This window comes from Lepisma saccharinum, chromosome 9, assembly GCF_977018435.1.
Source record: "Lepisma saccharinum chromosome 9, izLepSacc3.1, whole genome shotgun sequence".
Classification (NCBI taxonomy): Eukaryota; Metazoa; Arthropoda; class Insecta; order Zygentoma; family Lepismatidae; genus Lepisma; species Lepisma saccharinum.
Genome location: NC_139237.1, coordinates 656146 through 728234, shown reverse-complemented (window position 1 = coordinate 728234; position 72089 = coordinate 656146). Strand labels below are relative to the sequence as shown.

The 72089-nt window shown below is 37.8% G+C and overlaps 1 protein-coding gene across 2 annotated transcripts; it reads right to left on the bottom strand.

Annotated features, from left to right (window-relative positions):
- Positions 1-27439: 27439 nt before the first annotated feature.
- On the bottom strand, positions 27440-52606 carry LOC145992586 (uncharacterized). 2 transcript variants are annotated; one of them, XR_014442169.1, is made up of 2 exons: positions 41375-41470; positions 27440-29078 (listed from the first exon to the last, which is right to left on the bottom strand). XR_014442169.1 is itself a non-coding variant. In XM_083128940.1 (2 exons), the coding sequence occupies exons 1-2, from the start codon at positions 52592-52594 to the stop codon at positions 28841-28843; spliced, it is 309 nt and encodes a 102-aa protein (XP_082985066.1). In that variant the 5' UTR covers positions 52595-52606; the 3' UTR covers positions 27440-28840. The 2 variants fall into 2 exon arrangements, 1 of the variants encoding a protein (XP_082985066.1); XM_083128940.1 differs by lacking the exon at positions 41375-41470 and adding an exon at positions 52524-52606.
- Between the last annotated feature and the right edge of the window lie 19483 nt (positions 52607-72089).

Below are 72089 nucleotides of genomic sequence, written 5' to 3'. Positions count from 1 at the left end.
TGTGTCTTCTTCACCTTTCTTCTCTATTTCCTTGGCTTCCTTCCATTTTCTCACTAGCATTCTTTTCTCCCTTCCTATCTGCTTAGCCTCATCCCACTCTATGTCATGTCCTGTTTCTCTCGTGTGTTTAAATATTGCATTTCTCTCTCTCTTAAGTCGTACATCATCCCTACGTTGTTTCAACCTGTCTTTCAGCCTTTTTTTCATTTCTCCTCTGTACACACTGTGACATTCTTTACATTTCACTTCGTAGATAATCCCTTCCTCTTCCTCTTCTCTGTTTTCCTTTTTCTTGTTAGCATTCCTCGCTATTCCTCTATAAAAGAAGAACCAGAAAGAGACAAGATTAGAAGAAGAACAGCAGCCATACTGAAGAAAGAAATGGGAAAACAAGGAAAAGTAGATAATTTGAGTCAAAAAGAAAGGGAAGGGATGAAGAAAATCAAGACAAGAAATGATGTGGTGATAGAGCAGGCAGATAAAGGAGGAGCAATTGTGGTGATGGAAAGAGAATGGTACAAGAGGAAGTTTGAAGACCTAAAAGAAAATGGATATGAGGAGATTTGTGGAACAGGTGAAGAACAAACTATAAAAGAAAGAATCATAAAAGACTGTAGGAGGAGAGGATTCAAGAAATGCATAAAGGAGACAGGAAGACTACCAAGTTTGAAAGGCTTTCCAAAGATACACAAAGAGGAGATAAAGTTAAGACCAGTAATGAACTGCAGAAACAATATTTTGGAACCCTTAGAAAAGAAATTAAAGAAAGTTATTGACGTGTTAGTAACACAGCAAGAAAGCAGAGCAGTTAAGAACAGTGAACAAGTAGTAGACCTCATAAAAGGACTTAAGTTAAATGAGATGAAGACGACAATGTTTAGCTTAGACGTGAAAAGTATGTTCCCGAGCATCAAGAGGGGACACGTTTTGGACATTATTAAAAAGAGAATGGGACAAGAAATTACAGGAGAATGGGATAGTGAAAGGGTAGTGAAGGCGCTGGAAACCATTTGGAATAACGGTTACAGTATAATGGGAGATAAAATAATGTTAATGAGTGAAGGACTAAATATAGGTTCCAGTCTAAGCCCAGCATTGGCTGAATTGGTTATGAATAAATGGGAAAAGAAAGTGATAGAAAAGGGAGGTGACAAAATAATTCTGTTTTGCAGATATGTGGACGACTGTTTTGGCATATGGAAGGGAACGAAGAGGCAGCTTGACATTTTTGCCAAAGAAATTCTAGATGAAGAAAGAGGGATAATATTGAAACTTGAAATAGAAGAAGAAGACAAGTTAAGTTATCTAGATATATTGATGAAAAGGAAAAGAGGACAAGAAATTGAAACCGCTTGGCATCAGAAGAAGTGTGCAGCAGGGGTATTCTGCCACAAAAGAAGTGATGTAAGTGAGATGACAAAAATAAATTTTATAAAGAATATGGAGGACAGAATCAATAAAATATGCATGAAAGACAGAAGGCAAAATAAATAGCCTATGGAAACAGCTGTAAAAGAATGGCTATGAGAAGCAGGATAGACTGGACATAAACAGAAGAAGTAAGAAAACGGGCAGAGGAGAATTGGAAGAGAAAGAAAAAGAGGAGAGAAGGTTTGGAATAAGGAGTATGGGGAAGACCACAGAAAAGATATGCAAAGTGCTTAGGAAAGCGGGAATTAAAACTTACAGGAAGGGAGGGAGAAGCATCTTAGGAATAGCGAGGAATGCTAACAAGAAAAAGGAAAACAGAGAAGAGGAAGAGGAAGGGATTATCTACGAAGTGAAATGTAAAGAATGTCAGTGTGTGTACATAGGAGAAACGAAAGAAAGGCTGAAAGACAGGTTGAAACAACATAGGGATGATGTACGACTTAAGAGAGAGAGAAATGCAATATTTAAACACACGAGAGAAACAGGACATGACATAGAGTGGGATGAGGCTAAGCAGATAGGAAGGGAGAAGAGAATGCTAGTGAGAAAATGGAAGGAAGCCAAGGAAATAGAGAAGAAAGGTGAAGAAGACACAATGAACTGGAATGGGGGACTGAAGTTAAACAAAGAATGGAAGAAGATGTTGGAAAGAGTGGAAAGGACAAGAGAGAAAGAGGAGAGCAGAAGGAAGAAAAATGAAGGGAAAAGAGCGTGAGATTAAAAGTCCAACCACATTCTATATGGAAGTAATTGTGTTTAGCCTTTTAGGTGAAAGTAAAGTTGGCAAGTGAAAGTCATCTGCTAGAAAGTTCCAAACAACTTTCTAAATAGCCTGGAGGGAGTTATCTTTGTGTATATATAATGCCCTTTTGTTGTATCTGGTTACTTTTGTACTTGATACAGAGTCTGAACCTTGCTAGAAGGTTGAAACGTTACGTTAGTTTATGTTTTTAATAAAATAAATTACTGCCTTGGTCAGCATATTTAATTTTTCATAATCATGGAAACAAGGCTTAATGGTGTTTTAATTTTATATTCAAAATCCTTTACGCACCCTACTTCATTATCACATAAAACAGCAGAAAATTATTTCTTTAACATTCCTATTTCACTTTGATAGTATTTCTCCTCCGAAAAGGTTGCATTGAGACATTGACCTCTTTGTTGTGGAACTGGTCCTCTGTTTTGTTTTCAATGCTGACCAGGGGCGGCGCCAAAAATTTTCGACCGGGTGGGCAGAAGCTCCATAGTGATAGATTAGGGTGGGCAGTATAAATGTAAGACCATATACTATATAGTATATATGTGTATGTAAGACGTATGTATCCCCCTCTATCTTACACTCCCGATTTTCCTCTTAATTCTTTTCCCTTTCTTTTCTTGTTTTCCTCTTTATTCTTTTCTAATCTATTCTCGCATCTTGTTCCATTTCCTTTCTGATGGACACAATTATTTGAAGGAAGTGTTTACACATGCGCAGCCATACCCCAGCCATACATTCTAATTACATTCTTTCATGCATGTTAATACAGTGAAATAAATGTGAATTAGGTTTAAGCTTGTGTTGCAAATACAAGGCACATACTTGATTTTATGTATTCGGCGACAATGATAGAAAGTGCGATGGTAGACAATCGTGAAGTTTCTCATAATTTAAATGCATGTTCCTGAGCATAGTATTTTCATCGTTTAAGTTTTTGACTGAAAGAGTTATCTTACTCCTTGGGGGTTATTTTTCTTAGCTTACAAGGTTTGTACAACTGACAAATCTATCTGAATGTTTGTAGTAGCAGCGATTGGGTGCCAACATTTGATGGGCAAGGACAATATACGCAGGGGTGCCCATCCCCCCCCCCCAAGGCCAATGGCGCATCCCCACAAAAATCATGCCCATGTCATCCGCCTCCCCCAAATCATATCATTTGCGCCCTGAAACTATATCGTAATCCCTACACCGAAAGTAACTTTTTCTTAGCTTTTTGTTACAAATGATGCACCTGCTTTAAAATAAGCAGTATACCAACACTAAGCACTATAATTTAAGAAGTGATGTTACTCATGAATATGGAGAATATCGTTCATGTCTTGTAATGCAGCTATAGCATAAAAATTCACATCCATTTCAGTAAAGCGCCAAACACGCATTGTTGTAACAAACACATTATTGCGAGCGAAGCAAGCAAGAATATTTTTACATCCATTTCTTTGCAGGCTTTCAAGAATATTATTTTAACGGGGTGTCAATACTTTCTTAGGATCCCGGGATATTTAGTCTTTTCGAACTTCTGTTTTGGCACGTTCGGGGTCGAAAACTTGTGGATACTATATCGCTAAATACAGTCTCCAAAATTTAATGTTCTAACTCTCTCTTCACTACAGAAATCCCTTGGCAATCTAAGATTTAACACTTTATCAAAAGCTTCCTATCTCCCCCTTTATATTTAATACTCAATCCTTCCACAAAAATGTCCATGCCAATTTTAGACTTACTGTTGATATTGAAGACTGGATATTGCCTCCTCCAAAAAATTAATTCTCAAGTCTCCACACCAGAATTTCTGCAACATTCTAAGACAATAGTAATACACAAGAATTGGATACCTTAATGCTCAATGCTCCTCTAACTAAAATACCCGCCATAATCTAAGACTTAGAGTTGAATACTGTTCCCGCCAACGTTTAATTCAGAATTCCCTCCAGAACCCACGTGTCAATTAAGGCCTAATATATAAGAGTTGGATATTTACCCCCCCTCGGACCTTCAATAATGACCTTAAACGCTTTCTTTTCTTCATCTAATGGATTAAATATGGTGAATTTAAGGTGTAAAATTTTTACCTGTATTTTGGAAAAATATATAAATGTTCAATTTTACATTATTTGAAGGGAAAAAATCCCCCAAAGAATCTGGATGGCGCAGCTGCGCCATAATCCCCCCTATGGGCACCCCTGAATATACGTTTTCTTGGCAGAAAAGGCTGAGCATAAAGAGGCCATAGAGCGGTGGCAAAATGTGGCTGAGGAACTGCATGCCCCACTTCCCGCTGCTCCTAATTGCCGCCACTGAATGTTTGGATTAAAATGAACGTCTTATTAGGAATGATTTAAAACACACACGGAAAACAAATTATTTGTTCATTGTCCATTAAGTATCCCTAGGCTAATGAAAGGCTATTTTGACAAAATATCACTCGTCATAAATAATAAACAAGAAAGATTGAGAAATCTGTTCAGAATTTAAGAGATTATTAGCTAAGTTGCTATTCGTGTTCTGAAGAACTGTCATATTACTAATGCGGGAGAAGCAATACACGTATGGTTACATGAACATATTTTTTGAGGTAACAAAATGATTTAGGTCACAAGGAATTCATCGAAGTTGATCATCGTACCAGTAATATTTCATCTATTTTTCATTGGGTTGTATGGCGTGACCATCTCGAACACACTAGAATGTCAACCTCTATCCTGTGCAGCATACCCTGGAAACTTTATTCTTTCAGGGTAACGAGTCCCTGGCGCCTGGAATCACTGTCAAAGTAATAATTTATGAGGGTTTGTATTTTGAGTGTCGGCGTGTGTTTGTTTTCGCCCCTTCGTTGCTTTCATCTAATCACCATTGAACCTTATAACGTCGTCATTATCAAAATTAGCAGAACAATGACTTACAATAAAACAAATCAACCAGAACTTACTCTTCCAAAAATGGAGTTTCATTAGTTTATACCTCTTAGAAAGTTGAGGTGGTAATTTCAATCGTACAGCGTTTCATTAGTGGATCAAGGCAGCTAATTGCGTGAACAATGACGTTGTTTTCCGAAAGTCTTAAATATTTGTCTCAGTCAATCACCCTCTAAAAGTAGAAGCATCTTCTGTGGTGATGAAATGATACGTTTGGTGCGAGATCTTTCTGTATATTTTTTCCCCAATGGCATAACGCTGCCGTATTATAATGAAGAGGTCCTGTGTTTGACTCCCCCCCTCCTCTGGTGGAAGCACAATGCACACTGGTTCGGACTACAAGTTAAACTGTAGGTTTAGTCCCAATTAGCCTTCCTGAGCATGAAAGTGGGCTTAGAAACAAACTAACAAAATCGTCTTCTATATACTTCGTGACATTACTTTTTTCTTTACTTCAGCTGCATCTACAGATTCTGTTGACATTTTCGGCTGATTGATGTGACAAAATTTATGTGTAGAACGAGGATTTCTAAATAGGATAAGCCACTCATTAGCAATTGAATAATTCTGTAGCTTTTTCCATATATAACTGATTTATTAAAATTTATTCACGTCGGTATTGTAGTGAATGTTGTGATTCCTTCTTATTAGTAGAGAGAATATAAAGTTGATATTTCGTATACCATATTGATATTTTAAGATGACAGGTATATAAAAATTGTAATGAAAAAAATGGACACTTCTGGAATTTCAATGCAGAGCTAATTAAAATTATATTATACTCTATAGCAGGCATGTCCAACTTCAATCAAGCAGTGATCTACTTTTTATTGTCACAACAGGCAGTGAGCTACTATTAATCATTCCTCTTTGTAAAAATTTGTGCCTACTCAGCCATTATACATTATAGAAGTTGAATTCAAATAACATATATTTTGTATAATTACAATAGATAACTGCGATCGACCAACAAACGCCCTGCGATCGACCGGTCAATCGCGATCGACATGCCTGCTCTATAGCATACTTAAACCCGAACTTTTATAGCTGCAGCAACATAAGCCTTCCAGCTGTCCCTATCCTGGGCAAGATCAATTCAATTTTTTCCATCCCTACCGATTTCATTTAGGTACATCTTAACGTTATCCCTCCATCTTCGTCTTAGCCTTCCTACTGGTCCCTTACCATAAGGTTTCCCAACAAGAATCCTGTAAACTATTCTTTCCTCTGCCATTCGTGTCACATGGCCTGCCCATCTAACTAAGTCTTCTCAATTAAATTATTCTAATATTGATTAAAAAGTCGAAATAATTTATTGTGTTGCTGGAGGAAGTAACACTAACATGATGTTTAGATTTGTTTATTTGGAGATTATTTTAACCATAGCCAGACCGGAATATATATACGTAGTGGAGGCCCGGAGCTGCAGCCCTCAAGTTCACCCTAAATTCTGATTTAATCTTGATGATACCCTGCATAATTTTGAACCTCCTAAGCCTACTAGCTGCTTTTAAACATGGAAGTATTAATTTGATCACAGTTTTTGTTTCAACAATGACAAAAGTGGCTTTTTATGGGTTGATAATATGTGAACATTTCCAGCGTAGATAATATTCACAAGTAAAATATACATGTTATGAACACCAGGTTACACTTAAATATTTAATCATTCATAAATCCCCGAGTATATGTACTTATTGAATTTGATTGGGTGGGCACAAGAATTTTTGGGTGGGCGCTTGCCCACCCTTGCCCACCCCTGTCGCCGTCCCTGATGCTGACCTTGACCACCTGCAGTAGTGCACCGAGATCTTGTCTGTGCATTACTTCCTCAACCAGAATAGCTTGAATGAAGTCTTTGCTGTAGGAAAGGAGTTACCACTATCCTGAAAAATGTCACATCCATTAATAATACTGCCACTATTCCACACAATAGGGACACTACTTTTCGAATGTTTCAAAGTCACTAAATCATCTTCCAAATTTATCATCATGCTTGTTTTTATTTGAAAGTTTAATCCTAATACACAGTCTGTAGGTAAGTTCTTTGCAACATGGAATTTGACAGGCCGTAACATTTATCACTAAGGGTAGCACTACTTTCTAATTAATTTGTAAGACACTTGAATTATCAACAGTAACTTGAAAGTTTACATCCTGTTCATTATGTTTCCTGTTCTTTTTAATATTATCCCATAAGGATTCTTTCAAAATATTTTGGATGCACCCTGTATCCACCCTGTATCCACAAGGTAATAGTTCTTCTTGTGCAACAATACAGTTAATGAAAATAGCATGATACTTAATATTAGGTGAATTATTTAATTTTTTTCTGTTGCACTGCGAATATATATCTCTTTACAGGGCAAACATTTTCTCTGTGATTAAATCCCTCCTACTTAAGGGACTGATTTTTTGTTCTGTCTTTATTCTGCGGAGAATGAAAGGTCCCTTTTTCCCTTTTAGTATTTCCATAAAAATCCTGTGCAAGCTTATGATGTTTCTGGATATTTGTCAAGGCCACTTGAAATTCAGCAAATTAATTAGAAAAAACACCACCAAAAAAGAACCGTTCCAAATATTTGGGCAACAAACATTCCAAAAATAATTTACATTTCTCTTCTTCAGTCTATGAAACACTTAAGTATACATGCTGCACACATTCTACATTCTAAAAATTCCAATGGATCTTTGGTTTCCCCTGTTTCCTTAGTATTCATTTAGCTACTAAATGTTCATGAACCAATGTTACTTACAAATTTAGCCCTTAGAGCATCAGTCATAAACTGCCAAGAATATCCCCATTCACCACTTTCCATCCATCTTTTCATGATTTTCTTGTGCACATTGGGAATTAGAGGAAATAAATTTTGCTCAACAATACAATCTACATTGTACAAAAATGCGAAAAGTTCATCAGTACCCTCAAAAACACGGGATCTTAATAATTTCACCATCAAGGTAGTTTGGGCCACATGACTTGAAATTTTTCCTAAAGCATGACTACAGAATATGGGGTAAGAATTTCCTACTGATCTAGGAGCGTAATTTTCCTCTTCCGAATCAGAAAATTGAATCAGATCTATCCAGGAAGTATTAAATGGAGAGCCCTTTACTTTAGTCTCATTATTTGGAGGTACATAAGGAGGATTACTTTGCTGCTGAACTTCTAATCTACAAAAATCACTAGTAGCTACATTATGCATCCAACTCATAGCAGGTGGCCCTTCGTATCCTGTAGCATCCAAAATTCCTGTCTGACGGTCACAAATGGGTTACTGTTCATAAAACTCACACTAAAAACTGTAATAATGTAACAGATACAAATTAATTATTTCACATTGATATTTATTTAATTTCCATTCACTCAACAGTTTGCACTTGCAATATTATCAGCCACAACAGGAAAAAAAAATCATGTAAGATTTGGCATATCTCGCAAGGACAATTCTAAGCAATAGACACCACTCTGTGGCTCCGAACCATGCTCTTGTATGACTCCCTCATGTAATTTGCATCTATGTGGAAGGCAAGTTACGTGTGATAGTCTTATCCAGTGGTGTAGCGTGATTCTATGAAATGTGTAAGGCTTCCTTAGATAAACCTGATCTGAATATTGGATAAAGAAAACCCAAAGATATTTTAACTAAATAGAATCTATTTGAATGTTAAGTCATGCATAGGCATACTAAATTTCAAACACAAAATGCACACACTCTATGTTAACAATAATAGCATATGTATGTATTACTTAATGAAATTTTCTCATTTATACTGTAACTCGATCCAACGATCCTTTAGGCTGAACACCTCAATCACGTCATCGTAGAATCGGGAGTTTCTGGTCAATGTCTTTAGCAGCTCCTCTTCAATGGATATCAGTCCCAAGTCAGATTTCCTTGCCTGAGTCTGTGTGCTGCGTTGAAATGTATGAATCCTCTTCAGTGCAGAAAATGACTTTTCCACCGACGAGCTTGAGGCATGAACAGTGAGGAAGAATTCTGTTAGTTTGTACACTTGTTCAACAGCTTCATTCAAATGGGTAGTATGCAAGTACTCATGAAGTTCAAACACACTCTTTTCTCGATATTCAGCTTCAGAATAAATTACCTGTAGTTCAACTTTCAACTGGTAGCAATTGACAAATTTCGCATACAGCTTAGTTAAGGACACAAACTCTTCTTTTGGAAAGGCCATGTCATATTTTTATTCTTATTATTCTTTTTCTTTCACTAAAAAGCCATTTATGGGAAATGCGTAGGATACAATTTGCAAATGCAAATGCATTCGAGAATATTACTCATTATCAGGTTACGATATTTGCGCAAATTTTGAAAAGCATATCAAGCAACTTAGTCAAAGGAAAAGGTAAAACAAATCTATAAATCATAACGCTAAGTATTACGCGTATGCTTTTAACATTACGGGCAACTGGGATGCACGCCCCTAACTTTGCAGGCGCTGCCGGATCTAGGATTGACAGATATTCCTTTTTTATCTTTAACTTCGCTGCTTCTAATGAAGGTAATATCCAACATTAAACCATCTCTTTGTGAACTTAATAGTTAGTTTACACATTTAAAATGACACCCGTTTTGTTAGCTACACCTCCCGTCAAGCATTGTTGAAACAACACGGGAGTCGATTTTCTTGGTTCTCTTCCGACCGTGGCAAACAGATGCAGTGGGGACAGAAATCTCGCCAGTTAGCACCCACTGGTAATGCGCCTTACAGTGCGTGAGAATCGGGGCACCCTGTCATTGGTTGAGAAGATACTACGTAAGGAAACACACCCGCCATGGGCGAGTCCAAATCATTTCTTCCATTCACCCGCACGTAAGTACTCTGAAGAAGCCTTACAGAGAAACAACTCGAATCAAAACAAGTCCTCAATTGTTTCGTTAAAAGTTCTACTTGAAGTCTGATATTGCTATGTGTGTTCAAGCGATAAATACGGGAATGAAATAAGTTTTCTTCAATAATTTCAACTTGTAAGGTGGACTTACAAGCCTTACGTGGGCACTATGCCGCTGGTCTTATCATATAGTACATGGTGAAACTAGAGCCCTCCCATTACCCTCGAGCCATAAAACTACATACAGTGGACGCTCTCTCAACCGGCCTCGGTTCAACTGGTCGTCAGTTTAAAATGCTGCTGAGGAAGACTCACATGGTACCTGTTGCAACATGTTTGTCTCTAGCCTCCAGTTTTTTTTTTGTTAAATGCTCTATTCAGTTGACCAGCAGACGCATTGTTGAGTGGACTTTTGTTATTATTTTGTGCAAGCAGTGTACTATACTGTATATGATTTTGCTTTTAAAAAAACGATGGATGCAAAATAGAAGTACAGCTTTGAATACATGTTGTACTGTATTAATTTTTAAAGATGTAATCTACAATTGTTTAGTTAAAAAAATGTGTACATACTGTACTGTACAATGGTAAACATGCTGGTGATGGTGGTGAGTTGGTGTTTTAAGTCCACTTTATGCACAGTAAGGCTAATCGGGACTGGACCTACAGTATAGAGTGGGATCCACAGTGGTACATGTGCATACAGTAGTTGTCTTTGTTTCCTTCCTGCTCATCTTTGTTTACAGTATTCCATTACATAATTTGGTTTCACCGGCCAGGTAGTGAGAGCTATTGACGTAGTACCTAATTAGAAATTACAAGCAAATATTTCAATTAGACACACCAAATCCTTTCAATTCCAAGTTTACTACAACCAGTGCAATAAATTGTTAACAATTTGAAACCACAATATTAACAAGAATTATAGTAACAATGACATTTAACATTTAGGTTAATAGCCAGTAAGTAACAAACTTGACTTGACCTGCAGTTTTGTGTTGCCCCTCCCTTTGTATATGTTGAATGCTTATAGCACTAACCTAATTCCTTACTTTAATCACAAGTAACATTATCGGCCATATAAAGTGTAAGCTATGGAAGTTTAATTTTAAAAAATAGCCTCCCATTTTAAAGTAGTTATTATAAGCCATATATGGCTCATAATTACTCTAACATGGATTAAGTAATTGATGGTTTACTTGTAATCCTTAACTGTTATGGAAGTTTCCTCCTGTGCATTCTTCTTCGCTACCCGAGACTAAGTTTACCATAGAGCTATGAACTGGGTGGAGGGTTAAACTCTGATAGTTATATCAATGACAGTAAGCCTTAGCTCAAAATTTGGTCTAGCTTAGATAACTATTTTATTATCCCTAGCTGAATCAAAGCTAGTTATACAGATTCTTCATGGAATTTTGCTTACAGTTAGTTCTATTTAGGAAAAAAGTTTCACCTTTTGTAGCACCAAATTACATGAAAATTGACTTCCTTACCTCACTGTGAGCATTAATTTGGCATACAAGAAGTTTGTACGGAAAAATATGGTAACATAGTGACAAAGTGGTGCAAAAACTTACATCACCTTGATTAGAAACAGAAATTGGAAATATGAAAGCCTGCAAAGATTATCAAGTGTGATATGAACTAAATACAGAAACTTGCCAGTCATAATATACTCAGGGATTAGTCTTGGATGTTGCAGATTTTTGTTTTTGTTTTTTTTATCTGATTCTGAGGAAGACTCAGATTCTAATGAGTCTGATCTCAAGTCCTCAGGTACTGAACCAGATGAAAACTCTTGCAGTCAGGTGTTGGTTTCTCTGTGACCATGGAATTGCTTAGTGGCAAAACTAACAGGAAGAAGAAATGGATTTGTGTTTGTCAGTAAGGAATCTCGGACAAAAAAATTGATAAAAGTGACATTTCTGGAATCATTTGGAAAATCTTGAATGCAATATACATTGCTGCTCAAAAGGAATTAGATATTTCTGTCAGGGTTGAAAATGATTTAATCGTTGATTTCATCAGTGATTAAGTCATGCGAAAAAATCATGATTTTTTTTATTTTAATTTTTTTAAATCTTTGAGAAAAATTGAAATTTTTAATGTTATTAGTGTACATTACCTAAAATGTTAAGTATTAAAAAATATACCAATACAGTAGGTAGTTTTGGATTCAATATTTTGTTGAAATGTGGAGGGTCTGTAAAATTTATGTAACTACATATTGACGGAAAACTGGTAAAGATTATTGGAGTACCTTATATTATATTTGCACCATTCCAAATTATTGTTTAAAAAGTAAGTTTTACAACACAGATACTGAGTTTTAGACATTTGTAAATTACTTTTATTTACTTTGCATGTTGTAACTAAGGACTACAGTATATTTTATAAAATTGTAGCACAAAATATGAAAAGTTTGAATAAATTATAAATTACGTTTGCACCAATCCAAATCCAGTTTAATAAAAGGTAAAGTTATCTCCTGTGCATTGCACTGCACCATGAAGGCACGCACATAGAGATAGGGATCTACACATTCTTGATATTGGCTACAGTGGAGGTGATGCGATCAGCACTGTGTTCTGGCTGCCTTTACCCCTCAGTGTTACCCCCAGGTACCCATCGATGAGCCCCAGAGCCACTTATGCATGGAGATCCCTTGAAAAATTCCAGCCTGAATCGCCCATGCCAGGAATCAAACCTGGGTCTCCTGCCTGAAATCCAATTTAATAACAACTAGAATGTAATACTGTGACTCAAGTCACCCACCAAACAAAAAATCTCTTAATTATCTTTTTCTACATTCCATCCACTTCATAAGAAATAATTTCTTTCTAATGCTGAAAGAGATAGATCTACATTTTTCATTGACCAAACCATAAAATGGATACACACATTAAGCATTGTGCTGAAGAAATGTTACAGATCCTGAAGAATATATCTGTAGCTTTGGACAAATTGCAAAGTGACTTACAATATTGTATATGCTACTGAAATTTGGAAAAAAGAAATCAACGGAAATTGGTGGAAGAAGCAATGGCAAAATTCAGTAAACGTATGCCCCCCGCTGTAACTCAAACTCACTTCCTGACAAACATTATGAATCCTGTGTACTTCGGGAATATTTTAAAAGATGAGAAAGTTAAGATCTGGCCATGACATGGACAGAGGAGAAATACCCATCTTCTTCTCATCTTAAGTACAGAGTACAATCAAAATCCTTTTCTCGATATATTTTCTGAGAGTGCTTGCGAAGTTTCACTGGTTGTGTGGTGAAAATAAAAAAGTGGCCAATTAGAAAAGACAAGAGTTGGATTTGGCCATCCAACTATTCACAACAGCATCATCTTCAGCTGGTGTAGTCTTTTCTCATCTTTTGGCAGTCAGGTCAGCAACTAACTCTTTGCGGACAGAAAAGGTGGCAAAATTTGTGTTCATACACAAAACCATGATTAAACTTCGACTTCCTGTGAAAGGAAATGACTGAAGACAGTAACAAATACCACCCAGTGTTCATCAGCTAACCTTAATAAGATCCAACATACTGGTTGCTCAGAAGTCCATCATTGTTTGGCTGTTAGTTAATAGTTACATTAGTTAATATTTTGGAATTGAGCTCAATGTCAGAATATAGGCAACGTATTTAAACTTTTAAGGGAGTACATGTTTAAAAAAGTTGTCAAAGGTGTTTCATTACTTCAATAGTTTTTCTAATTTAAAAAATATGGCTTTTAAGCATATTCAAGAATAAGAGATTATAGAACCCATAATAAAATACAGAAACTTGTACTCGACTAATTAATTTGCAGTTCAGAACTTGTAAAATAGCATTTGCTTCAAACTGTAAAATTTCTAAATATGTACTAGTATATGTCCTACAATCAAGTTCATATTGTAATAGTACAACAGAAATATTTACTTATAACTAAATGGTTACAATCAGATTTCATACATTAAACTTATTTTTCTAAAGATGTTACCTCTTACTGATGTCCATTCATATTGAACTTTGTTGTAAAATATGTCAGTGCATGAGAGATTTCTTGATTGATTGCATTGCTTTTTTTTACTTCGCTTTTTGTGACACTTGTAGCTAATTTGCATAGATGGGGATGAGTGATGATATGATGAAATTGATGAATGGACACTCACAAACATCCATGCCCAGGCCAGGATTCAAACCTGGGATCCCTGGCATCATAGAAAAAGATTTTTTGGGAAGTGTTTGAATTGATTTAAATATCGTATAAATTACATAGTACATAACAAGTTTTAAAATGTTTAGTTTATGTTTTAAAATAAAATAAATTTCTGCCTTGGTCAGTATATTGAAAGCAAGGCTTAATGATGTTATAAAGCAATATTCAAAAAATTTGTAATTTTCACAAAAAAGAATTGGTTATTATTAAAATTTAGGAGTTCGGGAGTCCTCTCTCTTTTGTGATGAGTAAAAATATTAGGTAAGTATTATGGTATTATATAGGGTTAATGAATGAGGTATTCACATAGGTCACACCTGGAACTTATGAAAATTAATAACATTAAAAATAAAATTGTTTCCTCTGTAATATTCACATGAGATGAAAGCTTACTATCTACATTTCGCCAAAAAAATAAAATATATGATTGATAAATAAGTTGTAAAAATTCACAGTTTTTTCAAGTTGACTGATGATAGGTCAAGCGTTTACCCACAACTTGCATTATTCTTGAATTGCCCCAAAACAACGTTGTTCACAGAGCTCACCCTTTAGGACAGTAGCAATGTCGTCATTCTGACTACTATATTGATGATGTGTAGGAACTCAATGTTGTTTTCAAAAGAGTAAAATTTGAAGTGTGTGATTGTCACGTGTGGAATTCATGGATTGGCTTAAAAGCACATTTTTGAAAGTTAAATTCCAGTTCCGTTAATCTCACTAGTTGTGCTACTGTACATTTAGCAAACGTCTTCAACTATTTATGCACCTATTATTGACAACACAATATTACCTTGAAAATGCTATTAAAATAACATTTACAGCAATATCTTCAAATATAATAAAAAATAATATTCTGAAAATTTGTATGTAAAGCGATTATTTCAAAAACAAATACCTATCCACTTACAAAATGAAAACCTTGAACATGTGGAGAAATTGTTTTTTTTTCTAGCCCACCAAGACGATCATTGTGCTAGCCAACACAGAACTTGAACAGAGAAATGTCATAATCATTTCACTTCCCATGCCCAAGTTCCATACCAAACTTGGCACTTCCTCACATGAGGACATTAAGCAAAAAACGACTTGATGGTGTCTCGAAATTACAATGCTATAATACATCCAGGAGGAAACAAAAACTCTGCCACAACTTCCATTCCAAACACGTACATTTCACATTCCACCTCTGTAGAGCGGGACACTTAAACATAACCAGACAAACAATGTTCATGCACCTTGTTTCCTGTCGTGGAAGTTCTGGGATTGAAACAACCTGTGCACCTTCATTGTGGACACACACAAAATCAATAACTTCCATTTCTTAAAAACACACAGAATGTAAGATAAAAATAAGACAAAAGTAGTGATGAACTCTACACGTGACATATCTCACTACAAAATGCATGACAAGTTTGACTACCTCATTGATCACAATTTTTGTTGTGCATATTAGAATGCATATTTTCATGCATTACAATTCCATATTAAGACCTGAATTATCAATTTCAAACATATTACAAATATAAAGATGCTTCATCTATTTTTGCTGTAAATAGTTTAATGCATCAAAGTAACAATCTTATTTATCTTGATGTATTCTTCAAGTGCAATAGGAAAAATGCATGTAGTGGCATTTGTCCAGGTGGCTATCCAGGTTTCCGAGGTCTTAAATAGATAATGTACACAACCTTCACTCTTACGTAATCTCTTTTACCTGGTCATGCTAAGATAACAATAATTATGATTACTATTAACTTTCCTATTTTAATTTTATTATTATTAAAAGATATATTACTTTTGTTAATCCATTATCACAAACGTGTTTGAACTGAGACTAAATTTTAATTAATCACCTCGAGTAGGCAGCGTTCAAGCAGGTTCACTCGGTAACAACAAAACATTTACATTACAAACTTTCTGCATGTGTATTTTGTAATACCAATAATATACAAACAAAAATGAACATGGAACAGGGTTCCCAAATGAACTTCAAATGTAATTTTTGCAAGTTTTCCAGAATCCTCATTCTTTTCCCCAGAGTACCTGATCGATAGTACATTACTATTTTAAATTTAGTTTACAACGGCCTCCTCTATTTCCCCTTTGTAGTCATACCATCCTCAACTTCTTTATTAGTATTAGTGATGAGCCAAATTGATGTGTACTTGTTATTGGCCAATACGGGCACATGGTGTATCACTTTTATTAGTAATACAAAAGGCTGATTGGGCTATATCCGACCAATTTGGTAATGCTGCTACGTGTGTAGTTTTGCAGGAACCTTGAAACCAGTGTTGTGTCTGAGCTTGCAGTTGGCGGAGCGTCATGTTCGTTCTAGTGAAATGCCCCCAAAAATTAACTGTTATTGGGAAGGGTACATCATGTACAAAAGACACTTGGTGGGGTCAAAATGGTATACAGTTTTCTCACTGGAAGAGACCTACATTTATTGAATTGAATTGAATTGAAAAGTCTTTTTATTTACTACAGAGCGAGATTCAGCCTTGGGCTGCTCTACCACCTAACTCTGGTGAATAAAAGTTACAATACATACATTTATAATACTGAATAATACTGAAATCAAATATCATAACATGAATGAATACGACATAAATGAAAAATAATAAAATTATAAGAGAATACAATGACAGATACATTAACACACACACACACACACACACACACACACACACACACACACACATACACACGTGTACATACGCAATTTCCAGATCGATACTAAAATAGCATGCACACAGGTTGAAATATTCGTTGTGTCAGATAAGTGCTTGCAAAATACATAGTTTTACTTTACTTGATTCCTGTTGCTTAGCCGTACGAGCTAATGCTCAATTGTTGTCTTTGCAATAAAAATAATACGACTTGTTCTTTGAAGTTTTTGGGTGTTGTAAAAAAAGAAACATAATCGGGAAGAGCATTCCAAACCTTTGCAGACCAGAGGGAGAATGAGCCTTCGAAACTGACAGCAGAGTGGCGGGGAATGTCTATTTTTCGCCGACCTCTAGTATTGTATGGATGTATGGAATTTCTAAATGTCAGTTTCTCGTGGAGATAGCTAGGTGTTTGCAATTTTAATACCTTATATATTGTAGAACACTGATGCAGGAGGCGTCGCCTAGACATGTTAAGGATTTTGTATGTATTGAGCAAGGGTAGGATGTGCTGATTTCTCCTGATTGAGAGAACGTAACGAATGCAAGAATTCTGTATTTTTTGTATTCTGTTCGATATTTTACGTTGTAAATTCGTGCCGTACACCACATCACAGTAATCAAAAATAGGATATATTAGAGTTTCGATGAGATATAATTTAGTTTCTCTAGTGAAAAAGTCTCTCCTCCTGTAGAGTGATCTCATTATTGTTAGTGCTTTTGTGCATTGCGCTGAGATATGTCCCGCCCAGGAAAATTTGGGATCAAAAGTAAGGCCTAGATTTTTAACGGTTGGTGCATAAATTATGTTTTGGTTTTTAATTTTGATGTTAACTGTATCATAATTTACTTTTTCAAGATAATAGTTAGAGCCTAAAATTGTGTATACGCATTTATTCTGGTTAATTGCGAACCCATTTGCAGTGAGCCAATTGTTAAGGGTATGTAGATCATTGTTTAGATTATCTATCTTGTTTAACAAATCCGATGGTGATGACGATATCATCAACTGTGTATCATCCGCATAACAATGTATATTACAATGGCTGATGGTCTTTGATATATCAGCGACGTATAAGGTGTATAAAAGGGGGGCCAGAATGGAACCTTGCGGGACTCCTCCATTTAATGTTATCGGTGATGATCCGGTGTCGGCAGGGTAAAAAACCCTTTGTCTTCTTTCGTGTAGATATGATTGGAACCAGTTTATTACAGGCTTCGAAAAACTGTAGTATTTCATTTTTGCTAGGAGAAGGTTATGATTGACAAGATCGAAAGCTTTAGAAAGGTCTAATAATACTAGTATAGTTAGTTTTTTATCGTTAATCGAACGTAAAATATTGTCCGTGACAGATAATAATGCCGTGGTTGTACTATGAGAAGCACGGAAACCTGATTGAGAATCAGGTAGGATTTTATATTTTGTAATGTAATCTTTTAATTGTATAGATACTATCTTTTCTGTGACTTTTGAAAATATTGATAGAATGCTGATTGGTCTTAAATCGCTTAGAGAGGTTAACGTTTGCTTTTTGGGGAGCGGAATAACTCGAGCTTCTTTCCATGCATTTGGAAATTGGTTAGTTTTCAGAGAAAAATTTATGGTATGTGTGAGTGCCGGAAGTATGAAGGGAAGGGCCAGTTTAAGCATTTTGCACGTAATGTTGTCCACTCCTGCAGCATTTGATCGAATACTGTACACTGCCTTTTCAACCTCAGAATCTTGAACCTGGCGAAAGGATAATTCTTTTGCATCGTTTTGAAAGCAGTTCTCTAAGAAATACTTGCACTCCTTTGCAATAATGGCGTTGTCTCGAGGAACACTGTCGTAGACATTTGCAAAATGTTTATTAATTTCAGAGGGACTGCTCAGGTGAGGCGGAAGTTCTCCCGCATTCCGTTTGCTACCGATACCAATTGTTTTCAGGCTATTCCACATATTCTTTGAATTTCTCTTATTGTTATTTACAATAAAAGAAAAATAAGCTTTTTTCTCTTGCCTCATAACAGAGGTGGTAAAATTTCTTAATCTTTTATATTCATCCCAAAGTAAAATTAATTTGCTTCGCTTGTATTTACGCAGCGCACCATCCCTCAGTTTCATGAGCAGCTTAAGATTATCCGTTAGCCACGGGGCTGGCTCTTTTGTCACCCTAACCGTTCGTAATGGGGCGTGAACATTAAACAGGTCGACGAGATTTTTCTCAAGGAATTCTATTTTAGAATTGATGTTTCCAAGTTTAAACGTTTCATTCCAATTCATGTTTACAGCATCTAGACAAAAATTTTCATATTCAAATTTCTTAAAATCTCGGTACGTAACGTATTTGGCTTTATCCCTGGGTTTTGCGCAATGCAGTGACACGCTCGTCAAGCAGTGGTCTGAAGTTCCGATTGGACTTGCGATTTCGAAAGAAGATACAATGTTGGGGTTGTCAACAATTATTAAATCTAACAATGTTTCGGAAGATTCTGTTATTCTAGTGGGTTTATCAATCAATTGTGTTAAACTATATGATTTTATAATATCTTTGAGAAACAGGGTCTCCGCTTTTTGTGTGCTGAGCATGTCGCAATTAAAATCGCCTAGCATAAGGAAAACGTCTACACTGGCATAGTTATCTGAAATAATTTCTTCCATGATGGCGAGATTTGTATAGGGTACATTTGGTGGACGGTAAAACGCGCAAATGCCAACTTTTAAGTCACTTACACTAACTATCATGCTAATATATTCAATATCATTGGCTTCGGATGGTCGGAAGTCTACGAATTTTACTGCCAGCGCCGAGCGGAAAAATATGGCAATGCCCCCGCCTTCTTTCTTGTTTCTGTCGTTACGGAAAACCGAGTAACCGGGGATGTTGATTTCGTTCGTCCCGTCTGCGCTACAGAGCCAAGTTTCCGTTATTATTACGATATCGTAAGCACGTTGGCGTACCACGAACCTCAGTTCGTCTATTTTCGGGATTAAAGAACGAACGTTTGCGTGTGCTATGCTGAGGTCGGATAAATTTGGCAACCTCTGCTTCCAAAGCAGGGTGTTGTGGGTCTTTGACCGAGTAACGGGGGTTGAGGCTGTTTGATGTTGTTGAGGCTGTTTATCTCATGCATAATGGTAACATCAGGTACGTAATTACGTACCATGACACCTCTGGTAAGGAACGTACCAAGTTTTACCACCAGTGCCGAGAAAGTTTCCCGCAGGGAATCATGATTGTCGCCGGATACGGTTACAAGGGGAAGTTGGAGATACGTAAGGTAGCGAAAACATAAAGGTGAATGCTGCCTACTTCCGGGAATCCATTATGGGCCCAATCTATCGGACAGACATCCCTCGTTTGTACGCAGCCAACAAGAACCAGGTGTGGATCCACATAGACAAAGCATACAGCCACACAGCTAGATCATCCCTCCAGTTTTATCAGGACATGAAGCAGGAAACAGGAATCCATGTTATTTCCTTTCATGACATTCCTGTCAGAAGCCCTGATGCGAGTCCAATGGATTTCTGCACATTTGGACTGTTAAAACAATGTCTAAAACATCGCCGCCGCCCCTGCATCCTCACTGGCCAGTGGAAAACCTGTAAGGAGGAATGGGATGGAACTCCTATGCATGTGCTCCAACGTAGGGTGATTGCACCAGTAAATGACCATTCCCAAATACTACAAAGCAAAATAAGGCTTGGAACAGTGAGCCAATAAGAAATGGGCTTGCATTCATCTACAATCCATATTATCTTATGTAGGTCGTGATTGGTTTGTCCAGGCCACAATGTAGGGAGTTCAAGAGCACACTTGTTCGAGTTCAGCAGACGAGACAAGGACTCTGGTATTGCTAAGGTAAGGCTTACTACACTGTAATCATGTGTACAAGAAACATTCAAGATGTGTGAAATTTGTGCTTATGTAATGGTTACATGATGAAATCAGAATAATGGGCTATTAAAAAATCACACATTCTCTGTTGTGCATTTAATTGAAAGAAAGCAGGGGGGGGGGTCATGCACTAGATATCAATTTGACATCATCTGTAGGAAATTACCACTGCAGTCAGAAAAGAAAGGAAGATCCAGATGAAATTGTTAATGCCTTCCAAACATCTGCAACTCTGACATATAACCAACTACCTCTTCTTGATCTTTGGAAAAAAATCAAAGAGAAAGCTTCTGGAAATGAACATTGTGATTTTCATTTTGATGAGGAAGGAAAGACTGATATGTCCTGCTCATTGCTACATGGACTTCAAAGAAGTCAAGCTGAAATTTCAACACTGATATGAACATCAATACCTCAGTCTCCAAAAATTAATCTTACCTTGTACATCTAATGCAGGTCAGTTCTTGGTCACTGAAAGTAAGAGGAAAGAATCATCTCCTGTGGTTGAGTTCCAACAACCAAAAACTCCAGAGGAAGAGTGGGCTACTTACTTGCATTGGCCTAAAGTAAAAGACAAATGCATGAACAGGCAACAAAAGAAGATCTGAAAGATTACTATTTGCAATAACATCGGAGAAATGGAAAAATATCATGAACTAAAACAACGAGGGAGAAAACAGCAACAAGTGAAAGTGGATGTTAAGAAGAAATCAAAAGCTATTACATCAGAAGAAAAAATATAGTGAGACCAAACAGATTCAGATTAGATGTCCTTGGCATGAGTTGTCATTATCTGTTGTGCAAAACAAGAGTGAAAGCAGTGAAAATTGCATTATGAACAATGTTGGTGATTACGCTACAGTGTGTTATGATGGTAAATATTTTCAGGGAATAGTGATTCATAATAAATTCAAGGATGAATCTGAAATAAAAGTTTTGCATAACTGTGAAGCTGACAAATGGCAATGATCGAATTTGATACAGTCATTGAGACATCATAGAGTGTATTCAAGCTCCACAAATATCCTGTCTGAAAGGTCTTATGGTGTTTACTATACAACACCTGAAATGCTAAAATATACAGTCTGTATCTTTTTCAAATTTCTTTGTTCAGCAAACATTATTACTAAAAATGTTTGTGGTCATTCACTGGTACTGAGGTAGTCATTCACTGAATTTTGCTGGTCATTCACTAGTGTTTTGGTTGGAATTCACCAATATTTACCTATTTCTTTCATAATGATATGTATTTATTTTAAAATAGTATTAAATGAAACCCATCATTATACCGAATTCATTCATGCAATTTGCTTGGATTCACTTTGCTTTTTCTTTGACCTAGAAATAAAGTTGTGGGAAAATGTTCTTAACTGGCCATTTACTCATGCACTCACCCTGTTGCAGTGGAAATTCCAATGTCGGGTGATAATTCAAAATGCTGGTGATCCCATAGAACACAACTGGTGGTGGCGGCATGGCTTTTCATACGGTAAGTACTAGAGTGCTACAATGAGCATTTTTTCACTTGAGCGGCAAACAGTTTGTATGGGCAATGTTAGATGGCACACAGAATTGATTTCTTCTGCTCGAGCAAAATACATTCGAACTCTCTAACCCTGTTAGTACACATATTTTTGTAATTTGTCTATGGTAGTGGGTTCTCAAATACAGTTCATGAAGTAAAAGACGAAGCAAAATTGGAAAAAAGTTAACATAGTCATAATCTCCATGTTAAAATGCAGTTTTGTATATCTTACAGAAATTTGAAAATGAAATAGATGACTATGGTCTGAAACTGCCAAGGCTGACATTTTATGTTTCTACAATTATTGTCACATCAAAATGATGTTCGATTGAATGTTATAACTGCATGTTATTATTTCGGAGAATATGATTATCATTTTCAGTAAGTGAACAGTGATGTACACGTATTTGTTGCACTGTGATACGATATTTGTAATAACTTAGGCAGGTCAGTCAGCATGTGTATCCATTTTACGTTTCGGTCTGTAGATATTGCATACTTTCATACATATTGTATTTGAGCCTTACATAATAATATATGGAATTATTATTTAGAATTGTAATTGCATAGACAGGGTGGCTACTCTAGGACGTTGATAAAATTAAAGTATAATTCCTGGTTTTCAAGGCAAACTATCCAAAAATTTAAGGGTACAAACAAGCAGATGTTTTCTCTATTTCAGCCTTACGTAGTACCTCCTCCCATCGCCCACGTACGGGTCATTCCATGTCAAGTGAACCAAATTTTGGTCAATTTTATTTTCAGGTGTTTTTCATTAGTTCACTCGACATGGAATGACACATACACACAGTCACACACCCAAATATATTAGCAATATAAGGGGTCTGTGTGATTCCAATTTATCCAAAAATTCTAATTCAATTCAATTAAATGGTACATATAATTAAAATATTTAATTTAAGGTGCAGATTTTAAATTTGCCATTTCACATACTCAGACTCTAAATACATCTATAAACATAAGTCACAAATGTTACGGGATGTACAAATCTATGAAAAATTGTTAATTTTATAAGAATTTCAAACTCAAATTTAGTAATCAACTTCAAGATATCTTGCAATAATATTAAGTCTGCGAGATTGATAGTCTCCTTTGTAGAACAATGTAAGTATAAAGGAATTGAGAGAATTCTGTTTTATTTTCCACGCAGCTTTCTTTTCTTTTCCTTCCTCTGTAAAAAAACTGCCTAAGGGCATTAATAAATATGTATAAATTCAATGGGATTTGGATTTTAAAAAATTGCCTTTTTTCACGTCTACAGAGAAAAATTCATGTAGAATTCACGCATAATTCCCAGAGTTCAAGGAATTCCCAGTGTGTAGCCACCCTGATAGAGTGGTTTCCTTCCATGTATGGGTTTTAGGTTGACAGTGCTGCGTACTAATAAGGGACGTTGTCAATCATTCCTCTAAGTGCGGTACTATCGAGCGTGGGAGATTCGATCGAGTATTTTCGAGCGAAAGTGGACTAATGCAGTACTATAGTAAGTACACTTTACTATCAGTAGGATAAAACCCGATCAACATCTCTATTACTGATTAATTTATAAATAGCCTGTAATTTGGGGCAATACTCCTCCATTTTATTTTTTTATGAATAAAAACATATAATTCAACTGTAAATTAAATCTCAAAATGCACATTTTTTCCACAGAAAACTGCACTGCAATTACTTACATACATTAATTAAGGAGGTGAATGAACAATTCATATTCTTCAAGTAAGATTTGCAATTTTATACTGGATCAGTACTTGGTAAATTTTATATCAGAAGTTTATCAGTAACTTTCTGATGCAAATATAACTAATTCAAGATATAAAAAAAGGACATCTTTGTACACCTACAAGAGGAAAAACTTAATTTACATGTAGGGTTGCACAAGTTTGCTACTCATTCCTGTCCTACATATATTTCAAGTTCATGAATGAATGCCCAAAACAGAATAATCTTTGGGATACACTTGTGAATTGAATTGTTGATTTCCTCCTCCATTCATATAATTGCTGTTGTGGTAGACATGCCTAGCGATATTGAATTTCTTTTTCAGGGTGGCTACTCTAGGACCATGATAAAACCTAAGTACAATTCCCGGTTTTCAAGGCAAATTTTCAAAAAATTCAAGGCCACAAGCAGATGTTTTCTCTATTTCAACCTTGTGTGTTCCCTCCTCTCAACACCCACACACATGCACCAGGGGCACAAACGCGAACTTTTTGTCTGGGGGGCAAGTACCAGGATAAATGAACCAATAATAATATTAATAACAATAATGATATTATTATGACTATTATTATCAGTAGTAGGTAGTAGTGATAGTGTCAAAGACGTTATCATCCTCATAAATTACACAAGAAGGGGGTAGAAGTCTGTGTTAAAGCATTTGTATTAGAACAAACTATTTTAAACATTTTTAAACAACAAAAACGTTCAATTTCATATTCATTAATAATGGAAAACAAGTACACAAACTGTATTTTTGAATGGCAGGAAACGTATGAAAAATGCATTCAGATTATTCTTCTGTTTATTACATATAACATGTATAACTTTCATGTACAACATATGTTTTACACATATTCAAAATGAAGTGATTTAAAATACCAAAATACATGCCAACACTAAATTGTGTACGTATTCAAAGTTTCTTTAACACATACACCGATTACCCATTACATTATAACCACCTACGTAATGAGCTATCACATTATGTCCGCAGTCCTATGTGCAGTAGTGTTCGATGAAACAGTGTGCTGTGAAACATTACCCTGGTCGCCACTGTTGTACCTGTGGGCGATTTCTCACACTGTGGCACTGCGGTCTCTCCGAACAATGCGCAACAGCCTCCACTGGCCTCTGGCTTCAATGAACCACTGTCGACACACTATTGGATGACCTGTCATTGTTTGCCCATCATTGCACTACTTTCGATACATGCTCACTATAGCGACACGAGAGCAGCTAAAAGCCACGCCGTTTCAGAGATGCTGGTACCAAGGTGCCGTGCCATCACTATTTGATCTTTATCAAACTGGGATAGATCGACCATTTTTTCCCATTCTGACGCCGGAGACACTACTAACAGCAAGCCTGCCGAATATAACAGCAGCTGCCCGCATGTCACGTGTTACTCTCCGTGCTTCAGACGTGCTAATTGTTTCCAGGTCGGGGTGATCATAATGTAATGGCTCATCGGTGTGTATATATATATATGTATACAGCATATAGCCTAGGTCTATTATTTATATTCCATACATAATCAATTCATCCACCTCATAACAAACCTAGCAAACCAACAGCAAAAATTATATAAATTGTCTCCAAAATGTGCACGCTCCTTTTCCTCTCAACAATTGTTCATGCATTTAAGAAAAAATCCATTAAGATCAGTCTTATTTCTCTTATGGTAATTTACAATGCATTACAGAAAACAATCATATTGGGAGTGAACAAGGAAACTTCTAATCCAATTTATTGCAAACTGAAAACAGTATTGATTTAATAGGGCGCAAATAATTTAACAAGGTGCCATGGCATTCTATCTTTTACAACTTTTATCATTTAGATTGTTCGGCGGCCAGAGCTGACTCCTGCCATTCCCTAGCTACAGCTCTGAACTTGACAAGACTAAGAAAAGCAGGTGTTGCGAGCGAACCGAGCGAGAAAATTTATTGAAGTACATATTTATTTGCATAAAATTCCAAATCGAGGGGGATAATTGCCCCTCTGTGCCCTCTGCAGGTGTCCTTGGCCATCAATGTTTGCCCCTTCGACCTCCTTAGAATTGATTTCCAATCAAGGTGGGGGGGGGGCAATGCCCCCCTGATAAGCACAAACAAATATAGTAACAGTATGAGGTGTCTGTGTGATTCCAATGTATCCAAAAATTCTAATTTAATTTCATTAAACAGTATATTTAAAACATTTAATTTGAGGTCCTTAGTTTACATTTGCCATTTCACATACTCAGACTCGAAATACATCTACAAACACAAGTCACACAAATGTTATGGTACGTATATATTCTAACCTGCGAAAAATTGTTAATTGTGTAAGAATTTCAAACTCAAATCTACCTAATCTTCAAGAAATCTTATCTTGCAATAATCTTCTGTCTGTCAGATTGCTCTACATAGGACAGTAACGAAGTAAACAGATGGAGATAATTCTGTTTTATTTTTCACACAACATTATTTTCCTTCCTTGATAAAAATGAAAACTCAACTTTGAAAATCTCACCTCAGGGCATTTATCAATATGTATAAGTTCACTAGGATTTGGATTAATAAATGTCTATGGAGAAAAATTCAAGCAGAATTCACGCATAATTCCCAGAGCCAATAATTCACACAGAATTCCTGGTGAGTAGCCACCCTGCTTTTGCAGAAAATTTCTCCACGTTTAAATCTTCTTGAGGGCAAAGGAGCAGTCTCCTTCACTGATGCAAGGGCCATTCTTTAAAATGAAAACAATGGAATTCTGGAGTTCTTTTGGTCAGTGTTTCATCCTTGAGGTAGTTTTGTAAATAACTGTTGATGCATGATGTGATTTTGAGCTGAATAGCTTGTTCTATAATTTTTGCCTTTTTCTTGTAATTAAGATTAAGGTTATGGATTTATGTGGTAATTTTCAAAACAGATTACTGTGCACAAACTAAAATTTAAACATATAATATACAGTGCACTATTTTTAATTCGAACTTGGATAATTCAAATTATTTGGTAATTTGAACAGAAGTTTATTCCCCCTTGCAATTCATATTAACACCAATGAAAAAATTCACATGTAATTCTAATTTTCAAACCTTTGTTTGGATAATTTGAAAGCAGCTAGCAAGGGAGAGACACAGAAAGAGAAAGTTTCTGTATGCTGCCATGCAACTTCCACCCTCTCCTCAATAACACAGGATCGCCCTCCCATTTTGTGTGAAGGTGTTCATCCTTGAACCCCCACCAGCCAATGATTTGTGAGTCTTCTTATCTGCCCTGGGTTGTGAGTTGTGATTAGTCAGGGTACATTGTTCGCAATGCCAAAGTGTGGCACATTGAATCTCAAGCAAACATTAGTGATGACTCAATAAATTCACGATTTTGTTAACAGTTGAAAAATAAAGGCAAACAAAAATCATGAACTTCTATAAGTGAGAACATGTAGCTAATGTGTTAACCCTAGCTTACCCAAACAGGGAAGAGGAGTTGCCAGGCCCATCACCTCTATTTTTATTTATTTTTCAATTGAAAATTTTTATTAAAAAAATAAATTACATTACATTGTTCCCTAGGGTGTTCCCAATACCTCTGTGCTTCATAAAAATATAAATGCAATGTAAATAGGCGACAAAATGCACCAGTGGGCCTATCAGGAGCCATCTACAAATGTGTTATTCTGTTTAAAAAAAAAATCACTGATTTAAATCACTTTCAAGAAATAATTTATACAATACTGTGCATGAGGACTTTGTAAGCATCAGAATCAGTTTTGGTGAAAGTACATTAATCTCGTAAGAATTTAATGGTGTTTATTAGGCTCTAAGAAAGGGAAAGATTGGAACAAAATATACCGGGTGGTCCAAAAGTCCAGGAACGGTCACATATCGTGAGAAATACACATCATGATCCAAGATGGCGGAACGTAGTCGAAGCATGTTTTTTCTCTCCGCAAAAGGTGTCATTATTCTACTGTTTTTTTGTTATATTTGTGTGCTTCAACGCCGTGTATGTGAAGAACAGTTTTCTAGTGGGTCTGCGTGTAGTTTTGACGCTTCATTTGATGGATGGAACCTGGGAAATAGGAGCTTTTTATTTCCTGCAGCTGGATGTGTACCTGGACTCTCGGCAGCCATGTCACGGTCACCGACCCAAAGGGACGAACCACGAGGTAAACAAACCCTCGCCCGGCACTTTCACCTGCTGTGCCTCGCGCTCATTTGCGGCGACATCCACCTGAACCCCGGTCCCTCAAAACAAAATGCAACTGCTTTCTCTGTTTATTATTAGAACATACAGAGCATAAAGAACAAGCTCTCTGATTGTGCTATAAACCTAAGTGAGTTAATACAATATGACTGTCTAGTTTTCACCGAGACCTGGCTGAATGATATTGTGAGTGATGCTGAACTTCCCTTCGCCAAGCACTTTAACATTTTTAGAAACGACCCTCTAAATCAACGTGGGGGTGGTGATATGATTTGTGTAAACACGAAATGGAACTGTAAACACCGTCGTGATCTGAGTTGGGCTTGCGAAGTTATTTGGGTGGAGGTAAATATTCATAAAGAAAAGAAACTTATTCTTGGTTCATATTATCGCCCGCACAAAAACTCTCCCCTCCATATCCTTGAAGCTTGCAAGGATTCAGTGTTGGCAGCTATGAAATGTGGAAATGTCGTGTTGTGTGGTGATTTAAATCTCTCCATTGAGTGGGAAAATCCAACAACTGGAATCGTAAATTGTTCAAGTGATCAGTGGTTTCTCGACACTTTCATACACGGCATGATGTTGAAGCAGAATAACATGCACAAAACGCGTGGAGAAAGCAATTTGGACTATGTGCTGGCAACACTGTGCGAACTAGAGATAACACCTGAGAGGAATTTGCTGCCCTCGGACCATACCTCTCTCGATGTCGCTGTAAGCCTCCCCTCCGCTGAGAAGGTCAAAAATCTCCACCCCCAGAACAGTCCTCGCCGCCTGTGGCGAAAAACCCCCTGGAACAACGTTCGGCGAGCACTCGATGCCTATCCCTGGTTTCTGCTGGAAGAGGAAGAGGTCAACGACACCGTGGAGATGTTCCTGGAAGCCTTCCATGCTGTAATAAAGGACTTTGTGAAAATATCCAATTTGGTTCGACAGCGAACTTATCCTTACATTGAAAAACAAAAATCTGGCCTGGAACTTGTGGAAGCAGTATCCGAATGAACATACCCACAAAACGTTTAGTGATATTCGGAGACATTCAAAATATTTACTCAAAACATGGTATACTGAATATGTAAATAACATAACAGCCGAGTGTGTTGCTGAAACGAAGAAGTTCTACTCGTTATTAAATTCGAGAAAACAGAATCCTCGTGTGCCTATGGAAATTGTAAATAATTCTGACACCGCTGTTGGAGACTAAGGAGCACAACTTTTTAACACTTTTTTTCATGAAAATTTCTCCTCAGAGACAGTTTCCGAACCTCTTCCTCATGTTAAGTCTGTCAGTTCCCACACTCTCTCCTTGGTCAAAACCTCCCCTCAAGAAGTCAAATCTCTCCTCCTCTCTTTGCCATTGCGCCGGTCCTTAGGCCCCGATGAAATTCCGACAATTTTCCTTCGCAACGCTGCTGACTCCCTGGCTCAGCATCTGTGTCTCTTACTAAACAAGTGTTTTTATGCAGGTGTGTTTCCTGAACTGTTCAAACGTGCAAATGTTGTACCGATCTATAAATCTGGAGACAAACATTCTGTAAAATCTTATCGACCAATCTCTCTTTTGTCACCTCTCTCTATTATCTGTGAGAAAATAATCAAGGACAGGTTGCTGAAGTTCACATCTCTCCTTATAAATACTGCTCAGCATGGTTTTCTTCCAGGCAGCTCTTGCTTGACCAATCTATCGCTATTACTTTCTCATGCTACTCAGTCTATCTCAAACAATTCCCAGCTTGACGTTATATATTTGGACATTTCAAAAGCTTTCGATAAAATTAACCATAATCTCCTTCTTCATAAATTACAATCCAGTTTTCACATCCATGGTAAACTTCTATCTTTGCTAACAGACTATCTGCTTGCACGAGAGCAGCGTGTTATCCTCTTTGGCTCCTTTTCCAGCTTTCTACCCATCCTGTCCGGTGTCCCCCAGGGGAGTGTCTTAGGCCCACTTTTGTTCCTTCTTTACATGGATGATCTTCCCGACAGACTGTCTTCTCTTCCCATAAATGTACTTCTCTTTGCCAATGATTGTAAACTATTCAAAGAAATTTCATCGGAACGCGATTCACTAATCCTACAACAAGCTCTTACAGAACTACTTGTGTGGTGTCGCCAGTGGAAACTTGAATTGAATCCTCGGAAATGCTCCTGCCTCACCATTTCCTTAAAAAGGAACAAACTGAACTCTCTTTATACTCTCAAAAACTGTCCCATCAAAAATGTTTCCTCTCAAAAAGATCTTGGTGTTATCATCGATGAAAAGCTAAACTTCAATGATCACATTACATATACTACTAAACGAACCATGCGTCTCCTTGGTATTCTGTACAGGTTCCCTGAAATCCAAAACCAATCAGCCATTAGCATATTTTTCAAATCCTTTATCTCTCCCATTCTTGAATATGGCTTCTAAAACTAATCTTTCCAGGATTGATTCTGTCCTCAGCTTCTTCCTCGCCATAGAATTCCTTCTCTCAGACACCTCTATAAAACAGATATTATGTCTATTTTGAAGATCCAGTCACCACACACACTCGTCACCAACTAGCAGACATGAAATTTTTGCACAAAATCATTAATGGCAAAATTAAAACCGAATTTCTTGTCAACAAATTTCATCTACGAGTACCCACACGGCCAACCCGCAACGTAAAACTATTTCACATTCCTGCTACAAGGCTCTCTCTCCTACAGTGGTCTCTTTACTATAGGCTCCCCCACTTATATAATAACCTGCCTGTAAATACCGATATTTTCTTGTCAGAACACAGTTTCCGACAATCGCTAACAATGTACGTGTAACAATTTCTTTTTTTCGTCTGCCATCTTGTATTGTCTTGTTTTGTTGTTGTTATTTATATTTTTATTATTGTTTTTATTTTCTTCTTGTTGCTACAGTTTCAGTATAAAATGGTCATTCAGTACTGTATCTGAAACTTTAATTAAATAAATAAATCTAATCGGAAAACAAAAAAATGTGTTGAATAAGTGAAATAAATCTATTCAATGATATTACACTGGATTCTCCACCCTGCCCCCGGGGGCTGGGACGAGGAGAAATTGTGAAATGTTAAATGGATTATATTTCATTATACTAAGATTTGTTTTAATTTTTTTTTTCGAAGATTGTAACATTTGAACTGAAAGTCCTAGAGTTGACTCTCGTGAGAGAGAACAAAGCTGTAAGCATCATGCAGTGAGGTGCTAACATGTTGTGATATGGCTAATTGTTTGGTCCCTGATAAAATAACTAATATGAAGACTTCAACATCAACCACTCAGCATATAAGTTAGCAAATTTCGCACACATTACATTACAAAAATTTTATTTCCATAGGAACCCAATGCCGTCCCATTATGAAATTTTGCACACAAATAACACAGGCCTGCAAAATTGAAGTTGTTGAAAAATACAAGAGACGTGTTCGCTGAGTTTTATGTTCTTGGGTGTGCTGATTTCGAAAATGACCTCCATTTTTTTCCATCACGTCAGGATTTTTTGTAAAATCAATATCAATATTTTTGCTAAAATCCTATGTGAAAAGGAATTTTCGTGAACAATTTTGCATGCACTATCTGGCAACAGTGGTTTTGATCCATTTAAATCTATGTAAAATCGATGCTTGGTGATGCAAATTGATTTATTGGCAATTGATTTTATTTTTTACAGGTTTAAATGGAAGAAAACCACTGTTGCCAGATCGCACGAGCCGCCTCTGGTCGAGAGAAAAACACAAACTTCCCTTGCGTTTACACTTTTTAATTCCCATTATGGTGAAGTTTCTAGAAAAAGAGCACCAACGTATTATGTTCATTTGTGTTTATTAAGGTAACGTACATAAAATAGACGATTGACCACGAGGAGCAATGTATGTGTACATGAACGTTTGACACAAATTGTAAACTGAACAAACAACAAAACCAAACACAAACAAAGTTTATATTTACGTATGTACCCTTTTGCCTTTGAAACTTCTTTTATATGCAATCTCAGGCCTCTCTCGTCTCCAACAATAGTCGGCGAGCATGTTCTTGTCCCATCGTCCTTGATATTTGCGCTCCATATCTTTAATATCTTGGTGGAACCTTTCACCCTGTTCTTCGCTGACTGCTCCTAAATTTTCGGGGAAATAGTACACATGTGAGTGAAGGAAATGTAGTTTGACACTCATGGAGCAACCCAACGCTTGAAATTTGTCCAGCATATTCATAACAATTGCTTTATAGTCAGGATCATTGTAATTCCCCAGAAATTTACTGACCACATCTTTGAAGGCAACCCAAGCTTCTCTCTCCTTTGTTGTCATGCTAGTCTCAAAGTCTTTATCCTTCATGAGCTTGCGGATATCTGGACCAACAAAGATTCCCTCTGTCAACTTGGCTGCGGATAAACCTGGAAACTTTTTGCACAGGTATTTGAAACAATCGCCATCTATTGGAATAGCCTTGACAAATTGCTTCATTACACCTAATTTGATATGCAACGGGGGTAACAATACTTTTTTGGGTCAACTAAGCTGTTCCGAATCACATTCTTGGTGCCTGGTTCAAGATTTTGTCTTTTAGCCCATTCTTTCTTGACCCAATGTTGAGTCTTTGCACGGCTGTCCCACTCACAAATGAAGCATGGGAACTTTGTATATCCACCTTGTTGACCAAGAAGCATGGAGATAACTTTCAAGTCACCGCAAATGGTCCAACTGTGGTCGGCATATTTTATTTTGTTGAGGACGAGAGCCAGGTTTTCATAGCGTTCTTGTAAATGTACCGAGTGTGCAACTGGTACAGATGCATACTGGCTTCCGTGATGAAGAAGGACAGCTTTCAGGCTCCTTGTCGATGAATCTATAAACAGCCTCCATTCATCTTTATCGTAGGTGATATTAAATTTGCTCATCAATCCGGGAACATCAGAACAATAGACCAGGTTCTCCGCTTCCTCAAAGTACTGAACAAAGTCCTTTTCTCGATTACTGTACCAATAAAACGTGGTTCCTTTGGCCAATAAATGTTTTTCTTTCAATCTGGAGCCCAACAATTCAGCTGCCTCTTTCGAAAGGCCCAGATCTCTAGTCAGTTCATTAAGTTCAACCTGAGAGAAGGGCTGAGGTGAATCGCCTCCAGAGGGCTTATATTCGGTATCGGAGCCTTGGCCGTCTGGATGTTCAGAGTCTGAAGACTCTGAAGAGATGACTGGTAATTCAGTTGGAGGCAAAGGCACTGGCACATCAGGTCCATGAGGAACGGGGTGTATGGCCGATAGAATGTTCTCAGGATAAGAGATTAGCTTGTGATTTTTTCGGTTATACCCACCGACATGGCAGGCACAAAAGTAACAGTCATCACAGTGGTTCCCCGGCTCCCTCCATGTCACAGGAATTCCAAAGCGTAAAGCAGTCTTCTTTCCGTTGAGCCATAAGCGTAGATCATTGAGACACTGCACACACACTTTATGAGGAGCCCACAAAAGATAAAGTTTTCTTACATAGTTTGTAATGCTCCTCATGCGATGTTTAAGAGCACTATATTCGCCGCATATGTAACAAAAGTCATCTGGCACATTTTCACAACGTCTCGAACTCGAAGCCATGGTTCACAAAACGCACAGAGGAAAACACCAGTTACAATTGTTTTTGTGATGCAGTTTCCACTTGTCACTGTATCAGCGCACACACAACACTACACATGAAAGACAAATTGAGACGAACTTACAAATTTCCACGTCTTTTATCTTACTATGAACATGGTAAGTACATGATCTGCTGGGTTAAAGAGCGATAAACTGAGTCCCTCATGAGGACATCTGTTTTATATCGTTTCTGCTGCCTCCATACAAGTCGCGAGAATTCAGTCTTATGAATAACACGTTCAGGATCAATCCAGATAAAGCTCGACACAACTGGAAGGTGACTGCATATTACGCTGGCTTAGCAAGCGTTCCTGCACAGTCTGCGAACCAAGATAAGGATTTGCGCGACGCTATTGGTCGAGAGCGATTAATTGGTCGAGAGCGATTGCAACGGGGAGGGAGGGACGTCGATGGGGGGGGGGTCACCGAGGGGTATCGTTTCACCATGGTAGAATGATGGTCAGGCAGGGAGGAAAGATATTCCATGCCTAAACAAAATATTACTGGTAAATGTTCATACAAATCCAAGTACAATTAAATTTTTCAAGAATACGTGACGTGATAGACATTTTTCTTTATTTTTTTTAACTCAGCACCACAAAATACATAAAGTTCACCTATCACTTCCCTTGTATTTTTTTCATCGCAGGCCTGTGTAATTAATTGATGTATTCAAATCATAAATGTTTTTGAAAAAAAATAAAAATGGTGTTTGAGAATTTCAAAACTTCTTTCAAGTTTCTTAAAAATTAAAATATTCAAATTAAACCTCATTAAAAGCGGAAGAGAATGACTCCAATTTGAGCTCTCTAGGTCAAATAGTTTTTGATCTACAGCTGTTTAAAGATTTCAAAATGTCGTCAAATTTTGGGATTTTTTCTTTTCTGAAAGTCAATAACTCAAAAACTAAGAGCCGAAAAAATCTAAAATTTGGGAGTTTTTGTCCTCTTGATAGGTGCAATGTATAAACAAAAAATCCAAAAAATCTGAATCTTTAAGGTTCAAAATATTTTTTATCAGTTGATTTGACATGGAATGAGCCAATAGTAAACTTGTCCAACAAATATCGTGAAAGTTACAAAGTTTTGAAAATTTCAATATTTTCAGAAATTGGGTTGACAAACGAAAGCAAAATATAACACAAAATATGCAATACAGTAGAGCGTCGATTATCCGAACGTTGGTCAACCGAACGACCGCTTAACCGAACTGTGTACTCGCTCACTTTCAGATATCTGTAATGAAAAAGTACATGACTTAGCTGCTCGTAAGCGTGTAGGCTTGCTTAGACAGACCAAAATAAAGGATTTTTTTAAACGTTAATTTTGTGTACTGTGTGTGTTGTTCATGCAAAATGCGTATGTAATATGTACATATTTTTGTTTAATAAACTGTACCACATACTATATATTCCTACTAAAGTTGCCTTTGTACGTTACTTTGTAATACATACTTAAAAGAGATGCCTGTTTTTATGAATAAATTTACTGTACAGTACTTCTTTTTGGCAAATAAACATGTACAGTTCGATTATCCGAAAAGATGGCGCCGAAGCCTGATGCACGCGCATTTAGTGCTCCGAAATTTCAACTGCTTTCCGATTGCTTGGGTGCTGTTGTGCTTGTTTTACTTGTGATGTGGACTCGAAGAATTGCAAGAGAAGAAATGCTGGACAACTGCAAGTGTGTGGAGGATTGGTCGCTTAGTTACAGGCGATTTTCTTTCTCGGCCATGAGCTCGGATCGAAGTCTCGTGTGGACAGCTTCTGGAAGCCGCAAGAACAACGCTTCCCGTTCCCGCCAGCCGCGTGGCTCGACCCAGCACTGCCTCTTGGTTGCGGCGTTCTCCCTCCTGCTGGCAGGCGACATTCATGTGAACCCTGGTCCCCAGGCGGTTTTCCGTGAACAATGTGGTTTCCGTATATACTACCAAAATGTGCAAAGTCTAACCAAAAAGTTATCGACTCTGGAAATGTTCTATAGTGAATTTCACGAATACGACGTGATTGGTTTCAGTGAAGTGTGGTTTAATGAAACGATCGGCGATAGTGAAATACCCCTGAAGGACTTTCAGGTATTCCGCAACGATAGAGGTTCACGTGGAGGCGGAGTAATGTTACTGCTCAACAACAAGTGGCCCTGCATCAGACGTCTGGATCTGGAAACGTCATGCGAATTAACATGGACTCAGGTAAATATAGGCTCACAAAAACTTTTAATCGGCTGTTTTTATAGACCCCCAAAATCTGGCACTGCAACCTTGTCAGCATTATTAGATTCTGTGCTGAATGCTATGAAGGAAACTGATATTATTCTTATGGGCGATTTCAACCTTCACATAAAATGGTCATCGTCGAACTCTGGCCTATGCACAGACAATGATGACAGGTGGTTTTTTGATCATTATATCAAAGCGATTGGACTTCATCAGTTTGTAGACTTCCCCACAAGACGCACAGAAACTCTCGCCCTGTTGCTGTCTTCGTTCACAAAGGTCAAGGTCAAGCCTGGTGAGCAATTCATCGCCTCCGACCACACCCCCGTCCATGCCGAAATCCGAGTCCCTGGAAAAGCCCCCAAGCCCTCCCCCTCCTCCAGACCAGTCTACAACTGGAAAAGAGTCAACTGGGAGCAGCTTTCTCTTGTCACCAGCCTTGTACCGTGGACAATGATGGACCCCCTCCCAGCGGAAGAAGCAGTGGATTTTCTCGTGGACTGTGTACAAGCTATAATTAAAGATCACGTGCCCCTAAGGAAAACAAAAACATCCCAATTCCCATCGTGGTATAGTGAAGAGACGAAACTTACGCTAAAGAACAAAAAGAATGTGTGGATCCTGTGGAAACAAGTCCCAAACGTTCATACACGGAACACTTTTACTCAATTAAGAAAACATAGCAAAAACTTAATGCAAAGAGACTATAATAATTACATTCGAACTGTGACGGAAAGTGCTGCTAAAAACCCCAAAATGTTCTGGACGCTAATTAACTCACGCCGACAACACGACCGTAATCCCGCTCAAGTCTCCTGGAACGGTAAGTCTGCTACAAAGAAGGAGCGCACATCACTTTTTAACTCGTATTTTCACAGCAACTTTACAAATAATACTGCTACCGCACTGCCTGAAGTCAAGCCCATCACTCCTTACACACTCTCTCAAATCTCAACTAACTGCAATGAAGTCCACGAATTATTAAAATCTCTTTCATGTTCTAAAGCTAACGCTCCTAATGATATCCCTGGCATATTTCTACAACGATTAGCCCATATTCTATCCAAACCAATCTGCATAATCTTTAACAAATGTTTTTCCAAGGGTGTATTTCCTCTTGCATGGAAGCAAGCAAATATAGTTCCTATACTCAAACACGGAAACAAAACTCACGTTACTTCTTATCGTCCGATTTCCTTACTTCCTGCACTTGCACTACTAGCCGAAAAAATAATTTCCAATCGTATCCTTGTGCATGCTACTCCGTTCCTCTCTCCCACTCAACACGGTTTTCTTCCTCATGCTTCATGTGACACAAACCTTGCTTGTTTGCTCATCAACACGGTTAACTGCCTGAGTGCCAAGCAAGACATGGATGTCGTTTACTTAGATTTTTCTAAAGCCTTTGACTCTGTCCCTCATACACAACTCATCCATAAACTTTCAAACAGATTCAACATTCACGGTCCTCTTCTTAAATTACTCTCATCTTACTTGCACAATAGAAAGCAAAAGGTTATCATATCTGGTTGCTCTTCGTCATGGCTCCCTGTAGTTTCCGGTGTGCCTCAAGGAAGTTCTCTAGGGCCCCTGTGTTTCACTCTTTTCATGGACGATATACATGAATATATTTCTCCAGAATGCTCGATTTTATTGTATGCTGATGACTGTAAGTTATTTAGAAACATCGCTTCAGTTGAAGACACTTGTTCCATGCAAGACAATCTCACACACATTGAACGCTGGTGCCAAGACTGGAATCTAAAAATAAATCCCGAGAAATCTGTTTTTATGAGGTTTACCCTCAAATCCAATTTTACAGCACCATCCTATAGATTATGCAACAAAATCATCCCGTTCGTACAACAGCACAAAGATCTTGGAGTCTTTTTCGACAGCAAACTCACTTTCAGCCACCACATAGATTACATAACTTCGAGAGCCATGAAAACCCTTGGGCTAATTTACAGATTTACAGATATCACACATGTTTCTGCCCTCAAAACCTACTTTACATCGTGCGTAGTACCTATTCTTGAATATGGTTCCTGTATTTGGTCTATGGCCTGTGATAGCAATATAAAGAGAACAAACAAAGTGGTAAATTTCTTTATCAGAATAGTCAAACATAGATGCCCAGCCCTTGCAAACTTTTCCAAACATGAAATTCTGTCCACTCTTCAAATTCACGATCCTTCCCTTCGCCGTCAAGTTTCAGATCTAACATTTCTTTTCAAAATCATGAATGGACAACTTTTCACTAACGAACTCTTGCCACATCTTCACATCCGGATCCCACGTACCAACAGCAAATGCAACAACTTCTTTTACACAAAAGCCTCAAGTCTATCCCTAGAACAAAGGTCATTTCTCTATAGGCTACAAACAATGTACAATACACTAATTGATCCTCCAGGCTTCCATCTATCTAAGCAGGCTTTCAGAAATGCGTGCATCAAGCAGCTGAAGAGTAATTAATATTTGTTATACCCTTGTCATTGTTTTATTATTATTGTTTAATTTTTATTATTCTTATTGTATTATTCTTGTTACATATGTGTGCGTGCTTCTCATTTGTTAATTTCTATTTTTCTCGCTGTTGATATCCTGATATAAAATGGATCCTCTCTGTATTCAGGATTTCTCAAATAAATAAATAAATAAATAAAAAACCAGTTTTCCGAACACCCATGTCCCCCAATTACTTTGGATAATCGACGCTCTACTGTATCTTGGAAACTATGTGAAATATTGTGATGATTTAGGTTTTGTTGGAGAGCAGGACAGTTCTAACAGAAAATAACTGTGTTATCACTATTACCTGCTTAGAAAGTGGAAACATCTTCAAAGAAAGTAATATTTTGTGATGAAAAACCACTCCATTTTGGGTAATTGTTTGATAGGGAATCCCAGGTTTTACCACAACGAAAATTGTTACACAGCATAATCAATACATGTTCAACATAATATTAAAAATCAGAAAGGTAATATTTTTTGTAATAAAAAATATCACAGGTTTTAGTATTCAATTGTACGAACCATTGTTGCCACTGGCACAGTTATATTGTTTGAAAAATGTCCCTAAAACACCAAGAAATTACCACTAATATGAGTACACATAATATTGTTAGAAATGTTGAATATGTGGAACAAGCATTACTGTGATGTTTATCCACATCTACAGTAGTTCACAGAAATTGTATTAAGATAAGTGTGTTTGTCCAGAATGCATATGAGTCAGTTCATGTTGTATGATCAAGCACTGGTTGCTTTACCAATTTTAAAATTTTTAATATTTTTGTTGTTCTAACCCCAATGCAAGGGTAGTTCAAAGCAGACTTTATTTTTCTAAAACTTTATGTTCACTCCAGCAACACCAGATCATGTGAAAAATCTCTGTTATCCATTCCTATCCACAGATCTAACTACTATGCCAAATCTTTTAGTTACCTCTGCAGGACACTGGAAGAGACTGCCCCCCGAAATCCAAGTCACTTCCTAAATTGTAACATTCAAAAGACAATTAAAATCACACATGTTAAATATTTTGGACCTAGAATGAATTCCCAGAAAACAATGCATAATACTTTTAACTAATGAAATTTGCTTTCTCTATAGGTATTTGTGTGTGAATGTATGTATGTATGTATGTATGTATGTATGTATGTATGTATGTATGTATGTATGTGTGTGTGTGGTGTGTGTGTGTTCATATACAAACTGTATTGCATTTATTTTCAATTTTTCTTCTTCAGATATCTCTTTCATTGTGTTAGTAAAAAATAATCTACTGTGATTAATGGTTAATCCACTTTTTGACTCCTCATATGCAAACTGTATTACTTTCATTTTATTTTATTACTTATTTTTCTTTCTTCACTTTATTTTATTTATCTCTTTTCATTGAATACAATTAATTGAAAAGAAAAACAATTCACCACTACAATTAATGGTTAAGTGGAAGAGAAGGCATTAATGCCTTATCTTCGCTATGTAAACAAAGTCTAATAATGATAATAATAATAATAGTGTAGATAATTTCACCTATTCAGACAGATCAACTGCATACAAGTTTACGATGGCATCTGATTACTAGTAAGTAATCGTATCATGGACAGGTTTAGGAATTGAATTTCTTTGCACAAAAATATCATTCAACTCAACAGAACTAGTGTGTTATATATTCATTTTAACCCTTATCCGAGCAACCAGTGTCTATCAGACACTGTTGATTATATTTTTTGTCAAATAGGCTACTTCAAACGATACTTCTTTCAAAAGTGTTGTTTTTTGACTTTGTTTGATTCTTTCTCTTGTCATTTCACAATATTTGACCTTGTTTGATGAACTAGGTCAGGCATAAAAAAATATTTTCCATTTCACTTAGGTAAATGGGCAAGCAGTGTCTGTCGGACACAGTGTACAAACAAAAGTTGTAATATTACTTGAATCTATATTAACAAATGTTTAATCAAAAATAAAGTATTTAGTAAGACATCACATAAAAATATTATTAGCGATAAAATAGAAAAAATGAAAAATATATGACCAAATAAAACAATTTCCTCACGCTACCTTCCGGCCTAACATGTTTCATATACTATGCTGCAAAAATTACAACATGCAATACATTAGTAGGGCAAGATCCATTTAAAACAATGCAGTGTCTGACAGACACTGCTTGCCCGGACACGTTACAAAAATAGCTTGCCCGGATAAGGGTTAAGAAAATAAAAGTATGAGAGTGAAAATCTAACAAAGAAGTGGCATGTAGCGAGATTTATGTACATTTATGTCCTTGTAGTAAAAATAGGCATAAACAGGGCTGTACTTCTAGTTCTCTATCAATAAATAGTCAATATGATGTGAGCCAGGCAGGAACACAACAGAAGCTTGGCACGAGGAATTGAATGCATGTGGTACGTGACTTTGTGTTGTGTTTGGTGTTACTATTGGTGATTCCAAAATGTATTGTTTATTTAGGTGTTACTGGTTTAGTAGTCATGCTAATGCTGTGTTTACTAAACTTATAGACAATGGATATAATAAAAGATTTACGTGTGAAACTATTCGGAGATCATTTCCGGAGCAATAGTAAATCTTTAATGCTGGTAGGTCAGTACCATCTCTTTATCCACAGGTGTATAAAAACAAAAATCGGGAATGGTCAAGTCAGTGGATACACACACCTGGGGGGAGTAAAGGTGGCCAGTGTGTGTGCTGCTGATCACATCACCACCTAAATGTCAAAGATCATGAATGTGTGGGACCCTAACCCATACATTACTTAAAAAATGTGTCTTCATGGCATGGTGCTATGTGCACAGGAAACTTTGCCTTACCTGTAACAAGTGTAACTAACTCATTTTCCCCCATTTTTGCTGTTATGACAATTTTCACATGTTCTCACTGGGACAGTCTCACTACCACCTCCTTTCACTTGGATCTCTATCACTGGATGCTGATTTACTAAAAACAGATTTATATATAAAAGTGTTTAGTTATTAAGCTGCCAAAAAGTAAACAAAAACTACTAATCTGATTAGAAAGACATGATGAAACAAAATGTGTTTAGATTTATTTTTTCAGAAAGTAGTTTTGACAAATTTGGGGAGCTTGGAAACTTATTGTTCGAAAAGTTTTGTAATAGGTAATTAAAATATGGAAAACACTAAAATTACAGGCACCAAAGGTACATTACTTCACTATAATGGATCTTGCTGTGAGCTGAAGTCAACAGAAAACAATAACCTAATTAAAACCATGCAATTCTTACACTTTCCTGCAGGGGTACAGAGGTTCAAAGATACCAAAATTCTTTAAAATCATTTTTTTTTAAACCAAAATTAAGGTAATAGGGTGAACTGGCCAGTGAATGAGCGTTACATGGAAATAGTAGTAAAACAAGACTAAGTGAACTATCCAATCAAAATCCACATCATAACCTGTTGCCTGGACATCTGCAAGTAAGCTAGGCTCTGATTGGCTCCAGCAGTCAGTCACATGGTTATGAGTGAAAGAGTGACTGCTACTTCACCTGCTGCTTTTACTGATTTATTACTAAGGTCAGTTAAATGGTTTGAAAGCTTAAAATATAATAATTAGCACTAATTGGCTAGGCTTTAGTGGTTTTTGCTGTTTTGTTTGTAAATGTAGGTCCCAAAAAACAGAAATCTTGTGTTATTAGACTCAACCATTCCCAGAGCATGGGCAGATGGGGATTGTAATATAACTGGTAGTGTATTCTGATAGGAGTCCAGTAAGGAGAACAGTCATGTTTTTAATGTTGCATTACAGTTTGTCACTGGGAATGGTCTGCAAATGTTCCGAGCCAGTAAATGACCACTATGGTCAGTTACTGGTCTGTGACCAGTCATTTACTGGGAAAATGGTATAAGCATTATAGGCCCTAAATATAAATATTAATAAGGCTTAGGGTGCTTTTTTTAATTACTGTAGTCTTAAAAATACAAACCTTGCACACAGGCCTATACGAGATACTGAATAATCTCATTAGGCTAGATCAGTGTTGTAAGCTAGGCCCATACACAAATAGGCCCCTACATGATTTATACAGGGTTATTCAAAATGATGGATACACTTTCATTCATGTATATTTCCTTGAATATACATTGAATATGAATAATATACATACAAAAGAGAGGGGAAGGTCTAAAGTTTCGAATACTACCACTAGAGCGCAGTTGCGTAACCAACCACTAGAGTGCGCATGCTCGTGGCACCAAGGACCCTTCAGTTCAGTTCCGAGTAAGATGGCCACCATGCAGCACAAGGTTTATTGCGTTCTTGAGTTCGGCAAAACTGAATCGGCAACAGCAGTGCAGTGAGCATTCCGTCTTTGATTCGGCATAGAACCACCAATTAGGAGGAACATATACCGTTGGTTTAACCAATTTCAGCAAACTGGATGTCTCTGCAAAGGAAAAAGCACGGGCCGACCGCGTGTGTCAGAGGAGGATGTGAGACGAAGGCAGTTTTGTGCGCAGTCCTAGAAAGTCAACTAGCAGAGAACTTGGAATACCTCAAGCAACTGTATGGCGAGTTTTGAGACGCCGTTTCTCAATGAAGCCCTTCCTCACCGATGGATAGGTCGCATAGGAAATTAAGACCTGGCTCTTCTGTCGTGGCCCCCGAGATCTCCGGATCTCACACCATGTGACTTTTTCCTGTGGGTATATGTCAAACAAGCCGTGTACGTACCACCTCTACCACAAACTCTGGGCAACCTGCAGAACAGTATCACAGCTGCAGTGAACTCAGTTACACAAAAGATCCTTCTTCGTGTGTGGGATGAGTTCGGCTACCGCTTAGATATTTGCCGAGCAGCAGGCGGCTGCCATATTGAACATCTGTAACTTATATTGTAAGATTGTAAACTTTAGACTTTCCTCTCTCTCTTGTATGTATATTATTAATATGTAATGTATATTCAAGGACATATACATGAATGAAAGTGTATCCATCATTTTGAATAACCCTGTATTTTAATAGACTTATGTATATAAATATATTAAATAAACACATGACTTGTTACTTTGTTTTATTTTTCTTGCAGATGGCTGATGATACAGAAGAACAGCAAAATGGCAGTCGGCCTAAACGCAGGGAATACAATCACTTCTGCTACACGGAGAAACAATTAGCTGATGCTCTGGAGGCAGTGCAAGAAAAAAGACTAAGTGCAAACAAGGCATCCCAAGTGTATGGCATTCCAAAAGGTTAACTTATTAACAAGCTACACGGGAAGGCAGGTGAGGGAAGAAAAATTTGTCCACCAACCATTCTTACAACTGCCGAGGAAAGTAGATTGGAGAAATGGATCATTGGGAAGGCAAAAATTGGATTTCCTATGCACGCAGAAGAGGTAAAAGATGCAGTTTACAAAGTCATGGTCGAAACACAGAGAAAACCCATTTACTGACATCAGACCAGGAGACAAGTGGCTGAAACTTTTTCTCAAACGTAAACCTAATATTGTTAAGAGAAATGCTGAAGTCATATCAAAAGGACGTGCCAGTGTTACAGAGCAGCATCTTCGTGAATGGTTTCATGAGCTTCAACGTTATGTAAACGAAGAAGGATGTCCCGACATACTTTTAGATGGCAGCAGAATATTCAACACCGATGAAACTGGTGTTCAATTGTGACCCAAAACAGGAAAGGTGATTGGACCCAAGAGTTACAGAAATTTTTAAGAAGTAGCCACAGGATAAGAAAAGGACTGCATTACTATATTGTGTAATATTTCTGCTAATGGAAAATCTGTGCCGCCTATGATAGTTTTCCCTTACCAGCGTGTTCCCAGAGACATTGCTGCTTCGATACCAGATGACTTTTACATTGGTTGCAGTGATTCGGGTTAGATGATAGCTGCAACATTCTACGAGTATGTTGCTAACTGTTTCTACCCATGGTTGGTGAAAAACAAAGTCACATTTCCAATTCTTTTCCTTCTGGATGGCCACAGATCCCACATAAATATGGAACTATGTGACTTTTGCATTGAAAAGAGAATAATTTTGTTCAGCTTGCTGCCAAACGCAACACATATATTACAGGCTTGTGGTGTGGGACTATTCCGACCCCTTAAGGTACAATGGCGAAAGGCAGTGCATTGTTTCAAACAAAAAACAAACACGTCTGTGACATTCACTCCTATATTTCATGAAGCATACAACACAGCTGTTAAAAAAGAGACCATTGTGACTGTATTTCGGGCATGTGGTATTTACCCTTTTGATGTTGAGGCTGTAGACTACACTAAAGTCATTAGCAATCGCCATCGAGAATTGCTTCGTGCACCTGAACGGATGACAGAAGAAGCCCTTTCATTTCTGCAAGTTCTTGAATCTGAGATTCCACCAGATCTTCTTCAGATTTTCAAAAATGAAAGGGAAAATGCAGCCCAAAATGTATGCCCTGAGAAGGTCTTGTTCAACATATGGAAAAAATATCCAAACATGAAAGAGCAGCAAGAAGTTAGGGATGCAGACCAGAGGGAAAATATTACTCTACCAGATACAAGTGCTACTGGTGAACATATGTTAGGTCAAGATGTACTGCCTGTGGAAGTCTCACTGCAACAAGTAATTGGTACGGGCCAAAGCAAAAATGTTCCTTTGTCAGACCCAAATTCAGTTGTTCAGCATATCCAAAGTCAAGATATAGACTCATTTATGGAAGATGACATGTTGTTTACACTACATGACAACATCAGAATTCTCCCTTCTCCTACATTGAAAAACACTTCAACTGACACACTACCAGATAAAACTGTGACCCCTGAAACAAATCACCCAGAAGCACCTAAACCAGTGGCTGGGACAAGCACCTCCACTGCCCAAAGATTGTAAACTCTGAGAAAAAAAGGAAGCACACAGTAAAACGAGCACCCTTTGCAACAATGTCATCTAAATTTTGAATTTGAATTTAAAATTTTGGGTGCATCAGCACTAAGGCTATTTTGCACCCATCACATTATACGGGGTCCAGCCCCTTATCGTTTCACAGAACAATTCTAACATTGCAGTACTAAAATCATAAAATATTAGAATCTTCTGACTTTCGTTAAAAGCTGAGGCTGTAAAGGAGTAATCAGCACAAATAAGGACAAAACACAGGACAACACAAACACAATTATACTGGCCATGGGGCCAGTCGCCAGAGCCTCGTTAGTCTGCAGTCCAGGGTTGTACTACGTGGAAGTGAGGTTGACTATTGGGTGCACTAAGTGGAAGGAGCACCCCTTACACCCCATCATCTAAATGGAAAGACTACCATGAACCATGAAGTAATACAAAATGAAAAGATGAAGAAAGAAGAAACCGAAAAGAGAAAAGCGTGAAAGTCAAAGGATCTTTCCGGCAAAGGAGAAGAAAAAGCCCCAACAAAGGAAACTGAAGATGATACTGGAAGAACCAGAGACAACTACAGATGAAGATAATTATTCACAGTCTTATAGCAGTCTTTCGAGCCTCTGCATTGAAAACTCAGGCGAAGATGATGAGCGAACAACTAACTTGTATGTGAAGAATTGTCACTGCAAAGACTGGAGATGATGTAGAAGTCAGCACAATGACAATGACTGGTGATAAGAGCTGGAAGTGGCCCAAATGAAGTGACAAGATCTGGTATAATATACACAAAATAAAGGAAATCATAATGGCACCACAACGGATATCTGCACGAAATAACTATAGCGTCCCAGAAATTGACAAATATAGTGTTCAGAAGTGATTAATTATTTATTGTAGGCTAGCCTATATATGCACAAGGAATACAGTTGATTTCAGTTTTGAGTGTCAGTTCATTATGAGGTTGATTTAGTAAGAAGTGTGGGTTTATTACCGTACCTTATGTAGGCCTAATTGATTTCAGTGCTAAGTGTGGATTTATTATGTGATTGGTTGTAGCCTAGTATGACATGTGGATTTATTATGAGATTGATTTCAATCAACTGCAGGCCTTGAGCCTATTAAATTTTTCTTGTAAGTATAGTATGTATATAGTATAGTATACCTATGTGGTATTCGAACTTTTGCTTTAAGCACAATTATAGTGTATCTTTTAGCTACATACAGTTACAACATGTCTGTCTACCTTTGTTTATTTTATCTTCCATGTAAAGCTTGTCAAATTAGGCCAACTGCATCTGTACAACTTAAAATTCTAAGTTGGTCATTCACTGGGACTTTGTCTTGTTTTGATTGTTCAGTTATTATGCAGCCTTTAAACAAATTGTTCAGTGTCAGCATATTTTTTTCCTAAAAGTAGACATCTCAACGAATTTAAAAATATGTGCCCATCTGATTTTTGCTCATGCTGTATTATTTTTTGTATTAATAAATGGTCTTAAACGGTCATCCACTGGTCAGTTTACCCTATAATCTCACATACATACAGAACATGGGGTTAATAAAAACTGGTGATTATTTTTTAGGTCAAGAACATTTCATATAAAAAAAAAAACATGTTACATGTATCAATTGGAAAGAGGGAATTTTCAAAAAATTGGGACAGTGACAGAAAATGGTTAAAACCACTGGATATAAATTTACAGGAGAAAGTACTATGGAATTGAGTTTGTGTGTAATTTCGGAAGTTGGTATAAGTATTTTCTTGCATTTTTCAATGTATTTGGCCGCTAATTTATGTATTTTTCTATAATAATGTCCGTCTGATGCACGAAAGCTGTTGCTTGCATTTCCATCCATGTACTTGAACCGGATGTTGCGAGCATCTGGTGATGTAATCCCCGGTAAGTGTTTCCAAACACACAGTTTTTCACTATATTGCCCAACCTAAAGCAACCTAACCTTAACGTGATGGTGCGTGGGTCTATCGTGAATGGTTTTTGGGGCTATGTGGGAATTTCTGTTAAGAAGGTTGAAACACTGCTTTGCTGTTTGAAAGACGTTAGTCAGATTTGCCTGCCATTTTGCATGTTCAGGAAGCGAGAAAAGAACGAACAATAATTACTCAATATGTCAACAATAGATACTAATTTCGTTAAAAAAGTGAAATTCCTAGTTAAACAATCTTTCGTAATGCAGAATAAGTAAGTACGAATGTAAACAATTACAGAATAAACGAGTTACAGAGGATTCCCGGCTCTGACAGTTTTACCGGAAAATGTTTTCCCCCCATTCAATATTAATTTTCAATGAGTATGGGGAAAATATTTTTGGGTAGCAATTAATATTTAACATTTCCATTGACGTGTTTGAAAGAAATTGCGGTACTCTTGACCAGGGCTCAAAAAATTTCAGCCTGGTGACTGTGATCTTTTGCTGTAATAGGTATGAAATTTTGATGAAAGTTTAAATTGCAGTACATCGTAAGTTAGCATTTTTTTGTAACACTTTACTATACCAGAGACGGATTCCTTCAAATTTACAGGAGAAAGTACGGTACTACTTTACTATACTGGAGACACCTATCAATGATTTATTTCGCAATTTTTTTACATTGCTAACGTACTATTCTGCATTGCGGAACATTTCTTTAGGTGAAATAATGAATTTCTAACGAAAATAATGTATATTTCTTACATTAACGAGTACTTACAGTTGTTCCTTATTTCCCACAAACCATCCACTGGTAGCCCCAAAAACCATTGACGTTAGCCCAAAAATTCACGATAGCCCCACGAACCATCACGGGGACGAGGTATGCCTACTAGGTTAGGTTAGTTTCCATTAGCACTCCTTTCGTTCAATTTAGCATATACGGACAATACGGTAACTTTACTATACCAGAGACGGATTTCTTCAAATTTCCAGCAGAAAGTACTTACGCAAATCATTTTCTGTATGGTTGTTGATGTTCGGGAATGTAGTTTTGATCCATTTTAATGCAAATGCATGTGGTTTTCTACGAAAATCTATTTCCGACGCGCTATTGCTGCTGCCGCCATTTGCTTTCTGCACGAGAGCACAATACGTTCCGCATTGTCCGTATATGCTAAACTGAACGAAAGGAGTGCTAATGGAACCTAACCTAACAGGCCTAACCTAACCTAGTAGGCATACCTCGTCCCCGTGATGGTTCGTGGGGCTATCGTGAATTTTTGGGCTAACGTCAATGGTTTTTGGCGCTACCCGTGGATGGTTTGTGGGAAATAGGGAACAACAGTAAGTACTCGTTAATGTAAGAAATAGACATTATTTTCGTTAGAAATTTATTATTTCACCTAAATAAATGTTCCGCAATGCAGAATAGTACGTTAGCAACATAAAAAATTGCAAAATAAATCATTGATAGGTGTCTCTGGTATAGTAAAGTAGTACCGTAACGTTCTTTTGTTATTCAACCGTACCTGACCATAGTGTGTGCATTCTTACTTAATAGAACAAGGTAAGCGTAATGGTAATCGGTTTATCACTAAAGGGAACGAATACGTAAGACGTCGACCCAAATAAGTATACGTATACTTTCTCTGAATTCAATTACTTTACAGGTCGTAATTTTAGATACGAAAAGGATTCCTTTGAGATTTCCAATTTTTTTATGTTGTAATAGTTTGAATTAAGATTTTACGGCTTAGTACATTTATAGTTAGTTTCGGAAGTAACTTTAAAGGGTAAATATGCGATATCGCCCGGACGGATTTATTCAAATTTACAGGAGAAAGTACTTACTGAAATGAGTTTCTTTAGCAATCTGGAAGTTCTTGGAGGTATTTTCTTTCACAGAAAGTAAAAACTTCGTAGTTTAATGCTGCCGAACAAGACTTAATCACTTTTTACGTAAGAAATTGGTATTGCCTGCCACATTATGCCGTTGTTTCCAATGTGTGCGTGCAGATGGCGAGAGGGTTGAAAGTCACGCGATCTCTGCAGTGTTTCCAAACGTGCTTTCTTTTTACGAAAATTTCTATTTTTAGCTATGCTCGCCACGCTTTCTCTTTTCGATCAATTTAGGGGTGAAATGAGTGCTAATGGAACCTAACCTAACAGGCCTAACCTAACCTTGTGTGAATGGTGTGTGAGGCTATCCGTGGATGGTTTTTGGGGCTAACGTCAATGGTTTGTGGGGCTACCCGTGGATGGTTTTTGGGGCTAACGTGCATGGTTTGTAGAGGTAAACATGAAAAAAAAATCGAAATAGTACGTAATTTTCCGTCATGAAGGTTTGAAACACTGCTTGCGCACTGAAAATCGACAAAACACAAGCTGGCGCGTCATGACGCGCGATGATCCATTACGAGTGCACGCCATATTGTCTATTACAGAAGCGGAACAAGTAAGACAAATAATCAATCGTAATATGAAAAGTTGACAGTATTTTATGGAAAAGGCATAACTTCACCTTAAAGAATGTTCCGCAAGGCAAAATAGCTAAGTACCAGTGGTAAAATTAAGGAAATAAATGAGTGAAAGGTGTCCGGGCGTTATCGCATATTTACCCTTTAAAGTTCACAACTTTCATGCACTACACAATAGAAAATATAGTTTGCGACACTGGCATTGGTACGAGTTGGTTAGATATGTGCAGAGTTCGTTCGTGAACCGATATTGTTTAAACACTTTTGGCAAAACACTAAAACCTTCACATTTTTACGTACCTTTAATTCAACCCCCTGATATAAGACACGTTACCAGAATACGTGTTACTCTCATCACAAATGGAACTCGTGCGAAAAAACATTTTTCGTTGCACATTGTTATTAACCAAAAAAATGCGAATGGCTGTCAGTCATTGGCGAAGTACAGCGAAAGCACAATGCATTGCTGCAATTGTAATGCCCAAAAGCGCCACAGGAGGCAGCATTTTCTAAGTCAAATCAAAATAAGTCGAGCGGACCTGCCCTCTAGTGGCGAAAAGCAGAACCACTACAGTTTTTTAGAGAGAGGCTTCACTTTCGTTTTATGTATGTAACGAAATGCAATGCATAATATAAATTTCGTTACATGTGCCTGTTCTATTAATTGATTCAGCATGGTGTATTCATTGAAGCAGCGCGTGTGCATTGCTCATTCTTACATTCATGTGCAAGAGGTTTTCCAAGAAAAATTCCCTGCTTCTGCTGTACGTCACAAATCAACTGTTTTACTAGTCAAACACTAACATATGATCCCACAAATTGTTAAGAGTTAATATTTATTATTGAAGATTAGACACACACAGGAGATGTAGGCTACTACGTATAAATTTTTAGCAATAGCGGTAGCACTGGCAGAGAAGATTCCACGCAGGTAAAACAGCGACAACGAAAAATCAGGCGAGGCCAAGCTGGCTCGCTAGCGCTAGCTCAGCCATGGCACGGTATGCCAGAGACCCGTGATCGAGTCCTGGTTGAACCTGCATTTTTCGCTAAAAATTTCTACGTTGGTATTTATTGTTGGAAATCAATTCACAGATGTTTTCAGCAAATGAACAATATTTTTTAAAATAATGTCATTGCTTTTATTTGGATACATGCTTACATAAATTTATTAACCCAGTGATAGCCTACATAGCACACATATTGGAGTGTGCACACAAAGGGTTATAATAATAAAAGCGGCGAAAGCACTCCGAAAAGGCAGGTTTTCGCTTACGCTGGTCATGCTTTGTGATCGAATATCTCAGTTATGTTTATTACATATATTGTTAGCCTGATACAAAACAGTCTGTACGTTTCGCGCACGTGAATATAGCACCAGAAAGAGAATCCAAAAAACACCAGACAGGAAGTTGCCTAACGTTACATGTTGTCAAACGTTAAACGCATACATCTGTAAATAATTATTGCTAATTTAAATATTGCGTACAAATAAATAAATTAAAACAAACAATATACATTATTGCGTACAAATAAATATCCAATTAAAACAATGTACATTTTTCTTTTATAATATTAAATTTCAAGTATTCCTCACAATCGAGTAGAAATATATCGCATACCAGAAATATTTATAAAATGATTTTCAAAAAACATTCCATAAGACTAAGGAAGGATGTGTGGCTAGCTTCACTGAGGGATGCGCAGATCAGGCTAACTTCACGAACATTCCGTTATTTCTGTTTTCCGCGCGCTGGAACTAATTTTATATTACGCAAAACATGAAAATCTGTCGATTAATATATATTTCAACGTGATTTTTGAGGGGGTACGGTGGGTAAACGGCCCCTATGCATGATATATAGAAGAAAAATGAAACAATACGACTACATAATACATCAGTCCTCCCTCGACTTTTATGTAATGTCTCCAGCGTGAATGTAAAGAACAAATTTAGGCACATTAAACATTTATTTACAGTACACCCACTTCACCATGATTTAATTCACAATGGTGGTCCGACATTTAGGCATTTTGCATCATCTATTGTAGCTCGATAATTTCAAACTTCTGAGCTACAGAATTTTTTTTAAAAAAAACACAAAATATCAGCTTTTCTTGGAACGAGTTTACAATACCGGACCACTCTCCAATTTCTATGAAATATCGCCTACTCACTAATTGTGAACTCCAAATCACGAATATGCTTGTAATAATTGGCGGTCAAGTAAGTAAATCGAGAAAAAAACTAAATAAACTATGGTTTTTTTTAACGTAACGTAACACAGTAGCTCCACGGAAGATGCCATTTACCCAACACGAAGAAATCAACGTGCAATACACTGTATATTTCTCTAAGCCAAAATATTAATTTTTCTTTGTATTTATGCTAATGGAACCTAACCTAACCTCGTAGGCATTCCTCGTCGTGCATAAAGGAAGACCATTAAGGAATATCGAAAGAAAGATGGTTCCGAATTGCTGTGTATGGACAATCACCGTGGTAAATTGCAAGGTTATTTTACAAGTTCTACACGTAAATGTACAATTTTAACAAGTGACCGCCAAATATGAACTACAGATACGTCAGCAGGACACCGAAATTAGTAAGTAGGCGAAATTTTATAGAAATTGGAGTGTGGTCCGGTATTGTAAACTCATGCCATTTTTCAGTATGATTTTTTTTTTTTATGTATAGTACATACCTTGCTGGATATCTCGGAATTTTTAACATCGAAACTTCCTGCGGTATCGCACACCATGCATTTGCTGGCATGTTTAGCAAACGCACAACAAACTGCTGATTCGACGTAAACAGTTCAAATTCTGGGACTAACAAGTAACTTCCATTAATATGTGGCAAAAAGGAACCATGGAGGGGGTTTAATTATAAAAATGACACACGATGTTCAGTGCAAGACAAATAAGATGTATTCGGAAATTCACGCATATTTTCCAAATGTATTGTGTATTCGTCCGCCAGAATAATCTTCCGTTGACTCGGTAAATGGCATCGCAATACGCTTTCTCCAGCGATTTTAGTATTGTTGACTACAGTACAGATGGAGTTGTGAACTTGTCGATCAACTCAGAACACTTCAACTACAATAACTGTTATTGACACTAAATGGAAATTTTAACGAGTATGATATTTTTTGAATGCCCTAAAGTGTTGAATTTAATAATATAAGAGATAATTAAAATTAGTCATAAATTATAAACTTTATTATCATTATTATTATTACTACTATCATTACATAGAAACTTTGTTCGGACCCCTCCCGAAATATAAGTTCTGGATTCTTGCATGTTGACAAGACAGCACACATGAAATACTCTGTGAAAATATAAAATTAGGAAGATAAGCAGGAATTTCTGCAATTCATATTTATAGTGGTATCATGCGTCAACGAAGATTTTGGATAAATAAATATAGTGGAGGTGATTTAATCAAAGACTTGGTATTAGACGATCTAGCAGTATAATTAAATATCTGATACAAACGTGGCACTGGGCATAGGCGTGCGCACGGGGGGCAACTGCCCCCCTCCCCTAATCATGGACGTCCGCACATTTTTTCCGAGCAAGGTATTTTTCCATGGGGCATATTACCCCGGTAATAGTGTTGCTCCCTTAAAAAAAGACCACTTGAATTTGAAATTATCGCATTAATGTAAATTACTATGACTGAAATCAAATTATACGTTTGAAATATATACTTTTAGGTTCACATTCGATCTCTAAGGGGGAGCTGTGGCCATCCTTGCTTCCCCTTTCAGACAGGCCATTACCCATGGAAGTGGCCATGGGGGGCATGCCCCCCTCGAACCATGGAATTTTTAAATGTGAACCTATAAAAGTTACGAAAATAACAGACGATTTTTCAAACTTGCAATAATTTCAATTTTGAACTTGCATTGCATAGATGAATGTGTTTCTTGTGTAAGGAGGCAGTCTCCAGAAGTCTGCAGTCTGCAGTCTGCAATACTGGGTACTTTTAGTTTTATAACCATTGATGCAAGACTGCCAGCAGTGACGGTGATTGGAGAGGCTTATAAATATATTATTTTCTAAACATAGAATTATCGTGGTTCTGATGTACGAAAATAAAGGAAATTTGAAAACCTTTTTATTTTGCGAAACTCAGAACTATCAGAATAATCCTGATCAGTATGGACGGTTGGATGTCAAAACTGGGAAAGGGGAGGGGACAAGGTCAGTTATTTTATATTGGCAGACAAGCATTAAGAGGCCATTTTACGGGGGCAAAAGTGACAAAAAAAGTCGGGGGCAACTGCCCCAAGCTCCCCCCAATAGCCGCTACTGTACGTACACATAAATATATATAAACACGGATCTGGCACCTCCCTCAAAAAATCCTGGGTACGGGCCTGCTTTCAGACGTCCATGTCCCTACATTATTATACTTTCACCTTGAAATTTAGTGTAGAGGAACGTTATCGCTGTTATTAAATGTTACTCTTAAAGAAAATAAAGCATTTTCAAGCCGATTAAAGTTCAAAGCAAGTACTGGAGAAGGGGTGCAGTGGCGCAACCACAGGGGTGCAATGGGGCAATTGTAGGGGGCAAAGATTGAGGTAAAAAAAGCAAGACTAGTAGAATCTAATGCCTGGTTTACATTTGTCGAGTAGATGGGAGATTAGCTGTAGCGAGTAAGGTAAAGCGAGCTACTCTCCTCGTGTAAACAAGTGGGTTCAGTACTCGCTCCACTGTAGCAGTGGACTCGACCAAGTTGCTTCCTCCCCCATCACTATTTTCACTCGCGCGTAAACTCGACAGACCACTCGGTCAATGTAATATAAACGGTTTCTGAGGAGAGAATGGAGTCTGTGTTGTGGTAGACTGTTGTGAGTTTGCTTGTATTTTTTTTTTTAATCAACCATGAATATGAAGTGGTCAAGTCTGAGAGTGACAACATAAAGTTTGTAGAACTGTACCGTGCGAATATGAATGTCCATGGAAAAATCAAGGAAGTCAGTTTTCTTTCTAGACATGTCCTCGTGCATTATTGTTTTCATTTTTCGTAAAAAATAAAAAAATAAAATAAAAAGTGTTTAAACCGTTCCAGAGCTTTTTTAAAAAAAATCGCCAACTCTGTCGAAAGAGCACCAAACAGCTACTCTCCCACTTTGCTAGAGTCGAGTAGAAAGTGTGTAAAATTGTTCCCCCTCGATTTCAAATTTTATTGAAATAAAAATACTTTTTTTTTTTTTTTTTTTTTTTTTTTGCTCCCTTCGTTCACAATGTCTGCTTTTCTTACAGTCTTGTCAAGTTCAGAGCCGTAGCGGCGGGAATTGGCCCTGGGCGCCGAACTATCTAAATGAAAAATCGCCCCATGAAACTTTTGTGCCATATTAAATCAATATTGTTTTCAGTTTGCAAAAATTTGGACCTAATAATTGTCTTGCTCGCTTCGCTCGCAATTTCTTTCCTTTTCTGTAATGCATTGTAAATTACCATGGAGAGGGAGAGAGAGAGGTTGTAACTGCTACTTCAGACTCTTGCTGCTAAACAGTTTTGTCTTAAGTGCATGAACACAATTGTTTGGAGGAAAAGGAGCGCGGCACATTTCAGAGACAATTTATTTATTCGTTATGGTGCATCTATGTTGCTGCATTATATATATACCCATCAACCAGTGGCGTAGCGTTATAGTACGCCCGGCGTTCCCAGATTTAATATTTAAAAAATGCGTAAATGCTGTAAATATAAAGTAAATCTCGACTAATTTCATATATGTCTGACCTTCATGGCATTATAATAGCTATTTCTCGCGATCCGCTTGCAACGCTCCACTAACAACACTCGTTCTAGCATATTTTTTTTTCAATGCCTTTCCTGGCCGGACGCCGAGCAGGTTCGGCGTACAGGACCCTATATTCCTTGCTGTCTATCTGAAGGAAAAGCTTGGATCTCTACAGCACGCGCCCAAATCCTCTCTCTTACGCCAGCGTATGGAGCAGAGGGCTACGTGATTGGTTCACGTGGCCCTTCCTGCCTTCTGAAGCAGACGACAGCTGTAGAATTCCTACCCGGTTCTTCGCGCTCGTGCCACGTGTTGCTACAATACGCAACATTGACTGACGTAACTTTACCAATCTCAAATATACTGCTTCTTAATGGCCACTGCATTGTATAATTTATCGCACGAACAGCCATGTGTATTAGAAACTAAAAGATGAACACAGTTTTTGTCAAATAAGTTGGTGAAGTCCTCGTGATAGAAATTCAGCCTGTGGCTGCTCTACCACTTAACCCGCAAAACTATTATTTTTTTATTGTATTTTTCGTTATTATCTAACTACTTAATATTGTGTGAATGGAAATGTTTAGCATACATTTGAAAACTCTTAACATCGAATGGTCTCTGGACAAAATTATTTTAAAATGTTTATCAACATTCTCAAGACGTAATAAACAGTGGTCTGAATTACTAATCGGCACTGTTACGTTAGTAGAGTGTACGATAGTTGGATCATCCGCCCACCTCGGTGTCAGAGTGTTTTGCACAGCGCGCCAAGACGACAGAGGCCCCTGATTCGAATCCCGGGGTGAGCACGGGTGTTCTTTGTGAGTGTCTCTTCATCAATATCATCATCACTCATATTCACATTCGCGATTAACCAAAAGTGGGAGAAAAGCGAAGTAAAATAAACCAAATCAATCATTAGTTGGATCATTCACAACAATGACGTCTACTGTTGTCCAGAGGCTTGTGATTCAGGTAGGTTTTATAATGATTTGTGTCATGCCGAAAGGTATAAAACACCAGAGTTCAAAACATTTGTTGCATAGTGAGGCATCTAATTTTCTATCTAAAAACTGCATGGATGATGATGCTTTATTGCAAACCCAGCTGACTTCAGGCAAATAAACAACACCTCTGGCGACTAATTCCATAAGTAAATTATGAAGCAAGAAAGGGCCGACTTTCCTTCGGACTTGGCGTTCCCACCCGAAATGCCCATGCTACGCCACTGCCATCAATGCAATGAATCTAAAACAGTGAGATAAAATGAGGTATTTCTTTTCCGACTGAACTTTCATCAAGGCTTTTGCCCCCTTAATCAAAGGGTCTGGGCACGCCTATGGCGCTGGGTTCCAGGATGGCGAGAAGGGTGGGCACGGGTGTACTCAAAAGTCAGAGACGTCACCTGAAGGGACTTCTCGGAGCACACAACTGAAAATGGGAAAACTTTAATTTTTCTTTTATGCTTTATAAAACATTACATTTCAAGATACTTATTTCAGAAAGCAGCTTTTTTTATTTATAGTCCAAAGTCTCCACAATGTTTCAAATTTACCAATTTTCTCCGATTGCTGACAAGAAAAACTCGCAGCGAGAACCCGGCGCTCATCTGACGCTGCGAACTTCCTGTGTTTTAGCTCTACCGAAGAAGCCGAGAGAAACCAAGGGAAGGGGGAAAACTGGAAATCGGAGCATGTGCGTCTTCCGAAAGAACTGTCAACAGATGGCAGCAACTGTTAAATTTTGGGAGAAAGTGCGGATAGCGCCGGAGGGACGATTTTCGTTTGCTATTCCCAAGTATTTTATTTGTCGTTTCGTTTAGCTTCTGTATTGGAGAAGGGTAAGCAGTAGTTAAGATATAATGCAAGCACTGTTTGCATTGTTATAGTAATTCCTAAGATTTTCGATGTTTTAGCGGAATATCTTTCCTTTCCAATTCATTTCGCCAAAAATTAAGGCCGCAAACTTTCTTAACAACTCCATTCCAAATAGTTGTCGCGCACCCAAAGCCATGCATGGCGAAGGTTTTATGTTTACAAACACTATATCACCAAAATGAGCACATTTATACATACGTCTACATTTAAAATGTGTTGCTTAAATTTTAGGTAATGTAGAGGAGTCAAAAAGAAATAAGACGATGACACTGCTAGTAGAAAATAATATTTATCTTGGTACACATGTAACCTTTAAACCTTTCCACTTTTGCCTCGTGTCTTAACTCTCTGGGCAACTTGTTATACAGGTCAACTGCTGAGTTTTTAGGTCCCTTCTTGTAGAGAGTAAGACATTCATTCGAATTTTATCTTTATTTCTCGTGTTCAAGCTATGGATATCTTCATTGGTTTCAAAAGTATTAATATTTTGTTTGATGCATACCAGACATTCATAGGTCCCAGGCTCGTATTCTTCATAAAACATACATTATTATATTTATATTTCTTGTGTCTCTTTATTTTATTATTATTTTCTTGTACTCTACGATTTGTATGTTCAATTCATCAGTTTCACTCACATTTACAGTTTTCTTCTCTGTGATTGTGATCAACAATTGATTTTCTATGTGTTTGTAGACCACCTCGACTTGACGGGGAGGGGGGGGCTAAAATTTTATCTTAATTTAGGCTGGGTGTGAACACCCAACGATTTACTTCACGCGACGTCACTGCCAAAATTTTCTTTGCCCACCCATTTACGCACCCGAACCAAGGCTCGAAATGGAAAGTTTCACGAAAGGGAACGCCTTACTTTCGTTAACATGGTGTTGTCTTTTTTGTCTCTGATTACTACAGCGATGACATTAGCGACTAGTGAAATGGTGTGCTGTATTCAAAGTAATAATAGTTAATATTAAAACATTTACATAAACATGAAATAATGCAAAATACAAGAGGCTTCTGGATTATTTTTAAAAATAAACACACGGTAATCGTGAATGGTCGTCCAAAAGGGGGAAAATTAATGTACTGTTCAATACATATCCTCAATACTATGTCTTAATAATAATAATAATAAACCCGTGGCTGAACAGCCCTGGAAGGGCCTAGGCCGATCTCCCGACTGCCAGTCTCCCTCCCACAATCCTATAGAGGTGAGATCTTTAACCGGTAATGGAGCGACGTGGGGTCAGCACGACGAATCGCCAGCCGTTATAGGCGTAACAATCCCTAAGATTGTATGTTTATTTTATTAAGTCTCTCTGAACGCTTCATGTTGACCAGGGCATTCACTTGTTTTTCTCAGCTGTCTCAAGCCTCTTAGGCATGTTTACAATGCGTTGTGTTGTGCCATGCAAACCTCCTGAGCTTTCAGGAAACAGGTAACACTTCTGGGTTTGGTGTCAGCGGTTTGCATGGTAGCAATTATAATAAACACGATTCGGCGATTCGGCATCGAGGAAGAGCTCGATGGCCAGGGAATATAGAGGTGAGACAAGCTGGGAGGTGAGTGGACTTTGGGAATTGAGTTGGTAGAGAGAGGAGGTCAGCAAGACAGGAGGTCGATAGTGGAAGCACGCTTTGGTCAACACTTAGAGAGAAGCTTACAGAGGACTTCGCTATTTTCGATTCAGCTCAGAGACTTCAGTTAGACAGGTAATTATCCTACACCCAGCCATGATACAGGTTCAACGGTTCACAAAATCCAACGAGTTGCCATTGTCTTTTCAGTAGTTTAATTCCTTTGTGTTATTTGTACCTTTCGCATGCCAAGCAATAACTCGTCATGTCAATGACGAGTGGTCTCATCAAGAGGATGAATGATGAGTAGTTTACATCACCCCATCAGTTAACTGGTTCAGATCCCTTCATTCTATAGAATGACACGTAGGAGATTTCCGAGACAGGGACACGCTACTCACTTTTTATTTAAATTAAAAGGAATAGCCCCATGCGTTAGTATCCCTCGTCATTCACACTTTTTCTCAACATTTACACATATCAATTCTTACTATATTTTCTGTTTTCTCATTTCGGGTAAACACAAACATCCACGTCTTAGCCCTGGAATCGTAGCGCGCTGTGCTAACCACTCCGCCACGGAGGTCGACTCTCTCGTAGCTCCCCAATTTCCTCACCGGTCCTATACACAGGCCTAGACTGAACCCATGCCGTCCCGCAGTCGGAATCAAAAGCACAGCACCTCAGACAACATGGCCACGGAGGACGACGTCTTAATAACATATATTTTTTTAAAAAAAAAAATCAATTCGTGACAGGGAAAATTGTTCAATATTGTTATTTTGCGTGTGATCATGGGTTGAATTTATTATTTGGCTGACTTAAAATTTTACTGTTGGGTTAATCGGGGCAAAGAAGAAAGGACGACAGAAAAGGAGTGAGAAAGGGAATTTTAAAAAAATGAATACTACAAATGATCTGCTGGTTGCAGCCCTAAAATTCCGCACTTGTCTCCAACTTTGGCAAAATACATGAAGTCATACTAAACCCCCTTGCGGCGGCAACACATTTCCATGTACAGGGCCCCGGTGGAGGCACATAGTGGTTCGGATCCCACTTTAAACTGTAGGCCCAGTCCCGATTAGCCTTTCTGTGCATAAAGTGGACTTAAAACACCAAATGAACCAAATCGACCATGTACAGGGGAACTAACGTTGGAAGCGGCCCCGGCGCCCACCCAGTGTCGAATAACATGGGTACCTGGGGGAAACCCTGGGGGGTAAAGGCGGTTGGGGGCGTGATACTGATCACATCACCCCCACTCACGACCGGATCAAGAAAGTGTGGGGCGTTACACCCACACCCCCTATACGCCTTCATGGCGTGGTGTTAAGCACAGGGGAGCACTTTACCTTTTTTTACAGGGGAAGCTTATATGAATGCTATATATAATATGTAGATACTAATAAAGATTATTAACAATTTAGTTCATACTGAAAACGAAAATGTAGTGAAATATGTTAAAATAAATAAATAAACGAACCGGAACAGTTCGTTGCAATTTCTGACAAGGCAGAACGGAGAGGTTCCAGAAGAACGGAACGCTGTTCCGATCCATTTCAAGCCCTGACCCGAACATATGAATATTTCAATAAATAAATATATTCTAGTCTTTACTCCCTGCATACTTTACTTTTGAATATTATCGATACTAGAAAAGTTCACCAATTATCATCCCATAACAAACTTATCTGTCCTTTGGCGAAACAAATTAACTTTACTTTCAACTTCGGAATCGAAAGTTGAAAAAAATGGTTAGAGCTATTGAAAGAGAATTTGTGGTGCAATACAATTTTGTGATTGTAAGCAAACAGGCATAGTAGGTTGTAGCCAAGGCGTCTGTTTTATGATATGCGCCATATTATACCAGCCCTGGGCCTTCATCTGCCGAGATTATGCTAGAATTTATTTTTCAATATTTAATTTCAAGGGTAGGCTACATATTAATTCATGAATAAAATTTTAAATACTAGGAAGCATGGGCGTCACCAGAAATTTTTGTAGGGGGGGTCAAAACTTGATAAGTAGAAATACTAGTACTACTACTACTACTACTACTACTAATAATAATAATAATAATTACCACAGTTTTGCTTGATATTTTACAATAATAACTATTACAAAATAATAAAATTAACCGATTATATTCCAAATTTATCATCATTATTATTATATAAATGGGAAGACTTTACAACTCGGCCTGATGAATATTTAGCACAACTGTATTCCATTATTTTTTACATTTCATTACTGTAATTACTGTAATAAAATTCATAGTTATTGTATTTTGTTATTAACTTCACACACCTTGTTAAAAAGAGACTTTAAAAGTTAGGGGACATTTTATTCATAAAGTTTATGTTGTGTGATCTCCAACATAAAACTATACGATTTGGAATTGTAGGAAGTGAGAAACCATTTATTCTCTGGATTAAATGAAAGAAGATGAAAATATAATCTGGTTCCTGCGTTTTACACTATTTTTTCTCGATCTAATGCAATTTTAACTTTTCTTATTCTGCTCGAGTACTAATTAAATTAACTTTATTTATGTTATGAACAATAAAAATCTCTAATATTTTTGTAACTTGAAATTAAAAATCCAAATTTCCAAGGGGGATCTCCCAGTTCCTGACGCCCATGCTGGGAAGGTATGAAGGTATGGGAAAAATCTTGGGATCCTGTTATTGACTTTAAAAAAAAAAGAAAGGAATTTACCGCGCCACGGTCCCCCACTGCTCTAGTGTTGAGGCGTATGTTTCATGCAGGCTGTAAGCGAGAAGTCAAGCGGACACATTTTGAGTTCAGTGCAGATGATTTCCTCGTTTTCTCTCCCGATTTAAAATAACTTGCACAAATTTTACAACATGATTTGAAGATCGGTATCAACATGGACGTCCGCAGGATTTTTCCCAGGGAGGGGCAAGGAAGGTACCTTTTTCCAGGGGGGGGGGGGCAAACGAAGACAATTTTTTCCCAAAAATAGTGTTGTTCCCTTAAAAACATTGCTTAAATTTGAATTTATGGTGTTCATGCAATAATTAACACATATTATAGTGGCTAAAATGAAATTATGTGTGTGAAATACATATTTTTTGGTTGACTTTCATTTTCCAGGGGGGGGCAGGGCCCCCCCTTGCCCCCCCTTCCGGACGCCCATGGGTATCATCATGCGAACTGAGCAGAGAAACAAGTGTCGCTTCGGTGTGAAACTCTCGTGACGTGTGTCGCTTGTAGATTGTCGCTTCGATGTAAAATATCCCAAAAGTTACTCATATTATGTACAAGGATAAAACCACAACACTCAAACAAAAATTCGTAAAACTTCTAAGAGCATGAAACTTAACAGATTTAACCTAACAAAAATAGTAAAGTGTGTTCATTTTGGGTCGGGGCCGAGATACCGCGTGACTGCAGAACGGCGAGGCACGGCGCATTTTCGACCGTAACCTCCCGCCTATCTTTGCGCACATGTCATTAGCATGCGGAGAATTATATTTAGATGCATAACGAGTACTAACCTCCGTTATAAGAGTCGTTCAAAGTGCATTCACACATTTCCGGCATCTTTTGATGAAACTTTAAGTGACATGTTTGTTTTGTTTCCAAGTCGTTTTCTTGCCATTGTTAACCCGGCAGGACTCGCGCTGAGTAAAAATACGCAGAAGAAAATTGCTTCTTAAGTCTGAATTTTAATTGCTTTAAGGCATGTAATTACTACCTTAATTAATACCTTCATTGATTACGGTAAAAGAATGAATAGAATAAAATTAGTGGGAAAATACAGCATTCGTAAACATTTTGCAATTCACAAATGATTTATTTCACAATTTTCATCTTACGATTTTCTCTTGTTGGCAACATTGCAGGTAGGAGCAGCGTCCCTACATTACGAGAGGTTGAAGATAATTCAAAAGCTCTCCAGATATTAATTAAATGTTTCCATTTAAAACGATATTTCGTGTTAAAAATGGCTGACAAATAATCTTAAAATACTTGAAGAAGAAATATACAGATAAATAAGAATGCATAAAAATGTACGAGGAAAGGAGAAAAGAAGAGACAGGGAAATCGGGAGTGAAAGGAGAGAGAGGGGGGGGGGACGAGAGAACGCATAATGTCTTCCATTCATAGGTGTAACTTGGCGGGGGTCGTCCCCCAATGAATTTTCGAGTTTATTAAAATTTTCAAGTTACGGGACCTGAGGAGCAAAGTAATAAAGATTCCTTAGCAAATAATGGTGCTATGTATTTTAATGGGATTGAAACATTTTGGAGTCTCTTCCGCCCAACGTCAAGTCCCAGTTTTCAATTTGCCCCTCAAGTTACCTTCCCACCGTAACGTATCAATGCACAGCTTCTGCCCAGCAGGTCGAAACTTTCTGGTGCTGCCTCTCCCGGGTTCAGAAACTTAAACTTGATTCGCATCTACGCTCCAGTAACGCTCGGATCACTCTCCCCCCCACGGTTCGGTCGAATATCGTTGAATGGCGCTCCGATGAAGGTTCGTTCGATCGTGCTCAGCTCGGAGTACGGGTGGAAAGAATATTTGACCGGAGCGTGAGGGGGTGGAGCGTCACTTTGCGAAGCTCGATCGTTGATGTGATCGTCTAATAAGGTTCGGTAGCAGTCTTCAGCCCCGTTGCAGAGGGTTTTGTGTGCAAAAGATGATCCGTCAGAAGGCAAAGACCTATTGAAACGCAGAAAAAGGCGAGTAATGATAAAATCGATTGATGGGGAGAGGGGGGGGGGGGCATTGAGCAAAAAACTCCCACAATATTTTCCTCTCAATTCTGTTTGTAAAACATCGGTCAAAATATGCGATTTCATCAACCCGAGTAAAAGAAATTTAAGAAAAAAAACGACCGAAACAACCAAATTACAATTAGCAAATGAAAAAAAAATTAAATAGGGGACTAACCACAAATATGATCCGTAACGACCTTTTCCAACCCGTTGCATCAATTAAATTCTTAAATCAAAAAGCTAACCTATTGGCGGTCATATTTTCCCAGACAACCAAATTGTCATTTTTGTGTGTGCAAAGGGAAAGGAGGTGGTGGTCGACCCTCTGCCAATGGAAAAATCATTCTTGATATCTAGCCCCGAATCAAGATTAACAACGAACTTGTTCTTCGTTTACGGAAAACGATACAAAATTACTCCCTATTTTCTTTAAAAAAAAGTTGAGGGAGGCCACATTTCACACGATGTGCGCAACGATCGGGTCCCTGAAACTAGGCTTACAACCTGCTGTATATTTGTCACGTGTTGTATCGGAAACTTTCTAGTAAAAGAAATGGTCAACAATGTCGATATGAAACAATGAGCCCGAATTTTTTCATGTCAAACCTAGACCGACAAAGTAGTGTTACCATTGTTTACATTTACAGTTTTGCACATTGTAGTTGCAAATAAACGTTTGCCGCTTTCAAACCAAAAGTATAACATCTATATTGATTGATTTAGTTTATTTTACTTCGCGTTTTGTGCCTCTTGGCTAGGGTGACCAGATATTTGTTGACCAAAAAGAGTATAGTCTATAGGTTGAAGATGCGCATGCACAAAACATAAAAAGAAAACGAAAATAAGGGTGGCTATTTGATATGATATTGCTTCTACATATTATATCCCCTATAAAATAGGCCTACACTCTACAGATTCAAATTACTTATGGGTCTAATGTAATTAGCTAATTACAAATACTTACTCACCAATGGCACCATCGTTTATACTTCTGGGATGATTTTGCTTTGTTCAGTATGTTTAAATCGTACTTTATTGCCAGTCAAAACTCTTCACAGGTCATGTCCACATTGAATTTCACTTTCATTACTTGTAATATAATTAAGCCTTGTTTCCATATTAAAAACACTAAGTTGCTGACCAAGGCAGTTTATTAAGATAAAAACACTTAACAGGTAACGTTTCAACCCTGTATCAGGGTCTTCCTCAAACGAAGAACTAAACTAAAGTGAGTGATTTTAGTTTAGTTCTTCGTCTGAGGAAGACCCTGATACAGGGTTGAAACGTTACCTGTTAAGTGTTTTTATCTTAATAAACTGCCTTGGTCAGCAACTTAGTGTTTTTTTCATTACTTGCTCGAGTGTTGACACCAGGCGTATACTTTTTTCCTCTCGCCAATACGTTTTAATAACACTGAAGAGTCTTTCACAACCAACATTTGTACCAGGCAGAGTAAACACGAATTTTATAAGAGGCACAATCACTTTTAAATTTGACCCAGCCTGTACTAAATCTTTGCACACTAACCTCCACTTACCCATAATTGATTCTTTTCTTTCCCCCCAATCTTCAAGATGTTTTTCAACGGTTTTTGACATTGCACAGTAAGTTTAAAAAATATCATTATTAGGGCTGAACCGATACCGATGCCGATTTATCGGTATCTGTATCGGAAAGTATCGGTTGGAATTCAGCTACCGATACCAGCCGATACTTTCCGGCATACAGGTCTTTCACGGGGTCCGCAAAAATCCCGCGCGACTTCTTGACAGTCTAATTATCCTGGAAATTATGCAAAATTAAAACTTCCTTTTTATTTTACACTAATTTTGCATGAAAAATTATATTTTGTGACTACATAATATCTATTTTAATATTCTGATGCAATTCTTGAATATTCTAAAGCAAATTTCTTGGTATGTTGATGCATATAATTGATGGAGAATATTTACACCCCAATATTGATCAATATTTTGAACAAATTTTAAGTATTGCAATTTTCAATTATCGGTATCGGTGGGAATCGGTAAGAGTATCGGAATCGGTATCGGTATCGGTTCAAAGTGGTATCGGCTCAGCCCTAATCCTAATCCTAATGAATTTGAAATATGTTTTGCTTGTTGATGGAATATGAAATGACTTGAAATTGTTCATAGGAAATTCTTGAGTCAAGGAGTAAATACCTGAGTTTGTTGACATCTTGACGTTTTCCGTTCTGTTGATTTTAAGGCATTTGTAAGCGTAAAATAATGAATGAAATTAAATAGCAAGGAAAAGAGTATATTTGGGGATTTTTGAAAATTGAAAAGAGTATAGAGTATATGAACCTCTAAAAGAGTATAATACTCTTAAAAAGAGTATGTCTGGTCACCCTACTCTTGGCTAATTTGCGAAGATGGGGATGAGTTATGAAATGATGAAATTGATGAATGGACATTCACAAACAACCAAGCCCGAGTAGGATAAGAACCCGGGACCCTTGGCGTCGCAGCGCGCTGTGCTAACCACTCGGCCACAGGGTCCGGCATAACATCTATAAACAACATTATATTTATAATAGCCGACCTCCTGTCCGAGTGGTTAGCACAGCGTGCTACGACACCAGGTTCGAATCCCGGCCTGGGCATGCATGTTCCTTCGTAAATTTAATCATATTACCACTCATTATCATCCTCAAGATTAGTCAAAACTGGCATAAAAGCGAAGTAAATCAACCAAGTCAATGAATCCCCGCTTCTCGCAATTCCTTTTCTTCTTTGTCATTTTCTTCTAATTAACGCCAGTGCTGCAACAGGCAAGTCCGTCTTGAAAATCTCTTAAACATTGTACAAGTAGTAAGCACAATCGGCAAGCTTTTTATACAGAAAAATCTGTGTACTCTGTGAAGAAACCAACATAAGACTCACTTCACCGGGGCGGGGGGGGTACCCCCTGACCGTGAGCGGAGCGTTAGGGGAGAATGAACTGAGTGTTGCTTGCGTAGATGTGAATCAAGCCTTAAGAGCCCGTATCAGTGTCGCTCTAAAAAAAGCACCGGACGGATGTCATTTGTTCTTCCTAGCCCTACCGATATTGATTCCATTTCCGCCTTCGAACGCGCAAAGCCAATGCATAGGAGACCTATTGAGACTTTTGCTGGAAGGAGGGTTGTTCTGTCGAAAGAAGGAAAACAAGGTTCTGACCATTTCTCTCCCCGTCTCATGAAGGTCAAGAGTCTGACCATAACAGGCCTTTTCTTTCAGCCCCCACGATTACAACCCCGACAAGGTTTCTGTGACAAGACAAGCGTTCGGAAGAAAAACACATTGAGGAGCATTGCAACACAAGTTGCATTACTTACATTTAATGGAGCCAATGACTATTTAGGAAGGGTGGGGAGTGTCCAGAGGGTTCGGATTTTCTTTGAGAGACTTACCAAGTACTAAAATTTAAAAAAATGTAAATATGCTTGTTTTGTTTAGCATCTGTCGGATAATCGAGAGAGATGTATTTCCGTCGAACTTACTGTAAGGCAAGGATTACATTGGGATGATACAACTTTGGATGACAGTATCAAATAACATTTGTACACACTACTACATAAATAATATGCATAAAACATTAAATTAAGAGCTTTACTTCTCGTCAAATGGATCTATCATCCTTTTTCGTTATTCAATAAATATTAAATTCTTTATCTCTTTCACAATTAGCTTGCCAGAGCAGTTGTTTTTATACAAATTGAAGCGATCTTAACAATTCATATACTAGGTAATGAATACGTGCTGTTATTTTCCTATTCTTATGCCGCCTTTTTCCTCTTCATGTAATAATAATACAATATTAATTAATATTTTAATATTATTAATTTAATATGTTACAGTTATTTTAATTTATTATTATTATTAGAGGAAGGTACCAACATATATGAAATAGGTTTGTAACATGGAATAGAAGGATATATCTCCTCTATGCGCTGTAATCGTGGAAGCGGGTGCGCGAAATAATGACCAAGTAGTGCATAGCTATTCAGTCTGAAACACGTGCAAGACATTATTTTGTGTTTTCTGAAGTTTGTTGTCTGCAGCCGGGGTCTGGTCGCTCTTCTGTGGCTCCTCAAGTGTCCATGGCCTCCCGTTTATGTACAGCCGGCAGCCGACGAGAAGATCGCTGAATGAAGGGAGAAGGGGCACAGAGGGAAAGGGAGGGTCAGGTTCATTTGCAGAATTTAGGGGTGGTTGGGGGTGGTCGGGGAGAAGGAAGTCTTGTTTTCTTCTTGGCGGGTCATTGTCAAGCTGAGGAGAAGAGTTCTGACGGAAGAGCACCTCCCCCACGCGAAAGAGTGGAGTCGCCTGGCAGTACGTCACACCTCTTTTGCCAGCGCTCTTCTCGTCGGCTGCCAGCTGTACAACGTTTTGTATCTCAGTTGCACTTGGCATCCTTCCGACCTGGCTTGAGACACGTACGTTTTTTGCTTCTTCCTGCATTGCCACGTTTCATAGTAGAGATGAGTCGTTCGCGAACGAAAGAATCTTTTTGAACGAATCTTTTGAAGGAACGACTGATCCGGTTCACTGATTCGCTTCGAAACGGCTCAGTCGCGAACGAATACCGAAACCGCTCCGCGTTCGCATAGGAAAGACTGAAAGACGCCTCGAGCGCTCGGGGGAAACAGTTGGTCCCTTTGTTCACACTCAGCGCCTGCGATTGAAAACAAAATTCCAGCAAGTCACGTGATACCCGAACCAACCCCCTCCCTCCTCCGCTTCACCGGCACCCAGGGAAATAGGACGGGTTTCCACTAATGTGGTCTTCAAAGGAAATTTCCTCGTCAGATAAAAAAAAGCGGAAGTGGCTAGAACCAGCAAGGGGCAAGACGGGCACTTGTCACCCCCCTTGGAAAAAGATAGTGCTGTTCATTTGGTTCACTGTTCTTTTTACCTTGGAAAGTAAAATAAATATGTTATTTATTCCCTTACTAATTAATTCAAAATAAAGCATCGCCATAAGTACGGGTACATATTCTTTGTCCACCTGGAAAATAGTTTTGATTTATCCCCCTCTGGGGATAAAAAGTCTCGACACGCGTATGGTTAGAATTATTTGGCAAATTTGTCGTTCATCCGAAAGAAAAGGAAAATGCGAGAGGTATTTCGATCTAGGGATGTCCCGATTGATTGATTGAGTTGGTGTTTTTACGTCCACTTTATGCACAGTAAGGCTAATCGGGACTGGACCTACAGTTTAAAGTGGGATCCGAACCACCATGTGCATCCACCGGGTATCGAACCCGGGTGCCCTTATGTTAGCAAGGCGACGACGCTACCACTGCGTCATCGGGGAGGCCACATGTTGGTTCGGATATCGCTTTAAACTGTACATCCGGACTCACAAACTTTGAAAATTTTTTTGATAAGGAAAGATCTCGAAATACAAACATTTAAAACAAGAAAACCTCCATGAAGACAAACTGAAAACATAAGTTTGTACATTAAAGAGCATAGATTCTTTGTTATATTCTAATACGTCTTACAGTAAAGCAACTTCGATTTCGCCGAAATCGTCGACGTACCACTGAAGGTCTGGGTTCGAAAACTTACATGCGCATCGTTATTGCATACCTTATGAGAGTCTCTTCATCATATACAGTAATCATCATTCACCTTCGTCGTAGAAATTAGCCAAAAATGGCAGAAACGACAAACAAAATAAGGAAAATAATTTTAAATTAAGACTCTCGAATATTTAAGTTTCGATCTCGATTTTACATTCCCCGACGTTCTTGACCTCGTCTTAACAAGTCTCGATGATACTTATCTCTTCTTTACCTACGCAGGATGACATTTTCCTTATCACTAAAGTACCATCTCATGAAAAATAACAGGGCGATAAAGAGAATCAATGTATACTTACCTTTGCTAGCGACTGCATATTTATTTTTTCATACACTTATCCACAAAGGAAAAACACACCCACATACAGAGGGGAGGGAGTTACAAGCGTTGCAGTTACAAGGGAGTCATCACTTAGTCTATTTTGCACCCGTCAGATGGTACGGGGTCCAACTTAACTAATAAGTAATAATACAACTGTAATGCCGTATAACTAAAATCTTAAGATATTCTGGCTTCAGTTAAAAGCTGAGGCTGTAGAAGGGCACTCAGCAGAAACAAGGGCGAAACACACACTACGAAGATTATACTGGCCGTAGGTCCCGACGCCAGAGCCTCGTTAGCCTGCAAAATACAGTCCAGGTTGTACAGTGGGATCCATGAGTATTACCGGGCAAATTGTCCATCACCAGGTTTACTCCCTTTGTTTTATGTAATGAGAGCTTCAAGAACTGACACAAAACACCAAACAATCTGCTTACAACCTCTCAACCAGTATACGTAAAAATATGCTGCTTAAGAGCCCGTATCACCGCTGGTGACGATACCTAAAAAATAGGTTCTTGCGTCGACGTTCTGTGCTCGAACAGTCAAGTGTGTGGCATTTAAATTTTACTGAGTTAAAGATCAAATATGAAGTTAGTTATGTCGCGCAGCCTTTTTTTAAATACATTATCTATTACGTAGTTTTCCTGATCTCAATTTCGTAAAATTCACTTGCTCGCCAATTGTATGTAATAACTTAAATCAACATTTTAAAGCGCAAGAAAGCTTCAACTGTTCTTCTACAGCAAAGAAATGAAACTGATCTTACATAATTTTCTTTAGAATGTGTGTAGTTTGTCGACGTACAGAGCAATGTATGTAAATTTTAACTTCGACTTTTCTAAGCTGGTCGCGCTAGCCGTTTCCCCCTCTGTACAGCTGGCGTTCAACCCCCCCTCCCCACTTCTTCGCCGTCCCTTTTGTCTTTCACAATCGGCCGTCTTCCAAGAAAACCGCATGCTGAGAGCTAGGAAAAGAAAAAAGAAGGCAGGGAAAGGTTTTGGGGGAGAATCAATGGTTTGGGCGATGCTTGTAAACAGTTCTTCACTACGCTATATACTAATACTAAATCACAATGGGGTTGTAGTGCAATGACAACAGTGAAGGACGGGGGATTTTCCCCAGTATATTGTTCACAAAAGGGAAGGGCTGGTTGCACAGATTGAAGTACACCTTTACAAAGGGGTTGCCTGCAAAAGAAAAATTGTGCCAAATTATAACTTTTTTTTGCGAGAACACGAAAGGGATTTTTTTTAGGGGGAAGGTGACTTTACCCAAAGTTTTTAGGTAAATATTGTGTAAATTATCAACCAGCCACGCGAATGAACGACTTTTTAGCTGTCGATCAGAAATAAGTTCAATGAACGTTCATTGTCAGTTTGAGATATTTCTGAGGGTCAATGGTAAAAAATACTTGATGATCTGTTATGGAAATAGTGCTATTTTTAAACATTTTGAACGTCCGTTCAATTTAATTTCGAATTTGACTTTTTGAATACTTTACTGCGGTGCTATTTTTAAACATTTTGAACGTCCGTTCAATTTAATTTCGAATTTGACTCTTTGAATACTTTACTGCGTTATTTTATCACCAATTACATATATATATATATATATATATATATATATATATATGTCAGACCCAAAGAAATCACAACATAAGATAGTTCTGTGTCATCATATATACAAAAATACTTTTAGGCATAGGTCTTATGTAAAATAAAAAACATTAATTATATGTTGTTTTTTCTTTTCCAAATACATTATTTAGTGGAATAATATGACAGACCATTGATATTGATAATGACCATACAAAACACACGATAAAAATTTCATTCACTTTCAACTTTCTGGGGCCGGCCACCGTGGGGGAGTGGTTAGCACATCGCGCTACGACGCCAGGGGTCCCGGGTTCGAATTCCGGCTTGGCCGCGGATGTTTGTGAGTGTACATTCATCAATTTCATCATATCATCACTCAGTCCCATCTTCGCAAATTGGCCAAAAGTGGCACAAAAAGCGAAGTAAAATAAAGCAAATCAATCAACTTTCTGGATATACAACAAATAACACTATTTCTGTATAAGGAATTTTAGGCGTGCTCAGATCCTCCGATTATGAGGAGCAAGGGCCTTGATAAAAGTTTAGCTGACGAAATAAAGCCCTCATTCCATCTCACTGTTTTTATTACATTGATGGGAACAAAACAGGGTCGTGTGTGTCCCGACCCAATTAAAATCACTTTATTAGATGAATTTCAACTTCAGTGGCACCATTGTTCTCTGCTGGCGCTTTATTTTCCATCTCTGTCGTTCAAAGACTAATTTACGTATAAACGTGGTTTAGTACCGCAAATTCAAAAGAACTACACATAATTTATTCAT

Coding starts and splice junctions, on each gene's coding strand:
- LOC145992586 (XM_083128940.1), bottom strand. CDS start 52,594: ATGCCAGCAAATGCATGGTGTGCGATACCGCAGGAAGTTTCGATGTTA. Junction 29,079..52,523: donor ATTCCGAGATATCCAGCAAG/GTATGTACTATA, acceptor CCTTTATTACAG/CATGGAAGGCTTCCAGGAAC.